Source organism: Chenopodium quinoa, unplaced genomic scaffold (assembly GCF_001683475.1).
Source record: "Chenopodium quinoa cultivar QQ74 unplaced genomic scaffold, ASM168347v1, whole genome shotgun sequence".
NCBI classification, from domain to species: Eukaryota; Viridiplantae; Streptophyta; class Magnoliopsida; order Caryophyllales; family Amaranthaceae; genus Chenopodium; species Chenopodium quinoa.
The window spans coordinates 2,403,716-2,475,804 of NW_018744497.1; the positions used below are offsets into that span (position 1 = coordinate 2,403,716).

Below are 72,089 nucleotides of genomic sequence, written 5' to 3' on the forward strand. Positions count from 1 at the left end.
GGAAAAGGAGGCCTTAGTTAAATAGATGATCGATGACTGTGAAGCCATCATGCAGCTAACTGGGGGGCTCTTTTCTCGAATGCTAGCTATGAAGGCTGGAGGAATCAGTTTGATGCCGCCTCCAAGGAATACAACGATAGACTCTTGAACCAACCTCAAGAGGAAGTGGAGGAGGAGGAGTCGTCTGATTCTGCATCTGAGGGGTCTGACCAAGAGGAGGAGCAGGAAGCTGAAAAGGACTAGGAGCCGGCTAGGGAAGAGAAGGATGCGGCTGCTGGCACTGAGAAGCCCCCTCCTGAAGCTTAAGCCTTGAGTTGTTTTCCTACGGCCGGGTGGCCATGTATTACTTCCTTCGGCCTGCGTGCCGTACTTTTCTTTGTATCTTTACCAACCAAGGGGTCGGGTTACTTAACAATTTTTGCCGGTTGTTACAGTCAACTCTTTTTAGTCGGCCATAAGGTCGACTACTTTTATTTATGAATCATTCATCCATTGGGCCGGTTCTTCCATTTTGCACTTGAGTTTGAATTTTCAATTTGCATAGATTTTAGCTAAGTATAAATTGTTTTTTCCTATGAAATTTTTCAATTTTTCCATTATAAATGGGAGATTCTCTCTGCGACGAATTCACCCAGATGGGCGTCGCCGGACGCTTTCTCATATTGGAGCAGACGTATTTTTTAAAGATCATCCGGCCATTGGCCTCATTAATAGCTGCTAAGTGTTGAGCACTCATGTTGGAGTAAATGGATAGGGTTAAATAAGGTCGTCTGCACATTGCACAGACGGAATTCCTGTTGGGAGGATGCATAAAATTGAAAACAAATAGCAACTTTTTATTGATGTGCTTTTATTTACAAATATTTTACAAGTCTTAGAAGTAGTACTTTTTCAAGTTGTCTACGTTCCAAGTTCTGGCTAGTTACCTGCCATATGATGATTCCAGGCGGTAGGTGCCGCCTCTTACTTCTTCATAGATCCGGTAGGGGCCTTCCCAATAGGGAGTCAGTTTTCCCTGTTCATTGGCCCTACTAGTTGCCTCCATTTTCCGTAACACAAAGTCCCCTACTTTCAAGGGTTGCTTGTGTACTCTTTTATTGTAGACTCTCGTCATTCTCAGCCGGTAAATTTCATGACGCAAGGCAGCATTTCCCCTGCGTTCCGGGAGTGAGTCCAATGCTAGCCGCATGGCCTCCCAGTTAGCCTCCTCATCATAAAGCATGACTCGAAGAGTCGGCTCATAGTGCTCAATTGGTAAGACAACTTCAACACCATAAATCATGAGAAATGGAGTTTCACCAGTCGCCCCTTTTTTAGTTGTTCTGATGGCCCATAGGACATGCGATAACTCATCCGCCCATAGACCGCCAGCTCTTTCAATTTTCTTTTTAATACCATCTGAGATTAACTTGTTAAAGGCCTCAACTTGGTTGTTTGCTTGGGGACGACCGATTGATGTAAAGCAATGAGAGATCCCTTGATCTTCCGAGGGAAGGCGTTTCAAACTGAGGGCCATTGTCAAAGACCATAGACATGGGTACCCCAAACCGGGTGATTATATTCCTCCAAATGAAGGAGATGACATCCTTTATCTTTATGCCTTTGACCGCCTCTGCTTCTACCCATTTGGTGAAGTAGTCGACAACAACGAAGATATACCTCCGTCCGCCTGTAGCAGGCGTATACGAACCCAGAATGTCCATGCCCCATTTGGCGAATGGTACTCGTCTGTGAATGGCCGTCAGATCAGTGGCCGGACAGTGTATGAGCTTGCCAAATCTTTGACATTTATCACATTTCTTCACCATTTCCATGGTGTCTGCTTCAAGGGTGGGCCAAAAGTAACCTTGTCGTCTGGCCCTCTTTGCTAGGGTCCTGCCGCCTATATGGGAGGCGCAAAAGCCCGAATGCAGGTCTTCTAGAACCTCTCGCCCCCTTTCTGAGGTGATGCATTTCAATAATGATTGTAAATAACCCTTCTTGAAAAGTTCTCCATTATGGATTTCAAAGTTAGTCGCACGTTTTTTCATTGCAACCGCTTCTGAGTATGCATCCGGCATAGTGCAGTCCGTCAAGTATGCCCGAATTCTATCAATCCAAGTCGAGCTTCGGTCCAGAATCCCAGTGGGATCTTGTTCAATACATCTTTTTTCCATAACTTCCCAAAAGCCTGACCTCGGTGTATCACAGGAGGCGGAGGATGCCAGCTTAGAGAGTGCATCTGCCTGATTGTTCTCTGATCTGGGCACTTGACTTAGATGAAATTCACCAAGTGTCCCGGCCACATCCTTGACCGCCTGCAGGTATTTGATCATGGCCGGATGGGTGGCCTCATAGTCACCATGGTATTGGCTAACGATTAATTGTGAATCAGAGCAGACGTCAACTTTTTTCTTGCCCCAGCCGCCTTACACATGCGGATGCCGGCTAGTAGGGCTTCATATTCTGCCTCGTTATTTGAGGCCTGGAACTTAAACCATAGTGCATATTCGTACTTGTCCCCTTCAGGGGACTGACATATGACGCCTGCACCATAACTGTTCATTGTAGAGCTCTCGTCCACATATACCTTCCAGATTTGTTCAAGGTTCTCATGATCAGCCGGCCTTGTCATTTCGACAATGAAGTCGACAAATGCCTACCACTTCATTGCTTTCCTTGGCTCGAAAGTAATTTCAAGGCTTTGAATTTCAATTGCCCATTTAATCATTCGGCCGGATGATTCCATGGTTGTCATTGACCGCTTGATAGGTTGGTCTGTGTAGACCACAACCGCATGTGCCAAGAAGTAAGGTTTTAACTTCTTGACTGCCATGAAAAGAGCAAGACCAAACTTTTCAACCATGGGGTACCGTAGCTTAGCATTTCGCAAGAAATGGCTGATGAAATAGACAGGAAGCTGACTGCCGTCTCTTTTAGCAAGGTGAACAACACTGAGAGCATGATACGAGACGGCTAAGTACATGTATGGAACTTCCTTTAAAAAAGGGCTGACAAGCCTTGGAAAAAAGTGCAGGTGTTCTTTCAACTTCTAAAAAGCCGCCTCAGCATCCGCCCCCCATTCAAACATAGTCTTATTTCTAATAGCTTGGAAAAAATAGAGGCACTTGTTGCCTGACCGGCTGAGGAATCTGCCCATTGCCGCCAGATAACTTGTTAAATTCTGAACTTCTTTGACAGTGTGGGGTGACTTCATGTCTATGACCGCCTGTATCTTTTTTCGGTTGGCCTCTATCTTCCTTTGATCAATCAAAAATCCGAGAAACTTCCCAGACTCAACACCAAAGACACACTTCTTGGGATTGAGCATGACCTTGTGCCGCCTGAGTGTGGCGAATGTTTCTCAGAGGTCAGCAAGGTGATCCGTCTGTAGCTTGGATTTGACTATCATACCATCAAGTACGCCTCTACATTCCTCCCAATTTGATTAATGAAGATTGTCTTAATCATTCACTGGAAAGTAGCAGGCGCATTTTACAACCAAACGGCATCACGGTGTAGCAAAATTACCCCTGATCAGTGACGAATGCCGTATTCTCTTGATCTTTCTTCCACAAGGGTATCTGATGAAAGCCTGAGTATGCGTCCATAAAACTCATCAAGGCATGGCCGGCTATAGAGTCGACCAAATTGTTGATCTTTGGAAGAGGGTGACTATCCTTTGGACATGCCTTGTTCAAATATGTGTAATCAAACACACATGCGCCAGATACCATTCGGCTTTTTGACAAGTACAACATTGGAAAACCAATATAGGAAGTAACATTGCCGAATGAACCCAACGTCTAGCAGCTTTTTGACCTCGGCGGCTGCCGCCTGACTTCTTTCTTTGCCATGGTTCCTTTTCTTTTGCCTAACCGACTTCTTTTTGGGATCCACAACAAGCTTGTGGACGACTAGATCCGAGCTGATGTCTGACATCTCATCCACTTTAAAGGCGAAAATGTCTTTGAACTCTTTCAACAAATTGTGCAAATCTACACCCAATTTAGCAAAAGCAACCATCCCCACCTTCACAGTACGTTCTGGATGTGTGTCATCCAGAGTGATATCAATGTGTTCACCAGCCGGCTGGGGACGGAGTTCATCCGGCCGTTCTCCGGCCAGTGATTGCTATTGCTTTTCTTTTTTCACGGCTACCAACTGGTCGGCCTTTCTCTTTTTGTCGGCTGCTGTTGGAGCAGGCGCGGCTTCCTTGATTTCATCAAGGTCTATTGTTTCCTCACTATAGCTGGATGCGACCACAATGGGCTTGACGTCTGAGAGGTAACACTCTCTAGCCGTCTTCTGGTCTCCTCTTAGGGAGCTAACAGATCCATCATCCCTCTCAAACTTCAAAAGCATAAGGGAAGGAATGATGAAAGCCTTGGACTCATTTAGAGTAGGACGACCCAATATCAAGTTATAGGTGATCAGTTCTTCAACAACCAAGAACTGAACCACCAAGTGGCATCCCTCTCCCTTTTCCCCTAGCCGAATGGGTAGGTCAATCCGGCCTACCGGATGCACAACTCCACCCCTAAAACCAACTAAGGGGTGAGATACCTTGTTCATGCTCTTAGGCTTGTACTTGAGCTTTGCCAAGCACTTATGGCTGATGAGATCAGACGAACTGCCAGTGTCGATGAGAATTCGGCCTACCTTTTGGTTGTCCACTTTGCATTCGATGACAATAGGGTCATCATGCGGCCTCCTGACCTTGCCTATATCTTTCTCAGTGATGATAACTTCAGGGAAAGTGTCCTTAGACACCTGCCCCTCGTCAACTAAGTTAACATCCAGCCGCCTGATGTATCCTTGGTACCCCGGATGGTTGGGCCTCCTCCAGCAAAGCCGCCTACTATTGTATAAATCGGCTCTTCATCAGTGTCCGAACTATAAGCAAATTAGGACTTCTTTTTGGACGGCTGCCCAGGGTTAGTTTGCAGGGTAACCTTAGACTTCAGAATATACGACTTAAGGACCCCTTCATCAACCAGGCGGTCCAACAGCCGCTAGAGACTAAAGCAGTCGTTGGTGTCATGGCCAATGTCCTCATGGAAGTGGCAATACTTATTTTTGTTCTGGTTTTTGGCGGAACCTTTCATAGCAGCAATCTTGTCAATGGTCACCCGGTCTTTGATTTCCATGAGGATGGAGTAACAGTCTATATTAAACTCGTACTTTAAGATGTACGGTTTAGAATCCTTCTTTTTCTTCTGGGACGGCTGCTCAGAGTTGTCGGCTGCCCATATCTCTTTCCTCTTTTCATTTTCTTCTTTTTTAGCCGGCTGTGATGGCCGAATTTCTCTTTTGTCAGACTTCTTGGAGTCCGACTGCTTACTGATGTTGCAGAGTTTGGTCGCCTGCATATAAGCGTCCGCCTCCATCAGCGCTTCTTAGAGGGTAGCAACCCTCTTTCTAACGAGGTCAAACTTAAAGGACGACCCGTCCTTCAAACCTTTGAAGAAGTTTGTATAGGCCACTCCATCAGACAACCCTTGAATCTGAATTCTCATCAGATTGAACCACCTGATATATGACCGTAGCCCTTCTCTATCTCCCTGTTGAATTGCACCCAAGTCAAGACTTGTTTTCTTAGCAGGGATGTTCATAGAGAAGTTGGAAGCAAACAAGTACGCAAGCGTCTTGAAGCTGTTGATGCATCCGGCTGGCAAGTTGCTGAACCATTATTGGGCGACGCCCTTCAATGTGGACGGGATGCATCGGCACCATGCGGCATCATCCAACCCTTGTAAATACATGAGGTTGGTGTACGCCATAAGGTGATATTCTGGGTTGGTGGTACCATCATAGGTACCCACCAGAACATTGTTAACCTTGAACGGCTATGTAGCCTCGGTTATTTCCTTGGATAACGCAGAAGGTTGTTCTCCAAGTTTTAGCAGACGGAGGTGCCAGTCCAAAGGTTGGACGTTTTGTGCCGCCTGCCCCCCCCCCCAAAGAGGGTCGGCTGCATGTATGGTTGTCCATACGGCATGTATGGCTGCTGAGGCACATACGAGGCCGAATGGATCATCTGAGGGCCAGTGTGAACGGACATGCCACCTGACGAACTCTCTCGGTTGGATTGAGAATACCTCATTGAGGTATTCTAAAAGCTGTCTTGTAGATTCGACATTAAAGCCGATTCAGATGCTTGTTGATTCTTCTTTTACTGGATTAACATCCGGGCATCAGAATAAGTTTTCTTTGAGCCATCCGGCTGAATATGCCAGATGGCCTTCCTCTTCCTTGTCTCAAGGAATCGGAGTTTGGTGAAATCGATTAGGGGCCACTGTCCCTTCTTTTATCTAGGATGCGGAGTGGGCTCTCGGTCCTTGATCAGCTCGTTCCTCCTAGAATGGGAAGGCTTCTTGGACGAATGCTCCTTGTTAGAGCTAGCCGTCCATTTATCTATTAGGTCCTTTATCTCCCCCTTGAAACTTGTCATGAATCTCATGAGTTCGTCTCTGGTGATTGGGGTTGTGCCTTCTACCGCCTGGGGTGGTCCAGTCGGCTGTTTAGATGGTTGGCTTGGACCTGCTTGATCGTTGCCCCGTTCCCTTCTTTCCGTGGGACGAGTGCGTTTTGTTCTGAGTGACCTGTCATGGGCCACATACGTATCGACCTCAAAGTCGTCATCAATGTCTTGGTCCATATACCTGTGCGTCGGCCATAGGCCGTTTCTCATTAAGAGGCGGTACAAACTGATGTGAAGTCATCTTAGAAGTACTCTCCCCACAGACGGCGCCAAATGTTTCGGGGTTTTCTGTGTCCCTCGGGAGAGTTACAATTCCAAGACTAGACTCCGCGCGCCTGTACCTGCAAAACAACGGAGACTCCGGATGGGTGGAGTTCCGTCTCCGACGATCAAGTAAGAACGTGTTCGGAAGATGTAAAGTGCGGAAAGTAAAGTATGCTCTCGGATTTCGAGATCAAGAGTGCTCTCTCAGTGGAGAATAATTAATGATTTCTCTGTTTTGTCCACATTTTTTAATGTGTTTCCGTGGCGGAAACAACTCCCGTTTATAGGATCTCAAAGTGCGTGCCCAGTCCTAGGTTATGGAAACCTAGGGCTAACTGGGCTACCTAGGAGTTTGGGCCGTTGAAGGACGCCTTTCCTAGTTGGATATCCGTATGCCATGTGTTGTGCCCTGATTGGTCCACTTTGGACTCTTCCCTAGGTGACACGTGGAAGACTCTGATTGGTCCACGTGGCGGGGTAAAAAATCCCCTAATCAATAAGGGCGTCTGCACATTGCACAGACGGTATTCCCATTTGTGTATATAGTTAGGGGAATAAATAAACAGAGTTGAAAATAAAAAGCAACTTTTTTTGATGGGCTTTTTATTTACAAAAAATTTATAAGTCTTAGAAGTAGTACTTTTTTAAGTTATCTACATTCCAAGTTCTGGCTAGCTGTCTGCCTTCTGGAGTTTCAGGCGGTAGGTGCCACCTCTCACTTCTTCATAAATCCGGTAGAGGCCTTCCCAATTGGGAGTCAACTTTCCTTGCTCATTGGCCCTACCGGTTGCCTCCAATTTTCGTAACACAAAGTCCCCTACTTTCAAGAGCCGCTTGTGTACTCTTTTGTTGTAGGCTCTTGTCATTTGCAGACGATAAATCTCATGACGCAAGGCGGCATTGCCCCTGCGCTCCGGGAGTAAGTCCAATGCTAGCCGCATGGCCTCCCAATTTGTCTCTTCGTCATACAGCATGACTCGAAGAGTCAGCTCATAGTGTTCAATGGGCAAGACGGCTTTTGCGCCGTATGCCATGAGAAATGGGGTTTCACCGGTTGCCCCTTTTGCTGTTGTTCTAATGGCCCAAAGGACATGAGGTAACTCATCCGCCCATAGACCGCCAGCATTTTCAATTTTTCTTTTTAATGTCGTCTGAGATTAGCTTGTTGAAGGCTTCAACTTGGCTATTTGCTTGGAGACGGCCGACTGACGCAAAACAGTGAGATATCCCTTGGTCTCCCAACCAATTTTTAAGGGTAGGCGTCTCAAACCGAAGACCATTGTCAAAGACCAAAAATTTATTGTTACTAATATGTTTTTATATTTTTGTTACCCACTCCTATTCGTTTGTTATTTTTGTTACCCACTTCTATTCGTTTGTTTTATATTTTCGTTATTCACTCCTATCCATTTATTCTTCTCATTTTAATCCGCACACTTTCAAGTGTACATTAATCTATAACTAATATTAAAATAGCTACCGCTGACATCATCATATCCTAAAAGTAGACACATGTCGTGTTGTCATTAAAAACTTTCCCTCCAAAACTATAAATAATGCCATTAATTTTTTTTTAATTTTTTTTTTATTAAAATTCAGGTTAGCAATATTATTATTTGTACCAATTTTCAAAAAATTGTATATTCTCTCTAACAATAATAATTTAATTTTTCTTCTGTAGGTACCCCTTTCATCATACAATTTTTCTATGAGATATTTTTTCTTAAAAAAAATTTGATGTGTTATTTGTTTAGGATTTTTATTATTTTAAATTTTTGATTAAAAAAAAATTAGAATGTTTATTTGTTCAAATCATGCATCACACGAGACAAATCTAGTCAAAAAAAATAAAATATTATCAAATGAAATGTCTTTAGATAGCATTAATATTCACATTCCAAACATGAAAATTTCGTCATTTTATTAGTTACAAAATTAAATATGTTCAGAAATAATAAACGAAATAAAACAAGATAAAATTTTGCACAAAACTACTGAAGCCATTTACAAATGAAAATGACATTTATTATTACATTTTAACAGATCAAGAGGGTACAACAAACAAAAGCGCTTAATAGGCATTGTAACTAATATGAATGAACTGCTACTGTCTATATATGTACAACAGACAGGTACCTTATGTACATTTGATGTGCTGTTTGAAACATCGCCATGAATCCTACACATGATTCTCTAAAAATGCTAAGACTGCCAAACCAGCAGCCCAAACATCATCATCTAATACATGCTCTGCAGGTGAATGACTGATACCTCCACGACAACGAACAAAGAGCATGCCCATCTGTTTGCACAATCTCCATTAGAGTTGTATACTATATTACTTCTAAATAATCAACATATATAACATAAGGGGTGCAAAAACTGACCTTAGTTAGATGAGCCATGGCCATGGCATCATGCCCTGCCCCACTCATTAATTTGGGCACATCAACATCAACATTACCTGCCATTTTCCTGAATGCAGTGAGGGCAGCCGATTGGAGCTGCAAACTCAATTCATTGTCGCATTTGACAGCATTGGCGTCATGCTGAAAATATCAAACAAGTGATTTAAATTATAATCAGCAAAAAGAAGAGTGACTTGGAAAAAAAAAATTAAATAAAAAATAATGAACAAAAGTACCTTGCGCTCAATTACACATGAAACTGATCTTTTATCACAAATATTGTACATTCTAGCTGATAATTCATACAATACAGCCTCACGGCCAGCATCATCCATAGCACGTAAATCTACAGTAAATGTCACCTGCAAAAAGGGAAATCAAACATGCCTTAGCATTTGGTCCAATAACTAATTTGAAGACCTACTAAGTTAAGCAAAAGCATAAGGTAAAGATCCTGCCTGTCCTGGGATAACATTACTGGCACTTGGCCACAGTGATATTTCTCCTACGGTACAAACAAGTGAACCAAAAAGAGATTCAACTGTACTGCAATCATCATCATAGGACAAAAATTTTTGAGGTTGTTTACAAAGGCTTTCAAGTAATACAATCAATTCAGCAGCGGCTGCCAAAGGATCACGCCGCATAGACATGGGGACAGTTCCTGCATGTCCTTGTGAACCTGAGACTGTTACCTGCAGTGAACTTCATGTGAGATAATCTAGGTAAAGCGTCACTACTTTACTTCTAAGCATAGTCCTAGAATCATATTCCAGTTGTTGGAAGCCGCCAGAATGAAAGCCATAATGATTCCAGGACTGGCTGTTATATAGGCTCAGTTCTCAACTTATTTTAACACATTTAGAACTAAAAATAAATAATAAAATAAAATAGAACAAGTTAAGCCTAGCAAAAATATGTGAGTTCATTATATAAGAAAACTCAAAACAAAAGTTAAGCAAAAACAAGGGTTTTTTTTCACCTAAGGATGGAGATCATGAAGACAAGATAATGAAAATTAAAATAATAAAATACAGGAAGAGGGTAATAGAACTGCATCATATATAAGATGATTTATTTACACCAAGTACACGTGGCACACAAAATCTATCATAGTCCTGGTGTACCTAAAGAAAATTACACCAAATGCACTTCAAGGTTGCGTTTGCTTCTCATGAACGTCACATGCATCACACCCTTAGTGTCTGGGGTGCGTTCACACCACAAAGCATGTGGGCAATGAGCCAATGATAAGACATTGTTGACTAGATGTGTCAAAGCAGAGCCCATGTTAGGTCTCTAATTCTTCATTCTTAGATCTTTAACCACTAGGCTGGAGAAGATGATTATCAAGGTTGATATGTAAACAAAATACACACTATTTCTTCATCAACCAACCTTGAAACACATAGGGCCTACCTTGTCAACATTGACACCATCACCAGAACTATATTTGCAACCGATGAAGTATAAAAAACGTATTTTTGTTCATCCATTTTAATTAACTAATCCAAAGAGAAATTATCAATTAGCTTTTATTATGTGCCTGTATTTGTCTATCACTTAGCTTGAGCCAAACTGACTTCGAAGCATAGCTACTTAAAAGAGTAGAGATGAATGTTCCACCTTTTCCCTCAAAAGTTGTCCGGAGGAATGCCAGGTTGGCCAGGACACAGGAGCTGAGGCCCATCTGGTTCATGTGACAACTTTGGTACTAGCTATCCTGTAAGATATTTTAACGAAAAGTCTTTGGTGTGGTTGCGGACAGTTTACATTTCTTTTATTTACATGAATTAGAGAGTTTGCAGATGAAAGCAAGCAGCAAGGGACGCTCACCTTTAACCGTGTCTGCCCAGCTATGCCTTTGACTACCCCAAGAGGAATACCGGCTGATTCTAAAACTGGTCCCTGTTCAATGTGAACCTGCAAGATTAAGCCCAAAACACGTCAAAGGCTGTCAAATGACCTAAAAGCTCATGTTAGTAAAAACATTATTGCATGTAATTTTTGGAGTTTACAACTTATATACCTCAACATAACCTAACACAGACTCTGGCTGATACTTGAGCTGGATAAATTTGTCCTCTGTTACCCCAACAGCATTTTTGTTAAGGACCTCTTGTAAAGTTATCCCACTGATCATTGTGCAAGGGGGAACAAATTATAAGAAATTATAAATAATTAGGATAAACAGAAAGGTAGTAGATTCAAACCTCTTGTCTGATATGTTCAATGTGGAAGCCGGTAAGATGCCTGCAATGGCAGCACTCCCCAGGAAGGTTGACTGGAATCTCACACCTTCTTCATCACTAAATGCAATCACCTAAACATTATGAACAGCAATTACTTTAGGTGATGCACAAGGGATCTTGCAATAAAAAACAAGAATTGTTTCAAGTTTAAAATCCACTATAAAGACAGGAGGAGTAAAATCCTTGCATGCCAAGAGCCTGATCAAACCACCTAATACTTGGACATACATATCCACAAAACCTGAGTAATAAATGAATCAAACTTTGGGCTCTATTTTAACATTCCCATCATTAGGGTTGTCATTGAGGAATAGTGATTTTGTGCCAGACTAAGCACCTTGGAGTGACACAAATGAGGTTTTGTAAGTTGACTATTAGTGTATGACAGGGATATATTTGGGACCTGTAAAAGAGGAGAGGTCTATTTCTCTCAGCTATGTACAAAGCCAAAAATTGAGCATGTTGAATATTCAGCAACTTTAGGTGATCAAACAACTTTGTAAAATAACAACTCCAATGTATTTTTGCCAAGCGCAAAAGCATTTTTAAGATGGTAACAAATTTATGTCCTATAGATCTCAAGAATAACAGTGGTGTGCAGTGGTGTGCAGTTGTATTGTGTGACACTCTAGTTGATACATGCAACTATGCAAGCTATTAGTTTAGTCTAGACACATGCACTGATTCTCAGGCCATGAATGAAAGTTGATTATCTATGTATAAATCTACTTCAGTTCCTGTCAGGATTTAAGAGAGCAAGACGGAACAAAGGCAATTAGGCAAATAATAAAACCATTAACCCTCGAACTTTTATGATGCAGCTATGAGTATATGCTATCACAATCTCATTCTCAGACATGTGGAGGACATATAGGGTGAATAACATGGAAAAAACTCATCAACAATTGTAGTTCTACTGGCTTCAAGCTGTTATAATTATAATTATTATTATTATATTATTTTTTTTAATTTTAGCAAGATGCAGGGAGAAAAAAGGAAAATAGTACTTTCAAATACCTCAACTGGGTTCCTTAAGTTTTCTAGCTTCTCGGTCACCTTCAAAACCTTCAGGGCTGATATTGTAGATACAATACCTAGCGCACCATCAAACTTTCCAGCATCGACTACAGTATCCTTCATTGAGGTAAGACCCACACAAATTCCATCAGTAAATTATCCAAAAAAAATGCATGGAGAGGTTAAGAGAACCGAGGGAAAATTACCAAATGAGATCCCATCAATAGAGCAGGAGCACTTGCATTCATCCCATCTACCCGACCATGCACATTACCCATAATGTCTACCCACCTGCAAGCAGAAGTTATTGAAGCATAACCTTAAAAAAGAGTATACATTAACAAGCACAAGAAGATGCCTCACGTTCTCAAACCCGCATCTTCCATCCATTGACTGATAATGTTTGCAGCCCTCACAGACGCAGGGCTCAAGAAAGTCCTCTCAAGATAGCCATTCACATCACTAACCTGCCGCATAAATTTTAAAATTTAAGCTCATTTCTCAAATACTAATGTACTCAACCTATCATGCGATATGACTGCAAATCAAATTAAGAAAATTTTTACTGGTACAAAAGACTGTATATTCTAACATCTTGATCAACTCCTTCAGCTGCATTAGCCTATTGTTCTAATTGATGCATCGACACCACATTATATTTGATATGATAGAAATCAATTTGTAAATGCAATGGATGTTATAATTGATATTATGGCTTATCTTGATTAACTAACATAAATATGTATGATGTATCATTCTTTTGTATCAATGTTATAAAAGTACACATCATTCTCAAGGGAATAGTTTGATATGGTCTACATGAATCAACTCCATTACATAATTCATATTATAAAACATATACATGAAACAGACAGCTATGTTGATGCAAGACAATAAATCAAGTTAGCGTAGAAAGAAGAGTCAATCAAACCACCCAATTAACAAATCATATAAAACTCGCATCAAAACTAAAGAATTTCCAAAAACTGGTTTAATTTCATGATATAGCACAAATTCATAGCACAAATAATACTCTAATCCATTGATCATGACAGTTAAGTTTAAACATATATACCTTCCCCAGCTCATTTAATCTTGAGGCCGCTTCATCCCTCAAATAATCCCGGTATAAATCATGCCCCACAGCTTCAATTTCTTCACCTCCTAAATCGAAAGTGCACGAGAAAGACTGTCATACTCAAACAAGCACAAACTTGCAAAACCAAAATCACTAAATTATTTAAAATCAGCCATACAAATGGCTTTTTGAAGCATCATTTTTTTTTTACAGGAATCAGATATTTTTCCTTTATTAAAAAAACCTCCGTCGACTTCAAAATACCCATCTGCATTCTTTAAACCTTGAACTGTAGATCATTATTCAATCTATCAACCAGAAACTTTTTTATTTTATATCCGTTTTCTAATACAATAAGATTAAATCAAATAAATGTGAGTGAGAGGATGATCAACAAGCTTAGTTGGATAAAGTCTTGCGGGGTTGTACAAACAAATCTCGGCTACATCACTTAAAATAACAATAGATTTTTATGTAAAGGAACAATCATCAGCGTCATTAGGTTATACTTGTATATGATTGTTGATAAAACCCATCACTGATAATAAGCATACATAAATAAAAATACGTCCTTGATTGATATTACCGAGGTATATAAAGTAAGACATCCATACATTTGAATAAACGTAAACGTAGATCAAATAATGAAGACCATATAATAAAACAAGATAATAAATTTACCATGTAATAAATCAGCAGTAGCAGAAGTAGAAGCAGAAGCAGAGGATAAAGCAAATAGCAAGAAGGGCAAGAAACAGAGAGAAGAAGCCATGGATGAGCCTGCGGCGTAAAACAGCGACAGAAGAGGGGTTAAAGGGCGGCGGAAAGAAGAAACCCTCTGCAGTCGATGAGTTACAGGGTTAGGATTCAGAATGGTACCTAAGATTAGATTATAAACTACCATAAAATACAAGCTTATCGAGTTATCGTAGCATACTTATTTATTTTCGTAAATAAAACAATAATTTTTTATTAAATGGGATACAAAAATATTGGTTTATTTGCAAAAATGTGGTTTAATAAATCATTTGATAAACTGGGACGAGATTGTAAACTAGTGGCCTCCAGAAATGGGTGTGTGTGATGTGCGAGCTGATTTGTTTGGTAGTGTAGTAGGACGTGAGTAATTTTTAAAGTGGAGATAAGCAATTTGACAACTTCGCTTCATCGACGTCCGCTATTTCTTTTCTATTTTTGTAGTGTTTTTTTTTTTTTTTATTTAATTTTTTTAATCTTACGTGGTCCATTAACTTAGGGCCTAAATCTGATCAGGATATCATTATTTTTCAGTGGTAAAGAGTAAAGACTGAAGAGGTGGACATTTATTTTTTTTAAGCACCTACGCAGGCGGAAGCACCATGTACTTTTTTTTTTACGAGTGCTAGTTTAAGTCTCATTTAAATTATCGCATGTTTACATACTCCTATTAAATCTATCTTATGTCACTAAAAATAAGGCTAATTCGTTAATCGGTTTTTCTAACATGTGTCCATTGACACACATTAAGAAAATAAATTACCTACAATCTTTTTTTAATTTTTTTTTGAAAGAATTACCAACAAGGCAACAACTATTTGATGACGAGGAATATCTATAGATTTTTTTAAAAAAGAAAGGTAGTTTAAAAATCAATTGGAAAATAATTGGGGAATTCTAAAATATAACCCTTTGGTATTGACTTTTTCAAGTTGTATCCCCTCCTTTTAAAAGTTACAACTGTAACCTTCAAGTTACAATTATGTACCAATAGTGATCAAGTTGTTATCCTACCGTTAACAATCACCGTTAATAAGGTTCACTTTACACCTATTAATATTTTTCTTGCTTTATGTGCTGAATAATGTTTCATTTAAGGTTTAAAGGGTCATTTTGTGCCTTAGGGAATCAAATTGAGCTCGGATTTGGCTAAAAAATAACATAATAGATATTTTGTCATTATTCTTTTAACTATAGAAATTCGAATTCACAAAATACGGCTTTTACGTATATTTTTCCACCAAATCCAAGCTGAATTTGGATCCTTAGGAACAAAATGACCCCTAAAATCTTTAAAGGAACATTTTTTAGCATGTAAATCGAGAAAAGGTGTATAGTGGGCCTCACTAACGGTGACCGTTAACGGTAGGATAACGCCAAGGTCACTATTAATACATAATTGTAACTTAAAGGTTACACTGTGTAACTTCCAAAAAGAGGGGGCACAGCTTGCATAGGATTATATTGTTATAGTAAAATCTTCATGATTTCCTCTATTACAAGATTTACCACATATTTCCAAATATTTTATTTAATATATGTAAGTCAATTTCCTATTACAACAATTAAAATAAAATAATTTTTAGCCACATACTATTGTAATACTACGTATGTGGGAAAGCTCAATTGGTTGAGTTTTCCACCCGATCTCATGAGATTTTTGGATCGATTCTCATCTCCTGTCCTTTTAGCTCTAAAAAATTAAAATTAAAAATAAATAAATAAAATAAAATTGTAATATACGTACTACCGCAAACAATCATTCCTAATTTAAATAGTGCACTAGTAGAAAATGGACTTCAGGGGATTGAGTGTTCATTTTATGTTGTAAATTAATTCCATATTTTTAAAAAATTAAAATGCATATTATTTTTTATTTCAACTTAATTTATTTTATCTAAAAAATGACGTTTTTATGAAGTTTGGTAGTTTCATTAAGAAAAAAAAATGGAAAAAAAATCGTAAAAGTTTGCCATTTTCATTAAAAAAAATTATAAAAAAAAAAGGAATGATTGTATGGAGTAGTATATATTATATTAGTAAGGCTAGCAATTATCATTTTATTTTATTGTTGTATTAGGAAATTGACTAAAATATATTCATTAAATATTTGGAAAGATGTGGTAAATTTTGTAATAGAAGAAATAAAGAAGATTTTATAAATTTTTAAATGATTTGTTAAACCTAATTTTTTTTTAGCCTATTGATATTTCTCGTCATCAAATAACTATAGGGAATCTGTTTTCTTAATGTGTGTCCATTGACACACATTAGAAAAACCGAAAAACAATATATAGTCCCATCTAGTGTCATCAATATAAAACAAAGTAAAAGATAAACATTCTGAGTAGGCAGGTTTGATGAGTGCAAGTATATTTTTACACTGAAGGTCTTTCAATCTCCATAACCATAGCTTAAAAAATTAATTAAATTGTTGTTTAAGTTCAAATTGAACCAATATTTCATCAACACTTCCTCTATAAAACTTTGATCATTTTTTTATGGGACTTGTAGAAATGTTAACATCGACATATTATGTTTGACATGTTAACACACATTCATGATCATAGTTTGGGACAACTAGAAGTGTTAACATTGTGATTATGGGAAACCTGCATAGATCAGGTACATATTTTAAAGAGGATATGAGGTTTCCGAAGATTATCAATGTCAATAAAACTGCTGCTTCATATAAATAATGATGCTGTATTGCAATAGTTTCATAGTCAGGGATAACCTTCCGATTAAAAGCAAATCAGTTTAATGCATCATTGCTAGGATATGTGGATCAGGCCAGACATACTCTGATTTATCTGATTCTAAAGTTGAGCTTGCTCTACAGCAGGAGCTGATGGAACCAACTGCTGAAGCTGATGCACAACATGAGACATTCGGGGCCTCATTGAAGGTAAGTTTTGAGTGCAAGAATAGACAAGGTCAACTACTTTCTGAATTGCTCCGGCCTCTGGAATCTCAGAGGATGAGCTTGATATGACTGGATCTAGCAAGTCTGGATAGCGATGGGACTGTACAAGGGGTGTAGCCCACTCGAATATACTCTGCAAACTACCTGAATCAACAGCCTGGGCAAGACGACGCCCGCTCACAATCTCAAGTAGCAAGACTCCAAAGCTATACACATCACTTTTTGTTGTAAGCTCATTTCTATAGACAAACTCTGGAGCTAGGTACCCATGAGTTCCGCCAGCCATTACAGTCCTCTCTTGCATAACTTCCCATGGCACAAACTTTGCGAGTCCAACTCCCATTAGATGTGCTCCAAATTCTTCATCGAGAAGCACATTGCTTGCACGAATGTCTCGATGCACAACTTGAGGCTTGACCTTGTCATGTAAAAATCTATTATTGGAATAAGTAGAATAATCAGTTTCAGTAACAAAAATAAGATTAAAAATTCCATAGATTTTTTGCAGGGAAACAAATATAATTGCACGTTAATTACATCTGTTTACATAAGATACATACTATAAAGTTACTGTGACTTTACAAGGCATGGACACAGTCTAACATCTATGACAAGTCTCAGCCACAAGATCCCACAAAAGAACAACCCGGATAATCAGTAAATGAACGAAACTACCAAATATAATCTAAACAAAAGCCAGTAAGGCTCACTAGATAAACTGTTGCCAGCGTGATAAACATTCTTTTCCACACAGAAATAACAGCCTAACAAACTAGTGTTGCTTTACTGAATTGCCCTCCAGTGGAGCTAACAGAATTTGGTGCCTTTTTCTTGCATGCATACGTGGACCAGCAGTGGTGGTTTAGGTGTCATGCATCCAAACTATGTTCTTTCTCTTTTTTTTTTAAACTATTCAAAGTATAATTATCATTCTCTTAGTTGATAAAGGAACTTAATTTAGCCATGAAAAATTAAAAACCAAAGCCACTAAATCATCAAAATGAAAATACTCAGAACAAAAACCTAATACATAGCAAAAATAAAAATAATTAAAAAAAAAAAAAATCTAGTAGAGAGCCAAAGCATAGATATGTAAAAGACGAAGTAGATCTTATAAGCATATGGAAAGTGGAGACAACAGGTAAATGTAGAACCTAGTTAGTGGCTACTTGACTTAGAGGTTCAGCCAAAAAGAAGAGAAAGCAAAATTGAGATATAAATAACACGTCTTCAACACCACAAATTCACAAGGCCAAATTAAAAACCCTATCTCGAAAAAAAAAAAAAGAAGAAATAAGCTGCAAGGAGATAGAACAGGTCTGATCATTTTTTTTCTCCTTTTTTTTCATTTTTTTTTTGGGCAGGCTGGTACATGGTAGGTTGGTAGCAACTAGGACTCAAACATATATTACCTACGCTCATATGAGAATTAGTCACCCACAATATAATGACTCATACATTGAGGAGGGACCTTGGAAGGGTTTGTGTGCGAGTACACCCCAAGAATTTCCACAAAGAATACACTTTCCTACCATACTTGATGTATTTGAATCACAGTAACAAAGCCTCAAAAAAAAATTGTCTCAGGCTATGCTTTTATGCATGTGTTCCCTTTCTCTTTTCTTTTTCCTTTCTTCTAGGTGCCCCCCCTCCCCCCCAACAGTGGGGTGTCAATGGGAAGGAGGAAGGTTTAGATTAATCATTGTTTGTCTTGCTGATCTCGTTGTAGGTTACACTTACTGATTAAGAAAGCATAGACGGAGAAAACATTTATACATTGACATGCTTGATCAGTCTACCAGAAGTATTTACAGATCGGTGTAACCTTCCACTGAACCAATGTTTTCATAAAGTCTAGCATGACATTCATATTATGTATTAAATACATAAAATAATCAGAAAAGAGGATCATTTATAATTGTATAATGGCATCAAAGCAAGTAAAGTGAATATGAACTCACGCGATTCCTTGGGCAAGGGTTGTGGCAATTTTCATTCGCATGGGCCAGCTTAAGCATCTACCACCTCTTGGAACATGGTGCAGCCACCTATCAAGAGGACCATTCACTATGAATTCATAAACAATATAGCGATGACCATGGTTATAACAGCACCCTTTCACAGATACCAGACTTGGGTGATGAAGCCGTGCAACTCTCCCAACTTCAGAATAGAACTCTTTTTTCCTTTGGTAATTGGACCTTTTCAATTTCTTAATCGCCACCTTTGAACCATCAGCTAAAATGCCACTATATGTACCTCCTGTTTTGGATTCTCCAGGAAGACGATTTCCCTCACTGAAATTCTTTGAAATAGACTTCAGCTCCTCAATTGTGAAGACCTTCCAGGATGGAGGCACTAAAGATGATGCTACTAGATTTGATTGCCTACGGGACCTTCTACGCCTTTTACTTCGTCTGTAGACAAGTAACCAAACCACAACAGCTAATGTGGCACAGAGAATCCCACCGCTAACAACTGCCAGGATAATTATATACAAGTTTTGGCACTGTCCTCCATAGCATTGGTTTCCTACACAAAAAAAATGCATTTATTACAATTGAAATTCAAAGAACATTCAAGCATTAAATGGCATGTAGTATTTCCCCAATTCACAAGGTACGAGAAATCAAGCACTGACTTTTAAATGGTAAACCATTTTTCATGCTTCTTCCTGATGTGAAATAAAGTAATAAAAACAACAAAAACTGGTGAAAAAATATGAGAGGTAGCCTCTGAAATTTCTAGTGAATCTACAAAGGATGTATGTATTAAATAAAAACTGTTTATCAATTACCTTAAACAACATAAGGGACAAAAGCACAGAAATCAGCCTAGAAAAAAGCGCACATAGGCACTCGCCTTTGGTTGGTTTTAAGCCTCGCAGAACTAGGCCTAGTCATGCCTAAACCGCAATTTTTAAAACTAAGGTTAGAAGAGGTTGAAAAGACTCCGTAAGGGGCTTGATAAGCAATAGAAAGACTGGCATAAGGATAAGATTTCACATCACGATAGATGCCGGAACATCAACACCGATAACCTATTCACCTTGAGGACAAGGTGGAAATATGTGTGCTCGGTAAAGTTATGAATTTTACCAAGGGATGAAGCATTATAGGTAGTGTATTATATATACTCGTAGTATCATGATGAGGAAAATAGTCATTCAGTCAAAGAGAAATGAGAATCTAAAGATGTTATAAAGGAGAGTAGGAAAAGAAAAAAGCATCAAGCGAGTCATATTAGATTTGTTTAGCTCATGGGAATGAATCAGGCCACTTGAATGCTTGATCAATTATCCTAAACTAACTGTATTTCCACTTAATCAATCTTAATCTTCTTACTTTAATTTATTATCCAATTATGCAAGTTCATAAATAACCAAAACAAGATCGATAAATAAATATCGACACAATAATGCTAAATTGGATACATTAGATTTTCCCTCACCCAAACAGGGAGATAGAAGGCAAAAAGAATACAAATTAAAAAAAAATAATAAGATCAGAAAGACATAAATTTTTGGCAACTTGTCAAATAAGGTGTAAGAACACGTCAAGAGATACAAAAGCTATAAAGAGAATATGTGGAAAGCTGAGTTTTTTTTGCAGCTGAGTGTGTAAATCATAGCTGAGTAAACATGAAAACATTGAATCAATCGTGTCCACTATATTATAATAATTTATCAAGAAGAAAAAACACTCCCATGAGTGGAATAGTATTTTTCTAAAAAACTTTCATGTCAAAAAGTCAAAGCAATCATCAATAGATTTAGAACAAGTAATATGTGATGGATCACCCTATAACCTGACCTAAACCCATACAAGTTTATGCCCGGAGGTCCAAAGGAAACAACCCAAAAGTCAATGGTCAAGAAGTCAGCAACAATAACAAAGAACAAGAGGACAAAACTAATTAAGAAGCAACTAAGGAAAACAAGCAACAAGCTCCTATTATGTCTAAATATGGTTTTGCAATTTTAACTAATTATCACATGTATTCTCTAAGCTTAATTCTATAAGTAACGTAGTAGAACTTAGTAGTAAGTATCCAGAAATTGAGTGACTTGTATGGAGAGTAGTAGCCTCAAGCTGCTTGGTGAGATTAATAGCCTCAAGCTATTGTTATCTTAGTTTGCTTAGTCAATCAATCAAACACTCAAAGTTCCTTCTAGTAATCTTATTCCGTACAATTGCTTGCGAATAGTAGTAGTCTATTACAAATTGGTATCAGAGCGAGCGGGCGGTCTTGGTGACTGAAACCATCGTCCGTACATCGTTAAAAAAAATGGTGCAAACAGCCAGCCGAGGCTTGCCACCTTTGAAGAGCGGTTGCAGGCACAAGAGGAAACCATGAAGAAAACCATGGAGGAGGCGGTTCAAAAACTTGAAAGCCGAATCGATCGTTTTCGTACCCAACAAGAAACCGAAAGGAGACTGGAGAAAGCCGAATAATTGAAGTTTCAGCGAGAACTTCGAGATTTGATTGCAGGGCAACCCAAGTCTGAGGTGGAACCAAGAAGCCGACCAATGGAACGAAGAGCACCGTGAAGATCAAGGCGGAGGCGGAAGGTGGAAGCACCACAAGCTCAAGATGCCGGCGTTCGAAAGAGCCGACCCAATAATTGGATTGTAAAAGCTGAGATGTTCTTTGAATTCTATAAATTATCGGAGAAGGAGAAGTTGGAGGCCGCCGTGGTCGCCATGGCGGCGCGGCGTTGAAGTGGTACCAATGGGAGAACAAGAGGCGGTCGTTGTTAAGTTGGCCGGATCACAAGAGAAGGGTATTACACGAGTTCCGACCGGCTAACGCTAGTACCCTCCACGAACAGTAGTGGAAACCACCAACGTGGTGGAGTGGTGGACTATCGTTGGAAGTTCATCGAACTGGCAGCTCCGTTGGAGGATGTCTCTGAATGGGCAGTTTATAAATGGTTTCAGGGAGGATATTAAATCGGAAGTCCGATTATTATGCTCAACTACGCTGGAGCAAGCAATGGATTTGGCCGGGCGAGTTGAAGAAAGAAATCGGGTCCGCCAATTGAGGAAAGGGGGTAGCGGGTTTTGGAGAAGTGAGGTTGGATCCGGATTTGTTGCAACCGGATCTGGACCATCCAAGGGAGTAGGAGTTGGGCTGATCCAAACTTCTGGGGTTCCAAATGTGTCAGGCCCAAACCGGAATCACAAGGGTTCGTTAATTTGGGCTGACCCAGCAACACTCCCACCAGCCAAACTACTAGTGGAACAAGGCGACTCACTGAGTCGAAATATCAAGATTAGCGAGCGAAAGGTCTTTGTTTTCGCTCTGATGAGAGATGGGGTGTCGGCCACCGATGCAAGCGCAAAGAACCTAGTGTGTTAATGGTGTCCAGCGACGGTGCAGGGGACGAAATTCGAAGGGGAGGAATCAGATAGAGAAGGGACCGCCATTGAAATAGACCGGGGGCCACGCACAACTTTATTTCGACCGCTCTCGTGGAAGAAATCGGGTTGATGGTGAATGGTGAGGGTGAGTTTGGGCTCTTGGCAATGGAGATATGGTGACGTGTGTGCTCTGCTAGATGGAGGATTGGTGGTTGTGGAGAATTCCCTGCCTTTGTGTTTGGGTGGAGCCGATTTAATCTTTGGCGTGCAGTGGCTCAAGAAATGGGGGACGGTGGCAACAAATTGCACATTCATGTTATGAAATTCCATCTCGCCGGAACTCCGGTGACCTTGGTCGGCAATCCAACCTTGGAGAAGACACATATCTCACTGGGTGCTATGGTGCGTAGCTTATGTAAGGAGAAGGGTGGTGTTTTGGTGGAAATAAGCACACTGGATAAAGAAGAAGGAAATGGGCCAGCAAAAGAAGAGGCCTAAATCCCATCCTTTTTGAGTGGGCTATTGGCGCAATACCATAAAGTGTTCAATATGCCTACTGGATTGCCACCTAGTAGAGGACGAGAACACGCCATAGTGCTTAAAGATGGTAGTAATCCGGTGAGCGTCCGACCGTATCGGGGAAATTCAGAAAGACGAGATTGAGAAGATGATAGGAGAAATGTTGAATGCCGGAATCATACAATCGTCAACTAGTCCATTTCTCAACATGGAGTGGCCATGGATCAAGAAAGGAACGGGCCAACCTTGAATGGGCTACCCCACAAAACTTGAGGGAGCTTAGAGGCTTCCTTGGGCTCACAAGATACTACCGAAAGTTTGTGTCCAAGTATGCCCAAATTGCAAGCCCATTAACGGCCCAGTTAAAGAAAGATTGCTTTGGGTGGACCGAAGAAACAACTAAGGCCTTCCAACGGCTCAAATTGCAATGGCTACCGCCCGGTCTAAGCCATGCCGGATTTCTACAAGGAGTTTGTGGTAGAAACCGATGCATCGTGTTATGGGTAAGGAGTCGTTTTGATGCAAGAAAATTGACCCATAGCTTTTTATAGCAAACTTTTGGGGGTTCGAGTCGGAGAAAAGTTTCTCTATGAGGAGTTGATGGCAATGTGTTTAGCCGTGGTTCGATGGAAGCACTACCTCCTTGGAAGACATTTTGTGATTCACACGGATCAACAAAGTCTACGCTATATCACGCAACAACGTGAAATGGGTGGGGAATATCATAAATGGGTTAGGAAGCTAATTGGATTCGATTTTGAAGTCCTATATAAGCCTGGCCCATCAAACAAGGTAGTTGATGCCTTGTCTCGCAAGGAAGAGCCCACGGTCCAATTGAGAGCTCTAGTTTGGCAAGGTTTAAAAAAGGAAATTCAAGTGGACCCTTGGTTGGGCTGAATCAAACAGGGCCTAATGAAAGGGGAGGAGCAATTTAAAGGGTTCACATTAGAAGGTCAGAGAGTGCTTTATAAAGGTCTGATTGTCGTACCTGCAGACTCCAAAATTATTCCTACTCTGTTGATCGAGCATCATGACTCCCCCACCGGCGGTCATGACGGGGAGGTCAAGGCTTACCTCCGGTTGGCGGCGGACTGGCCGGTATGAGAAAGCAAGTGGGAAAGTATGTGCGCAAGTGCTTGGTATGTCAACGGAATAGGGTGTCCCAACAAAGTCCGATAGGGTTGTTACAACCACTTTCGATCCCGGAAGCGATTTAGGAGGATATTTCGATGGATTTCATCGAAGGGTTACCGTTGTCAAAGGGGGTGGACTCGATCTTGGTGGTAGTGGATAGATTGATCAAATAAGCACATTTTGTGGGGCTTAAACACCCCTTTAATGCACTCAAAGTAGCTGACTGTTTTGTGCGAGAGGTGGTCAAACTCCACGGATTTCTAACAGCGTCGTGTCCGATCGTGATCGAGTCTTCATGAGCTTATTTTGGAAGGAGCTATTCCGTTTATAGGGAACACAATTGATGCGACGCACATCGTACCATCCCCAAACCGACGGTTAAACTAACAAAAGTCTTGAAGTTTACTTGAGATGTTTTGTGTCTAAGTCGGCCAAAATAATGAACTAGGTGGTTGCCATGGGCCGAATATTTGTACAACATCTCTCCCCACATAGCAACAAAGATGTCCCATTTTAAGGTGGGGTACGGCACAGAACCACCAAAACTATGGCGGTTGGGCAATGGTCAAACTCCGGTAGATTGCTTAGAAGGGTGGCTATAGGAAAGAGATTGGATCCTAGATGAATTGAAGGCTAACATCAACAAGGCCTTGCAATGAAATATGCCGACATGAAGAGAAGGGACGAGCAGTTCGTTGGGGACGCGGTTTACTTAAAATTGAGACCTTACCGACAACGCTATCTAGCCAAAAGACCCTTCGAAAAGCTAGCGCCGCGATATTATGGTCCTTTTACGATGCTAGAAAGGATTGGAAAAGGTCACATACAAACTGGAATTGCCCCCATCAAGCAAAATTCATCTCGTGTTCCACATTTCTAATTGAAAAGAGCAGTAGGTGAAGTTTGGGACAATCCCTCTATTCCGGACCAATTAACGGCGGAATTAGAGTAAGTAGCGGAACCCGAGGAGCTGCCAGAGACTCGTCACAAGCAGATTGGGGAAAAGATGCTATTGAAGGTGCTGATCAAGTGGCATGGAATGCCACGGTTTGAGGCAACATGGGAGGATGGGCGGCCATTGCTAAGCGATTTCCGGCCTTCCACCATGAGGACAAGGTGAATCTTGAGCCAGCGGGTAATGTGATGGATCACCCTATAACCCGACCTAAACCCATACAAGTTTATACCAGGAGGTCCAAAGGAAACAACCCAAAAGTCAATGGTCAAGAAGTCAGCAACAACAACAAAGAACAAGAGGACAAAACTAATTAAGAAGCAACTAAGGAAAACAAGCAACAAGCTCATGTCTAAATATGGTTTTGCCATTTTAACTAAATATCACATGTATTCTCTAAGCTTAATTCTATAAGTAACGTAGTAGAACTTAGTAGTAAGTATCCAGAAAATTAAGTGACTTGTATGGAGAGTAGTAGCCTCAAGCTGCTTGGTGAGATTAATAGCCTCAAGCTATTGGTATCTTAGTTTGCTTAGTCAATCAATCAAACACTCAAAGTTCCTTATAGTAATCTTATTCCGTACAATTGCTTGCGAATAGTAGTAGTCTATTACATAGTACAACCCTTACTCCTTTTTATTGGTTAACCTTTTGATTTAGTGCAACTTCCTTCTCTTTTTGTTTTGGTTGATTAAAAGTGAGTAAGAAAATAAACCTGTGGAATTTGGTTGATTAAAAGTGGGTAAAAACATATGATAGAAAGGTTTATTTAATTAAATGTGGGTTAAAAAATAAGATAGTGATGTGAATCAAGAAATAAATTCTTTGGAAGGGTCTAATACTATTTTAGAAGGTCTAGATAACTCCAATATAGGCTACCCAAACAAGGAAAGAAATGCATCACTTATTGTTTTTATTTAATTTCTTCTAGAATTTTGCTTGCAAGTTTTTACCTTTCATTTGAAAGGGTATTTCTTGGTTTAAGCGCTTAGGATTTATTTTATTATTATATCTTTTAATTTATATGTTTCCTTATGTTTCTAAGAGTTGTTAGATTTTGTAGGAGTCTAAGGAACTGCCGATAAGGACTTGAAGCTCAAGGAAAACTTATGCCTTATAATATGTTTTTGGAAACTCCAAGATGTCATCTAACCAATGGAAGTGGTTTCACAAGAATCGGAGTTCATTTCGTCGGTCAACAACGGCTAAAACCAAAACCGCATAAACTGCGAAGTAGGTCGGTTTTGATAGTTTCCTAATCTAAGTAGGTTTAGTATTCCTATTCCACTTAGGTTGCTTGGAGCTAAAGGCTAGGGGCTTGTCTTAGTCCTATTAGGCTTAGAATCAGTTAATTTTTTCTATAAATAGTGGATTTTCATGGCTTTGTAACACATAATAAATGCACAAAATTCAGCTTAATAAAAGTTCATTGTTTAGATTTTGCTTAAACGTTCTTTGCTAGTTTTCAATTCAAGGAATTGGTTGAAGATTAGAACATGAAACACTTAGTGTCTAGGAGTAGGCTAAGAGTTTAATTTCAAAATAATTAGCGTCCAGTGGGTTAAATCAAATCATAAGTTTCAGGAGTAATCTTATGAGGAGAAATATTGGTTCGTTTATATTCAATCTTTAAGAAATTCTTCAAGATTGGATTTTTATTACAAGATTGTGGGTTTTCTAAAAACTTGACTAAATAAGGAGTTAAAATCCACATTAAATAGTTTGGTTAAAATTGATTAATAATGAATAAAGTACTCATGGAATTACAAGTTATAGGTGTTATTGACTTATTGTTACATGTTAACATTTCAAAATTTGACATCATTAAACCATGACACCCAAAAACCATGTTCTCAAAAAATCCACATTCCTAATATTATACCTCAAGGTATTCTCACACATTTGTATCAACATATGCATCTCTACTACATTCATCTTCTTAACATTCCCTTAATTGTCAACATTTTGACCCATGAAATTACATAAGTCTAATTGTCATACCATAAAATTTTCCTTATATAACCTTAAAGGCAACAATGATCGCATATTAACCAATGAGCTACCAAATTTTAGTTCTGCGTGTTACATCCTCGTCATTATCTCCATTTTTTTGTAAAATCGATACGAGGTGATCAAATTGTTCACTAGTAGTTAACCCTCAATGTCTTCATACTCCTACTAAGCCAAAACCATCAAGATTCTAAATTATGTCTCCATCATTCTAACTCAAAGTTGATCCCAAGCTCTAGTATCATCCACCAATTTGATATCAAACAAAAATAACACACACCACGGTGTCTTATCTTGTAAACTAATCATTATAAGAATACTTAGGTGGTATTCCTTTCTTCGTCATTTGCCCACCAAAGCCGCTCTCTTAGACTCTTTACCTAGTCATATGTCTTCTCTAAAGTCTTAGCAATCCTCTCTAATACAGTATAAAAATAAATAAATAAATAACAGGAGAATAGAATGGAGTTTAAGAATAGGAAATCAATTTTGAAATGATATTTAATTGAGAAATCGGTTTTAATATCTACTTTCCATGTTCATACACTTCAAGTCTTAGTTTTTAATTTATAACTATGGTACAAGTAACCCTTAGACATTTATGTCTTATAAGGCTAGGTGGCAAAGAAATAAATATGACCTCACTAGTTTCCTTTCAACTAAAATCCTTTTTCAATTACTTTTGACAAAAATAGAACTACTCATGCTTTCCACAATACAATTCCTTTCCTTGTAAACGCATTTCTACCAATATGACTTGCTCCTCATTAGCACCAATTACTCTCATATTTACTTGGAATGGAAAATTAGTCATTAGCAACCAAAACAAATGACTAATTTTTTCTGCATGTTCTCTTAAGCAGACAGAATAATTTTTACACATTTTCTGGCATATGGTGCCTTTTTAATGTAAAACCTACATGCTTGTTTTAGTCATGTTCATGGAGTTTGGGAATTCTGGATAGAATGTACAACTAAGGTGAAGTTATGTGTGGCTTTCATTTGTTTGTTGCATTTGGTTAGACACTTAGACCATGATGTAAGCACTTTTGGCAGTCACACAGTGGTTTTTTTATAGTTTGAAATAGTGAGTTGTATTGGTGTGACTATGATTTTTCATTACAATAAGATGGCATGTAATATTTGTTGTCTATTTCAAAATTACTTTAAATTATGCAGTAAACATTTTTAAAGACTATGTAGAGCATTTGACTATTTGAGGGTAACTAATTATCCTCTATACCCTTCTACCAATGCAATTCCAAAGAATATTCCTGAGCAAGGCTAACACAGGACAAGACAAGAGAAAATTGACAAGACAGAGTCAAGCCATACCTGTATCAACTGTGCAAATGAAAGCATGAGAATGGTTGCATCCTACAGCTTTAATGGGCACGGCCCCATCGGACAACAAAGAACATGAATCACTTCCGTTATTGCAGGACAGGTTGCCACAATTTGATACATGCTGCACCTTGGGTAAAAAGGAGTCATTATGCAGAGATTTATGATCAGACCACATCCAACCGTGCCCAGAAGTAGATTGTCCTCGTCCTCCAATCCAGCAACCATCAACATTAATTCTACATAGGTCTTGAACAAATTTCAACTCTTGAAGCGATGACACAGATGCTAAGTGTCCTCTATGGTCCTTACAATAGGCCTCTGACTCATCCCAAGACTTCAAGTCTGATATGCACTTGAAGCATTTAGTCTTGTTTTCATTGATAATCCAATCAGACAGGCAATGCCCTACATGCACGTTATAGGAAAAAGATACTAGTAACATCAGATATCAATACCAACATCTTTAAGCAAACAGTAACAACAAAAATGATAACCCACAATTTTATTTTAAAAAAAATAATAACAAAAACAAGTGGGTAAATAAAAAAGAGAACGAAAAGTCACACCAGCATTAGTTATCATTCTCTCACAATTTATTACGGAGAACTAAGTAATCATTCTTGGACTCACATTACAAATTGAGAGAAGGATATCACATAAAACTTTGGTACCTCAATTGATGTTTTCATACACTTGGTACCTCATTTAAAGTTTTCATGATATTTTTTTCATACATGTTCATATATTGCATTTGACTCAAAATTTAATGCATATGCAATCGTAAAGGCATATCTCAACATATGCAATATGTAGATTGCATCTTTTTCACTGAAGAGAGAGTTGAATTTGCGTAAGCATTTATGTTGTACAGCAATTATTAAATAAGAATTCATGAATGCCACATCATTTTTCTTGCATATCATAGTTAAAAACCCTCGACTTCCTAGAAGCACAAGAGAAGTTAACCTGCCAAAAACTAACTTCTCTTTCATAATCAAACTATCCTACCATAAGCAAATATCACATTTCATCTAATATCCGAAGTATGGGTTGAAAGAAAGAGAATCTAACTCTTAAACTCACAACTCAATTAGTATTCGTTTATAATATATGCAAGCATATATTTCCTACCTATTTTATGTGAAGCAAGCAAACTCCGGTGATGTCGAGGACGGGCCCATCCCAGATCACTGGCAGGAGGGGCAGCCGCCCCAGGCCCAGGGAGAATAGGTTCATTTTCATGGTTTTGTTCTGACATGAATGGGTAGTTTAAACCAAAGCCTGCTGCACATTAGCAACCAAATTGACTCAATTATCAAAGTAAGCTCCAAAAATTTCGTTAAATTCATCTAAGAACATGAATAGCAAAATTCAAGCAACGGAATTACTCATTATAATCTTTCATAGTTTTAGAATTTATGACAAATAGTAGTTCAATAATGCACAGAAGAACCCTAAATTGACTATACTGACAATTAAATTTACAATTGACTAGATTGTAAACTTGATTCCAAGATTATAAATAATAGTAGTAATATAAATAATCTTAGCTCACAAAATGATGAATATAGGAGAGAAAGCTCACAAGTTGTTTCAATGAAGAATTCAGAGAACGCATTAGTGGAGGAGAGGAGAGAGGGGAGTGGTGCTGCTAGGTAGCTCAAAGGTGAAAACTGAAACGATCTAAATGGGTAAAAAGACCGAAAACAGAACCCAGCCCCCTTTCGAGAGGAGAGAGAAAACCCTAAAAATGGTGAAGTTTCTCAAACCAGGGAAAGCCGTAATCCTGCTTCAAGGTCGTTACGCCGGGCGCAACGCCGTGATGGCGCGCAACTTCTAAGACGACCGCCGCTACGGTCACTGTCTCGTCGCCGGCATCAACAAGTACCCAAAATGGTGATTCGCAAGGATTCCGCCAAAAAGCAAGTGAAGAAATCGACGGTGAAATGTTTCGTCTAACACATCATGCCTAATTGCTAGCACTGTCAAAAACCGAACCGAACCGGTGAAACCGAACCGATTCAAACCGAACCGATTAAAAACCGATTTTTTGAAACCGAAAACCGACCCGAACCGCATTTTAGTAAACCCGAAACCGAACCGATCCGAGTAATGTTAAACCGTTTTAGAACCGAACCAAATCTAAACCGAACTGGAAAGGAAACCGAACCGAAAATAAACCGAACCGTTTCTAACCCGAAACCGTTTAAACTGGCATAAAAATCGTTATAAACCGAACCGTTATAAACCGAACCGTTTACAAACCGAACCGTTTACAAACCGAACCGTTTACAAACCGAACCGTTTATAAACCGGACCGTTTATAAACCGAACCATTTATAAACCGAACTGTTTATGAACCGAATCCTTATAAATCGAACCGTTTACAAACTACTTACTACTAGGAGTGGTTATTGGGTGGGTCAGTGTGGGTCGATGCAGATCATTTACGAAGTGAGTCGGTTGCAGGTCAAGATGAATATTTAGCGGGACATAAATAATAACCAATAACTCGAGATAAAAAAAAGGAACAACATATCAATATGTAATGTGACTAAAACTATTAATACTTGTTCTATGAGATTAAAACATTTTAGCAATGAAGCAACACAATATATATTAAGCATCACTAGTTCACTACAATACAACATCCATGTCTTCTTAATTAGATGCAAAACTTTCATCTATCACTTCTTTACCAATTTCAAGGACGTCTTCTTCAATATCACAATCATAACCACGTAACCAATTTTGTGTGGTCACCAACGCCTCAACATTCTTAGGCAAAAGCGCACTCCTATACTTGTTTAAAATACGACCACCCATGCTAAAAGAAGACTCTGAGGCTACCGATGTAATAGGAATGGCCAAAACATCCCTAGCCATAACAGCTAATATGGGGTACACACTACTTTGAGATTCCCAATACTTAAGAACATCGTACTTCTGCCCTTCATAAATTGGTTGTCGAGGAGTACACAAATAAGAATTAATCTCCATCGATGGCCGATTTGATGTGTCATCCTCCTCATCATCATCATTATCAACATACTAGAAAAGTTCAAACAAAATGCTTTTATTAAATAATAAAATTAAAACATAAAATTATTAATTTTGTAAACCACAATAATCAGAAATTGATTACCTTGAATATATCATCATCCAAGTGACTATTTGAATTTTCGATAACAGCTGGGATGGAGGGTGGAGCATTTGTACTTGATGTAAAACCGGAAGACAAAGAAGAATAAAAGTTATACAACTCCAAAAGAGCATCTTTAATCACCTTCGCCTTTTCAACACATGCCTCATCAACATAAAGCACTTTTAACATCTTCATCACTCGAACAAGCTTATAACGAGGATCAAGAACAATAGCAATTGATAGGATCAAACTATATTCATCCCAATAGCCCTCAAACTTTTCAAGCATAACTTTTGCCATGGGTGCAAGTTTAGGATCTATATGGGCTTTACTTATTGTGTGCTCAATTTTTAAAACACTAGCAAAATACAAATTTGCAGTAGGATATTCTGAACCAGAAAATAACACAGTGATTTCATGAAATGGCTTTAGGAAATTACATATTTTAGTAAGGGTATCCCATTCATCATTCGAAAGTTTGAATTCATAACCTATAAACCTATCAATAACCAATTTCAAGGCTTCCTTTGCTTCCAAAGCTTTTCGAATCATCGTATATGTGGCATTCCAACGAGTCACAACATCAAGACGTAACTTTCCATTAAACACACAGTTAACCTCATGAAGAGCATGCTCAAATTGAGTGAGTCTAGAATCTGAAGAATCAATATATTTACAAACCTCACGCAATTTTTGAACACTACTATCAACTTCTTTTAAACCTCTTTGAACAATAATGTTCAAGACATGAGCTGAACATCGAATATGAAAAAATTTACCATTACAAGGAAGAGGAGAAGTCAACATTAAATCTTTCTTCAAAAGGTTAACCATAACATCCATGGATCGAGCATTATCAACAGTCATTGCAAAAGCTTTACCCTGAAGGTTCCACTCCCCAATAAGTTTTAACACAAATTTTTCTACCTCAACACCAGTATGAGGAGGACCACAATATCTAAAATTCAGAATTTTAGACCTAAGACACCAATTTTTATCAACATAATGTGCCGTTAAAGTAAGATAACCTCGATTAGTACATGCTGTCCACAAGTCACAAGTGAAGCTAACTCTACCTTCAATTCCCGAAAAAGATTGCAACAACAAAGACTTAAACTTATCATGCTCATCAATACAATGTTTCAAAATAGTGTTTCTACACACATGATTCACGTTGGGGTTCAAATTCGTAAAAACTTCCCTAAGGCCATGATGCTCAACAACACTTAAAGGATAGGAATGCAAAATTATAGCTCTAGCAAGCAATTGTAAATGACGTGTTTGATTAAATAGGAGCTCAACACCACTTTCATGATTTCCAGGATGGTGTGGATTTTTATTCATGCATGTCTTAGTATGAGCTTTACAAGTTGAAGTACCAGCATTACCTGGAGTTTTATATTCATTACCGCAAACATTGCATCGAGCATATTTTATCGGAGCAAGACCAACCATCTTATCAAAAAAGGTGTAATACCTCCAAACATCTGATGTTCGTCCACGCTTACTACCACTAGTGGTACGTTGAGTAGAATCTTGATTCTGAACAGTAGAATCTTGATTCTTTACAGTAGAATCCTCATCAAAACCAATAAACTCTTGCTCCATTGCTGAAAAAACAAAAACACAACAGTATAAATCAAGTGAAAAAAAAGGCAAATTAAGGGCAAATAAAAAAAAAGGCAAATTAACACAGCAGCTCCGGACCTGCTTGCTTCAAGCAAAGCACACCAGCAACCTAGCCCAGCAACAGACAGACAACACAGCCCAGCTAACACAAGACGACAGCAAAACCACAGCTGCAATACCCTAGAAAACCAGCAGCAACCAACCCCAGCACCCAGCCTGCAGCAGAGACATCAACTAGGACAGCACAAACCATGGCCAGAAAGACTCTGCTCTGAACAGGGCAGAAAACACCCAGCAGATCCTACAATATAGCCTTGTACATCTAGCAGATCTGGCCAGACATTAGAACAGCAGCAGCACAGGACAGACCCTAGCTAGTACTACATGCTCTAAGCTGAGGTAGTCCATCTACAATTCAGTCCTAAAATATACTAAACACTATTAGACAACTCCTATCTGAATGCACTTGCACTTTTGCAACAAAACAAAACCCAAACTTAAATCAAAAAATCCTGCTAGCATTCAACATTAACCCACATAAACAGAAACACTAATGAGAGAACAATGCAGCTGATAGAACAAAGGATAGCATTCAGTATATTTGAAGACTAATAGAGCATTATAGACAAAGCCATACATTTTAAATGCTCAACAAACAGCAAACAGTCACAAAGGCAGACCAGCAACAACACAGCAGCCTGAAAAAAACCAAGCACAATTAATAACACGAAAAGAAACCACGAGCATGAATAAGGTAACCAAATCAACTCAATTGTTGCTCATGGTACTACAACCACAACCCTGATCAGAACTGAGCATAGCCAAAGCTGGTAAGGCCAGAACACCTCACAAATAGATATAACAAAAAATGAACAACAAGAACAATAAAATTAAAAAATCAGAAATTAAATGAACAACAAGAACAATAAAATTAAAAATTACATGAACAACATCAAAAAATCAGAAATTATATGAACAAATCAGAAATTATATGAAATTATATGAACAAATCAGAAGTAAAAATCAAAAAATAAAGACATGCGAATCCTGCAAACAACGAATCAGCAACATAAAACCGAAATGAAAACAAAAAAATTAACATAAAATTACCTTTGAGCAGTGACGGCTTGAAGGAGAGGAAGATTTGAAGATGGAGAACTGGAGAATGAAAAAAAAACGAGAATGGAGAGATCGAAAAAAAAATCGAAAAAACGAAACGAAAACAAAAACAATTAACTAAAATTTACCTTTGAGCTATTGAAGGCTAAGAGTTCAGAGCTTGAGAGTTGAGAACTTGAGAGTGAGTGAGGATTCAACGCTTCGATTTGAGGATGAAGAAGAAGAACGGTGAATGCTGTGGAATGAAGAGGATGAATGAAGAGGATGAATGAAGAACCTAATTGCCTTTCAGTCTTTCACAGTTTCACGTTTCACTTTTTTTTTTTTTTTTTTTTTTTTCTCTTTTGCATAATATATGAACCACATGTTTATTTAATTATTAAAGAATCAAAATATCTAAATTCTAAATCTAAAATGTGTTTTTCCTTTTGGTTTTTGGAGGGAAATTTCCCACCATATTTTGTTGAAATTGTCAACCAAAAAAATGAAATTAATTTTCCACTTTGTAAAAATCAAAATTTTTAATTTTATTTTAATAACATTAAACAAACTTTTATACAATTAATTAATTACATGACTTAAAAAAAAAACTAATTACATTTCTCGGATCCCGATAAAACGATATTCACCTTCATAACATCAGCTTTTATAATTTTTTTTAACACACACATTAAAATATTAAGTTCTTTAAATTATAAAATGTGAATCGGTTAGCGTGTAATTTCTAGGCGTTGCGATTAATAAAAAATCGAAAATTGTTCAATAAATAATGATGTCATATCTTAGAGAGTTAGAAGTACTACGGATTTGTTATATGGTTATATTTATATCAGTTTAGCTGTACCTATAAGCAATACACTTGTAATCGTGTAAACTTATAAATGATATAGTTGACTAGTAGATTAGTACATAAATACAAATTACTTAATTAGATATGAGTTATGTCTACATGAGTGATTGACTAATATGACTATATGAGCAATTGTCAATTTAGCATAGCTGCATAACAGATTAGCAGCGTACTAGACTATCATACTCGGTAATATACTAATACCATTTCAGTATTTGATCTACTAGACTCAAGTTAAAAGTTACTCTTTCTGATTAACTTGTTAGTCTAATTAAGTAATTACTAATTACTAATTAGTGACTTAAGCCTTAAGGGTAAACCAGTAAAGGATATACAAAAATATAATAATCTTATGTTTCTCATCCCTTTATACTAATAATATCTAACTATGAGAATATGAGATGGTTATATGTTATGTATCTGTATAATCGATTGAAGGAATCAACATTACCTTCTTCTTCATTAATGTTTTCTTTCATTATACAAATCAAACTACTCTGTAATATCTTCATGTATAACTTTATGCAAATATATAATGATAAACGAGTCTTAATTATCAGTCTTGTTGACTAATTAAGTATCGAATACCAAATTGCAAATTTCGATGTCACAACAACTCATCAAATCATGATTATGACACTATTAACTAAATGATCAAATCAGAAGCAGATAATAATCTGATAGTAAAACAATAATACATTAATGCACTAAACTTTTATAATCTACTTCATAATAAACTAGTAAGATCAGTATAGCTAAACTTAAATCATAACATGATATGTATTTATAAAATTAATGAGAATTTGCATATAATATGATGCCTCAATATGAAGTGATGAAGTCTCGGCTTGATATAAAACTTGTTAACTAGCAAAAAGTTAGAAAGTAGTACAAAATTTTTTGAAATCAAAAACAGACTCGAACCGTAATTTAGTAAATCTGAAATAAAACCGATCTAAATAATGTTAAATCGTAGAAGAACCAAACCCGTGAACGAACCGAACCAGTTATAACCGAACTAAAATAAAACTAAACCAAAAAACAACCGAACCGTTTCCAACCTGAAACTGTTTGAACCGGGATAATAACCATTTACACCGAACCGTTAACAAACCGCAACCCGTCTGCACCGAACCGTTTACTACCTGGAATTTTTACAACCCGCACCGTTTACAAACCGAACCGAATTTAAACCGGGTTAAAAACCATTTACACCGAACCGTTAACAAACCGCAACCCGTCTGCACCGAACCGTTTACAACCCGAACCAAATTTAAACCGGGTTAAAAACCGTTTACACCGAACCGTTAACAAACCGCAACCCGTTTGCACCGAACCGTTTACTACCCGGACCGTTTACAACCCGGACCGTTTACAACCCGAACCGAATTTAAACTGGGTTAAAAACCGTTTACACCGAACCGTTAACAAACCGCAACCCGTTTGCACCGAATCGTTTACTAACCGAACCGTTTATAACCCGAACCGAATTTAAACCGTTCAAGAATAAACCAAAACCGAACCGAACCGATAATTATTTAAACCGAACCGTAAGACATTTGAACTGATTTCAAACCGACCCGATTTCAAACGGAACCGATTTCAAACCGAACCGAAACCGAACTGTCAAACCGTTTTGACAGTGCTACTAATTGCCTACTCGTTACACTCTTGATGTCGATCTTAAGGATATTGTTTCTGCTGGATAAGTAGGGACGGCAAAGTTAGGGTCTAGTGAGACCCAGGTACCTGGACCCGGTTTTTTCAATCCATATCTATACCACTTTTAAGTAAGGATGGCAATTTTATATGGCTAGTAACTCGCTTTACCCGCTCTAATTAAATGGATGAAAATCCAACTTAATTGAATGAAAATCCGACTTAAATGGATGAAAGGCGGGTGGTGGATGAAACGAATGACAGATCGGGTCAGATTCGGGTGGAACTTTAAGTCATCCGTCACCCATTTATCATCCGACCCGTTATCCACCCGTTTAATATTTAGAAAAGTTTGTCAAGAAAAAACCTTTTTAAAAGCTTTTTGGCAAAAAAAAAAAAAACCCCGATTTTTAGCATTTTAGCAAAAGAAAACCCGATTGTAAATTTTTTTTTTTTGTTAAAGACAACCTAGTACATCTAATTGATGTAATTAAGATATAATTTCTTCTAATTATCCTTTAAAATCCACACAACCATTTAATATTAAATTAATTTATAAATTAAGAAAAAAAATGTCATGATTAATCCCAACTTTGCCTCATCTGCCAATATATTAATCCCAACTTTCGATTATTTTTTATTAATCCGAACTTTATACCCTGTTCGCCAATAACACTCCCAACCGGTCATCCAACCTAATAATACAGGTTACAAGACACATGTCAGCGTATGATTGGTCTAAAAGATAATAAATAAATAAAGTTAAAAAATTAAATAAAATTAAATCAATAAAATTAAAAAAAAAAATAAACACCTTATATCTCCTCCCTCCTCCCCCTTCCTTCTCTAGTTCCCCACCACGGCCACCAACCAGTAGTCCACGACGCCGACACCACTCCTTCCCATTCCCCCATCTCCATATCACCGCCTCCCTGCCCACTTCCTCGCTTCCCCTTCCCTAAAAAACTACAACTCACACCACTGACCTACCACCTCCATCCTATTGTCACCACTCACCACAAACCCACCACTAAATTATATATTTATATATATAAATTATTTATTTTATTTATAAATTTAAAATGATTCATTTCATTTTAAAGAATTGATTATTTAAAAAATAAAATAAGTGTGTAAAAAATAATATTTAAATTTGGTCAACATCGATTAAATTGTTGGGTCAACTTGTTGGAATTAAAGAACACTTAAGAGCCCAACAAGTTGGTCTCAAAGGATAATTCAAGGGGGAGTAGGATTAGTAATGGAAGTTTTGTAAATAACTGTTTTTTGTTTTAAAAGGGGAATATAAATACCCCAAAACCTCAAGAATTTCACACTAAAAAATCACATTATCAGATTTCACAAAAAACCCAAAATCTTTCCTCTTATTTTCTCTCTCCTTTTTCCTCTCTTTGTTCTCTCTCTTTCCCACGCCTCTTCCTCTCTCTTCCTCCCAGGCACCATCGGCGCCACCGCCTGCCATCAACTCACGTCGGCGACCAACAGCAACCACCAGTCACCGGCCATCCTCCCTATTCTCTTTCTTCTTTTCGGTTTGGTACAAAAGAGAAAAAAAATAACTTTTTTCTTCCTAATTTAATTCTAGCTTGTTTTAATTAATTTAGAGCATGATTTTGATTATATTTTGATATTGATTTTTGGTAGTTGATGTTGTTAATTTATTCCTATAATTTTCAGAGTTTAATTTAATAAAAAAAACCCAATTTACAAACCCTAGAATTTGGGAATATAATGTTTATGGTTAGGGTTTGATCCTAGGTTGTTGTGGTTGTTAAATTTATGATTTAAACATGTTTTTAATGAATTTTAAGCCCTCGATCAATGTTGGAATTTAATTATACACACTACTTATTAATTATTATGTTAAGGTTTGATTACCCATTAAAGAAAAAAGGTTCTTGATAATTTAAATATGGTTTCCTAATCTATTAGTGATGTTTTATATTAAATAAGTATGCTGAAATTTTATTTAAGTCATGAAAATGATAAGTGACACATTTTAGGGCGTTTTTCTCCCTTAGTTTTAGGTCTATTTTGGTGTTTCTTTGTTATTTCTAGTACGTTTAGTCTTGTTTTAGTTATCTTTGTCTTAGTTTATGGTTTTAGGCCTTAGTTGTGAATCATATGCTTTTTGCTCGGTTTCTAGCTTGATTTGCGTGTTTTCCTATGTGTTCTTTCACTCTTTTCTCTCTTGGTCTATTTGTGTAGGTGCTTGGCGCTTTCTTCGATGCTTATGACCCGAGAGAAGGCAAGAAAGTTCAATAGAAGAAGCTTGAAGCTAAGAAAGAAGCTAAGAAGTTGAGCAATTGTAGCACTTAAGGCAAGAACCCTCCGAGCACCCCGAGCATCACCTCAAGCAGCTGAAGTTGGCAGCCAAGCAACAACACCGCAGCAGCAAACAGCAGCACAGCCAGCAGCTCAGCACCCTAGGCCGTCGCGGGCGCGGCTAATGCTGACTCGGGCGTGGCTCTTTGTTTTTCCCAGCCTTTGCAACTTCCTGGAGATGCCTCGAAGAAGCTGTTGCCGCGGGCGCGGCTTCGGCCATCGCGGGCGCGGCTTTCAAGTGTTTTTCGATCTTAATTTTCGGATTTCCTTATTTCTCTTCTTGTAATATAAATAGAACTGTTTCTTAGACTTCTTGAAGCAAGTTTTTACATTTTCTCTCTCCTCTAATGAGGATTAGGCTTAGATTAAGAGTTTATCTCTCTAGTTTAGGAGTACTTTTTAGAGAGAGAAAGCTTGGGTTTTCAATGGAGATTTGAGAGCTTGAAGAAGCAATTTTGTGGATGCTCTTCTCATCTATTCAATGAGCTTTTCTAACTTTCTCTCACCTTTATTGCTTTGTTTAATTCTTGTTTTTGATTAATTCTTTGTTGATTAGAGTAGGTAATTAGTTTACTTGTTTGATTATTGCTTTAATTCTAGTTTTACCTTGTTTTCCATGATTTTCTTCATTATGTTTGCTTAAATTTTGTTCTAGGGAAATGGATGAAGGTTATGTTGATGAATTGATTGATTAGTTGTGATTAGTATGCAATTGATTCTTGGATATTGTGTTTGGATGATACTTACATTGACTAGAATCTTTTTAGCTAATTAATTCTAGGTTCTTCATTGTGCTTTCAATCAATTGTGCGGAAGTGAGTTGATTAAGAGTCTAGATTCTTCCATACCTTTGCTAGGCTAGTTGCGCGTGAGTGAATTACCTTAGTAGGATAATTAACATGCTTAATTGCGCGGGAGTGAGTTAAGTGTGTTGATCGTTCCTAATTGAGATCATGATCATCTAATTGAAATTTGTTATTGAATTTATTAATATAATTGGATTCTCCTTTCCCTAGTATCTTGTTAATTGCTGTAAGTAGTGTTTAGTTGTTTCTCTCTATCTCACAACCTTCCTACTAGTTTAATTAGTTCAAATTGATACACTTAGTCCCTCTAGTTTGACCCTAGCTTGCCACTATCTTGTGTAACTTGGTAGAGTAAGATTAGGAATATAAATTGTTGATTTGATCTAGGATAGTAGACACGACCTATTATCCGCCGATCAAATTTTTGGCGCCGTTGCCGGGGACTAAGGCGTTCATTAGTTTGTGTTGATTAGATAAGCTAGGTTCTTGTGTATAGTTTTGATTTTTGTTTGCTTTTCTTTGCTCTGTGTTAAAAAATGGCATGCTTATCTTTTCCTCAATTTGATGATGAACCCTTCTATGCTTACTTTGAAAGACTTGATAGTTTCCTTAGTTTCCATGGTTGTTATCTTAGTGATGCTTGTGGTATAGTTTATTAGGGCATGAATGAGTATACTAGGGGAATGGTTGAGAATATGTATAATGGTATATTCCATCTTTTGCCTATGCATGATGCTTGGAATTTCTTCACATGGCTTGCTAGAGATTCTCAGTTTCTTGTTTTGATTCTCAATGTAAAGATTCTTTTACTTTTTGCATGAACTCTCTTGATGCTTTTAATATGCCTTATGATGATCCAAATATGCATGTTAACCCCTTTCCCTCTTATGCTCGTTGTGATAAGGTGTGTTCCAATGTTGATAATATGCATGTTAATGGTGATTGTGAACCTCAACCCAATAACATTGATGCCCATTCCCAAATACAATATCTCACCCGACAAGTCCAAGAGCTTCAAGAGGAACAAAAAGTTGAGAGAAGTGAGACTTGCCTAAGTGATGAGTGTTAGGGTTGTTGGAAATGGATGCGAGGCACCTCACTTGCACTACTAGAAAACACCTTATTTACTACGAAAAAAATCCGTCGGTACACCTTATAAATCCGTCGGAAAAGGCTGTTTCCGACGGAAATCCGTCGAAACACGTTGTCGGAAACCCCTTTGTAGGAATTTTGGCTTATATCAAGGGATTTTCCGTCGGAAAAGTCCCTACCGACGGAATTTCCGATGGATTTACAATTTGTCAAAGCCTGAGTTTGACCAGAATTGGAAGTCCGTCGCAAGGTTCCGACGGACACAAATCCCTCGGAATCGTCCCGCCTTCCGACAGAAAATTTCGTCGGTACTTGCCCACCTTCCGACGAAATATTCCGTCGATAGTTACCACTCCCCGACGGATTTTTCCGTAGGTAACAGACAACATTCCTTGGACTTTTCCGTCGAAACATTCCTACTGAATATTTTCCGTCGCAAGCTACCGATGGAATTTTCCGTCGGAACCTTACACCATTGCGACGGAATATAATTCCGTCGTAACATTGCGACGGAATAACGACGACACTTTTACTAGTTTGACTATTTCCCTCCGAGACGTTGATACCCTTTCAAACCTGTAATTCCTGCTTCTTATATTAACGATTGAATAAAATTATTGGTTTTTGTGCAAAAATAATTATATATATATATACTAATTCCAATGTCTACAATAAACACTAAGTTAATCAATGCTAAACAACTGCGCGAGTGCCCTGGCCAGCTCCGCCGCTACCCGGGTTGTCGTCTCTGGGATCTCAAAATGGAGGTGGCACGGTGGAACATGGGTCATTGGCGTAATGACCCATCATCCTCTCTTCCAACCTACAATTCCCTACATTTTGGGACGCATTTGGAGCCAAAATGAACAAAGACTTGCCTATATGAACTATTATTTGCACATTTTCTAAGTTTTTGACCAAATGAACTTTTTCTTTCTCTACACATGTATATTATAGTTATTCTAAGGGATACAAGACTTGAAATCACAAAAAGCTACAATTCCCTACGTTTTGGGACGCATTTGGAGCCAAAATGAACAAAGACTTGCCTATATGACCTATTATTTGCACATTTTCTAAGTTTGTGACCAAATGAACTATTTCTTTCTCTAAACATGTATATTGTAGTTATTATAGGGGGTACATGGCTTTAAATCACATAAAACTACATGTCCCTAATTTTTCAGTACCATATTCAAGCAAATTGAACCAAGGAACTAAGTTTAGGGAAAGTGTTACCGCAATTTCCTGAGCTGTGGGGTTTACTGGCAATGTGGCTTTCCCAGAAAACTCCTTGAAGTGTGTCTTCAGAAACAGCTCAGGAGCTGTTGGTAGCTGGCCCTTGTTCTTCGACGCCTTTGATACAAAAAATAGGAATAAACGTTAACCATGTCACACCCTTGTTACATTGAAATACACAAAAAAGTCTTCTAATATAAGATCTTTTTAAATATACTTACCATCCTTTTTTCATGTTGGACAGCAGACAACGAACCCTGAAATTGGGTTCCTCGGACAGGATTTTCCATAGAATTGCCCCTTCTGTTCTTCTTGTTCTACGCCGACCTCTCCTTGTAAGTTGGATCCATGGCAACAATGTCCATCATCTCCTTGTGGATCTCCTCACTCAACCAACTTGGCTTGGCGCCATTCATCTTGTGCGTGATGGTGTGGAACATGTCATGCAGGCGTGTGGCTACCCTCCTCCGAAATGTGAGCTTCATTAGCTCGTCCATCTGAGGTGCCCATCTGAATTGTGCCTGCAAATGATAAAATACAAAAGTGTTACACAAAACTAAATTCGTACAATAACTAAAACATATATTATCCTAATTGAACCAGAAATATCATACGCTGAACAAGTTGAACCAGTGTTCCTTCGTAGCTGCAGGAACTTCTCCAAAGTTCCTCTAAGGGGCTCGGTAGTATCCAGTAATCGTACCGGATACCGCACTCCGAACCTTAGGATCATCAAACCTATAACAAATGGGAAACAACAATTTTAAACAAGTTCAAAAATAATAATATATGTCATATATCTCATCATCCATATCATGGTATGTAAGTACCACAGCGTAGTAGGGTCCAAAAACAGGAGCTCTGACTCATCCCGTGACCCATCTTTTAGAGGAGTGGATGGGGGCGATTGATCGTCACCTAGTTCGGTGGTCTTAGCATCGAACATTTCCTCATCCTGGTCGTCGTTGCAGAGGGCGGCCATTTTCTCTTTCCCCCTCGCTTTCTTCGACGATTGCCCACTTTTTCCGCCCGCCATGACTACCTGAATCACATGTTAGTAAAATGACAAGATATTATAAATAACAAGTGCAGTGTAATGTAATATTCCTTTTATACAAACACTAAAAAGTTTTACATAAGCCTAATTAATATTTTAATTTTACAACAAGAAGTATAATTTTAAAGGAGATTTACATATTCACCTACTCAGTACTCTCATCACTACTTTCACTACTAGACTCATCACTACTATCATCTAATACTACATCGATGTCATCATCATCGTCACTATCACTAGAGCCGATACTAGATTCATCGTCTTCATCGCTGGAGATCACAAAGCCATCGTCGGCGTCTTCATCATCATCATCCCTGGCGTAGTCTGGAATGTCATTCGGTGGGCAGAGCGGTGCATGTACTATTGGGGATGGTGATTGCAGAAACTCTAAGTCCACCGGAGCATCAACCACTGACCTTGCTTGTGTTTTAAACACAGACCACCATTGAACTCGGTCCCGTTTCAGGCTAGGGTATGACACGTAGTACACTTGAGCCACTTGGTAAGATAAGACAAATGGATCATACTTGGGGTATTTCTTAGTATGATTTACTTCGATTAGCTTGTATTATTCGTGTATGTTCATTCCCCTACCACAATCCATCCAATTGCACTTAAACAAAATTGCCTTATACTATCTCTTGGGTCCCGTGTAGACAAGTTCAATGATGTCGTCTAAAATGTCGAAGTACTCTCCGCCATCCTCACTTGATACACACACACCATAATTCATGGTGGATTTGTGCTTGCCATACGCATGTGTATGGAAATTAAATCCACCTACAAAAATCTGGCCCCAAGTACGAACTCGCCTGAAGGGACCCATGCACAACGCTCGCAGGACATCCGAGTTTGGATTCTCTTCGACCACCTATAAAGTGGTTGAATATCAACATCACGGTTCATGAATTGAATGAATTGAAGTGCAATATGTAAAATTCATAATTATTTTATGGTTAGAGCGCGTATATCACCTTGTGATGAAACCAATCAGAGAATTCAGCTGCGAAATTCTCCATAACTTCTTCTCTACGCAGGAAAGGTCAAGTACTAAGAATGTAGTCCTCAAACTTCCTACGAGGCCAAAAACACGATGTAAATCTACAAAGTCAGCACTATAATTGATCGGCAATACGAATACGCTAAATACCTAAACTTAATATACCTTTCGTATTCGCCAAGAATGCCGGTGTTTCGTAACACGAACAAATGTGCACACTTGAGTTCTTTGTCATCTAAGAACCGAGTTTTTCCCTCATTTGACACACGACCTCTATCCTCCTTGAACAACTTTGGTATTTCGACGTCGTCCAATATGGACTCGATGTCGGCATTCACATTTCGGCCAAGATCTCGAGTTTTAGTATCAATTGTCGACTGAAAGTAATTGGAGCAGAAGTTTGCTATCTCTTCAGTGAGATAAGCATTGCATATGGACCCTTCAACTCGAGCCTTGTTCCTAATTTTGCGTTTCAAATGATTGAGGAACCTGCAATTATAGTTATGTAAATGTATGAACAAGTGATTAGGATGTACGACAAAGGATCTGAAATAAGAGTCTTTGATTTACCTTTCGAAGGGATACATCCATTTGTATTGTATAGGACCACATAACTTCCCCTTGTACGACAAATGTATAGGCAAATGCTCCATGGAGTTAAAGAATGCAAGGGGGGAAGATCTTCTCAAGCTTACAGAGGATCTTAGGTATGTTTTTCTCCAATCGCTCCATGTCACTAACTGATGTTGTATAGCAACACAAGTCGTGGAAGAATTGGCTAATCTCTGTAATTGCATTCCAAATATGGCCAGGGAGCAATTCCCTTAAAGCTGTGGGCAACATCCTCTCCATGAACACGTGACAGTCATGGTTTTTCATTCCATAGAGCTTACACGCTTGCAAATCTACGCATCTGCTCAAATTGGAGGTGTAACCATCAGGGAACCGCAGCTGTTTAACCCACTCACACAAAACTTTTCTCTGAGTCTTGTCAAGAGCGAATGGAGCCTTTGGCATTACCTTTTTTCCTCTATCATCCTCTTGAAGATGAAGCTGGGGACGTTTACAATATTTAGCAATGTCATTCCGAGCTGAAGGCGTGTCACACGTATGCTTTTTCACATCCATTACAGTGTGAATTAACTCGACTTCTGCGAAGCAGTGCCCGGTCCAACCAGGCAAGGGGTGCCCGATCGGGCGGTTGGGATACGACACTTGCTTTCCTTTGTAGCAAATTCTTCCACCACGTGCCCGGTCCAACCGGGCGGACCCTGCCCGATCTGGCGCGTGAGGTGGTTTACATATATTGCTTGCTGCCTTCGAAAATCTCAATTATCATCTAATTCCTCTGTGTCCAGTCCCACCGGGCGGACCATGCCCAATCGGGCACATAGGAGCTGCAGCAATTACTCCGTATTAAACTCATCTTTCATTGCCCTATTGGACCGGGCAAGCTAGGGTCAACAGGGCATAGGGGAAACCTTCTTCTTCACACACCAACCTCTTCTATAATCATCCAAAACACGTCCGGTTCATCCAAGAAACTCCGTATTCTTATTAAAACTTATAAAAACACACCGAACACACTAGAGAAGAGATTATTAGCGAGAAATGGCTCTAAAGAGCCTAAAACCATGCAAGAATGTGATGTAAAATCGGGATAAATCTATGTATAAAACGTGTATATCAAGTTGATCGTGTAAAAATGGACCAAATGGTCAAAGCTTATTATGTATAGACTAACCCGAATCCACACGCCTTATGGAAGATACTCACAAAGGTGTTTATGGACCTCACATGAATGGAAAAATACTCGCCAAATAATTTCACGTTTAGGGTAATTTTTGGTCCACAATGGAACATGATTGCATTCAATATGTCAAGAAATGTCCAGAGTGCCAAATGTTTGCTAACTTGCAACACCTTCCACTATCCGAACTATATAATCTCACTTCCCCTTGGCCATTCTCAACTTGGAGAATTGACATTATTAGTGAAATCTCTCCAACAGGAACGGGAGGACACGAGTACGTATTAGTATCCATCGACTACTTCACTAAGTGGGTCGAGGCCGCCTCTTACATTAATATCACTTCTAAACATGTCATAAAGTTTCCCAAGCGAAACATATTTTGTTGATGTGGAGTTCTAAACAAACTAATTAGTGACCAGGGATCTCAATTGGCTCGTTACAAAGTAAAAGATCACCATTCTTCCCCATATCGACCTCAAATGAATGGAGTAGTAGAATCGGCAAATAAAAATATAACAGTCATCATTAAGAAAATGGCAGAACATTATAAAGACTGGCCGAATAAACTACACTTTGCTCTTTGGGGTTATAGAACGTCCATACGAACTTCAATAGGGGTAACTCCATAATCCTTAGTTTTCGGCATGGACGCAGTTTAACCAATTGAAATAGAAATACCATCCTTGCGCACCGTACTCGAAAGTAAGCTACTGGAAGCCGAATAAGTATGAGCAAGGTATGAAGAGCTTTTATTCCTCGATGAACGACGATTAAAAGCTTTGCCTCATGTACAAGTCTACCAACAACACATTGCCTGAAATTTTAACAAACGGGAACGCCCCCGTAATATTAACGAAGATGACTTTGTACTAAAAGAGGTTAGAGGTCCTCCAACTGATCCACGAGGAAAATTCAAACCCAATTAGGATAGGACCATACACGTAATAGAAATTCTATCAGGAGGGGCAGTTAGATTAATGGATATTGGTGGCGATGAAATTCGTCAAGTAATAAACATTGATCGTCTAAAAAAATATTACATATAAATTCCGGATAATCTCGTTTACTCAAATATTCTAAATCAAATTTCATAGCATTCACATAAAAGATTCTAAGTGCTATAAATTTTACCGAACTCCACGGTAAAATTCATAAAACTTGGGGGGGTAGATCAAAAATTAAAAAAAAAAAAAAATCGCGCTTAAGTGTTTTAAATTTTACCAAACCACACGTTAAAATTTACAACACTTGGGGGTAGACCAAAAAAAATCAAAACGAGTCATTCAAGTGTTTGGATTTTTTTCAAACTCCACGAAAAAATTCCTCACACTTGGGGGGGTAAATAAGATCTAAAAAAAAAGTCAAAATTTTTTTCACTTATTTTCAACCTTGGTAAAAAAAGTGTCGCGCGCAACTCACAAAGTTGCGCTAGGCTACCATGAGCAACTAAATTACTTGCGCGTAGCAGGCACGCACGACTTCCATTGTTGCGCGTGCCACCTAAGGATGAATTGTGAACCTTAATTTACGGTTGAATAAAATCAATTACGATTTTTAATAGCGATAAAACAAAGGAGTATTCAATTCTCATATATATATTATGAAAACACAAAAATTAAACTTTGATTTAAGTTATTGAACAAGGTTTGATTAATTTTTCATTTACTCCTACAGGTGAGATTAAAGAAAAAACACCAAAAAAAAAAAATTGTTATTGCACAAGAACTACGCAAGACCTGATTTCGTAATACGAATATGTAGGCAATCTTTGATTCGTTCAAATAAAACAACAAATTAAATAAGAGAGCTCTTTCATTCCAAAACATAAGTGCATTCAAAGTACATCATAGAATTTAGATAGTAATAATAATTAAAAAAAAAATACTTCTAGTAGTGATTACACTTTATTCAAAAAATACTACTAATAATATTAAGGTTTTACTATGTCCTCAATCATAATAGTTGAAGGAGGAGTAGTGTCCATCGCAGTGTTCTCAGCGGCCTTAGAAGTTTCGCCTTCCCCTTTCTTCTTAACCCACACATTGTTCTTTAATTTGGAAATGGGAGCCATTTCTATTCTTTTCCCCTTCTCTTTGGAGTTTGAAGGAGCCTTTCTTCAAGGATTTGAGGATGACTCTATGATTTTTATCCTTGTTGCGCAAGTTTGGGAACAACCTTCCTCATAGGTTCTCTTGGATGAGCCTTAGGAGATGTGGAAAAGTCCAACTTTCTCCTCACTCCTTTGTTTTGGCCATTAATAGGAGTAGTGGTGGCCGATTGCACTAAAGGCTTAGGTGGATTGCGAGCCAAAGCGACTTGATTTCGTTGACGAGCCTTATTCAACTCTCCCTTGTCGGCCGCATTCAACCAAGCCTTGTAAAAGGAAGATAAAAATATGCTTGCAGGGGGATTTTGCACTACCACTTAGGAAGACTAGTCCAATACTCAATCCAACGAGGAATTCTTTTGGCCTTAAATTCACATCCTTGAGAGCATCACAATCTTATGGAGGGATAAGTTGTTTCATCCCGTAATGTCTCATACCCTGCAAGGAAATATGTAAGTAGTACTAGAAAGACCCAAGAGGCGAATATAAGGATAATTAGAACTATTCCCAATTTTACCACTTATGTTCCACCAAGGAATCACAAAGCGTATGTTAGGAACCCCATGATAGAAAAAAGTCGTCCATTCTTCTTCATTATTATATTTGTAGAGAATGCATCGACCTAGGAACGATCTCACTCCATCAGCCTTAAGATTTTGTGGCTAATCAACAATTCGCAAGCGCTCCATGAGCCAAATAAAAAAAATAAAAAAAAACGAAAGTTAGATTGCGAATATTACGACAGCAGGTGGCACGCAGCCCGCGCGCAACAAAATGAGTCACGCGCGCCAACCATGAGCAACTGGGAAACTTACGCTGGGCATACTAGCGCAACTTTTAGAGTTGCGTGCATTGACGAGTACGAAAAAGAAAAGAAAAAAAACGTACGTGTAAAAGGAGTGGACATCCGGTGAAACCGTTCTCGTTTGGATCTCTTCTAAGTCGATTCAAGCAAAGAACAGTTTCCGCCAAGGCCAATGGAGCAGGTAAATGACATCCCTATATTTGCTCAACTATGGACACCATCGAATAAACTCCATATTTTTTGCCTGGCCTATGTAAACAATTGACAACAGGACAAAATCATAAAGCACGAATTTTAAAACTTTTTTTAGTCAAATTGTTTCGAGGAGTTACAAAATATTCGATGAATTGAATTAAATTCACGCCATGATCCGTATCAATTTTGGCCATATCATTGTCATTCAAGCTAAAAATATCGCTAAAAAGCAGGTTTGGAATTTGACAAGTTAGGGGCATAAGTCATAGGGAGAGTATTTGCAGGGAAGCCTAGTAGAGCTTCGAACTCGCCAGGTAATGGGGTTATTTCATCCCCTTTGAAGAGAAAAAGATGGTGGTTAAAGTCCCAATGCTTAACAACGGCATGAAGAAAATCAAAATTAATGTTGAGTTGCATGTAACTTATTAGGGCGTCTAGATGGTATATTTTTAAAAGTTAACTTATCCTCACTAGAAAGGGAGGTGACCCATTGTTTCAATCGTTGCTCAAAAGTTTCACCATTATAATAGTAAAAAAGTGTTGGGTTTCGTAGCGTCCAATACTACGCGGAAAAGAAACCTGCCCAAGACCCGCCCATTAATTAAAGCAACTAAACATGCAATCACATAATTAACAACATAAGAGAGAGAAAGAGAAAAGACATTCTTACCCTTGACGCGTGCTTCGCTCGATTCACAAGCTCTTACTTCAAAGCTCGAGCCACGCAAGTGCGACGCCTCCAACGGCTCGCACCCTCGACCCGACCCGAACGATCTTAATCCCGAAGGTTAGTCGGAACTTGACCAAATAAAACTAGAGTATTACGAACTTAAAGATTTTCTCACTAATGATGAGATGCCTTATTGAGTTCAACTCCAGTGATTTTTCCCAAACCCAAAACTTGGGTATTTATAGGGAATGGAGACTTGATCTCCCTTCTCCCATCAATGTGGGAGATTTGCATTTTTCTCTATTTTATTTTAATAAAAAACAAAATAAAAATTCAAGGCAATCAACAAGCTCCAAGTGTCACATAGAGGGATAGAGTTGGTGAGGACCACCAAAGGGGGAGGGGGATTAAAGCACCTTGCTCTCCAAGCCAAACACTAAGCAAATGGTCCCCTCCCTTGACTAGGCTGACCATGCCACATGGCTGGCTGGCAGCCTGCCTTAGCTGCTAAGGCTTCCAACAGGCACCTAGCATCAAGTTTAGGCTTCTAGCCAGCCTGCCCACGCACATGTGCAGCCAGCCAGCACATTGCGATGCTGCTGCTGCTGCTTGGTACGTGATGCTGTGCGAGTGGCGTGGTGCTTGGTGCTACTCGCTAGCAAGCACGCTTAGCTACACATACGCACACACAACACGCTACTGCGATGCGTGTGTTGTGCGAGTGCGCTGCTTGGTGCGAGGCTGCGAAGAGCTGGGCGCTAGGCCCTAACATGCTAGCAAGCACGCATAACATGCATACGCAACGCATGCACCATGCTTGCGATGCTTGCATGCTAAGCGCAGCCTAGCTGCGGCTATGCGTGTTGCTGGGTGCGATGCCCACCACGCTAGCATACATGTGGTTGGTTGCCTCGCCTAGCCTAGCACTCACATGGCTAGGCTAATGCAAGGTTGCGGCTTATCTCGTACTTGTTGCTTGTTTGATTCTACGTCTCGTCAAATTCTAAATTTGACTCGACTTGCGATGCTCGGTTTCGACGCTCTAAGCTCGACATCCGAAGTCTTTATTCGTAATACTCTAATAACTCATCTAATCTTTTGGATTGATTCGTCGTTTCGGGTCGGTTATTCTATAGGGGTGCGACCCGAAGGGTTCAATCAAGATTAAGCCGTAATATTAATTACACATTAATATTACTGATAAGAAGCGGCCTCCACCTAGGCATTCCGATCACTTAACCTCACAAAAGAATTAGCTTTCTAATAATTCGGAACCCTCTATCGGGATAAAACACTTGTTGGAAGGACACCATTCCTTTTAATCTCCCACTTTTCCTTCTAAACAAGTGTGCAGTTAGTGTATAGCCCATTTCCTAGGTCTCTTAATGTCTCTTCATGAACTATAAGGTAAGATTCTTCGTCATCCTTATTACGTCCAGAAGTGTTTCTCGATTTCCGAGTTTGATCGTTATTGAGCAAATGCTTTCTAAAATCCGTCTTAGCATGGCCATGCATTTTCACAGTCTCGCTCTTCGAGAGGCCTTGTAAACAACAAAGACATATTCCCTATTGTTAATAGGGGGCATTCCCAGTCTTGTATTGTATTTTCACAGTCTTGTATTCCCTAGTCGCCCGAGTGTTGACGTTATAATCCCCATTTTCGGTCGACGTTTGACAACATCAAAACGACTAGTACTTAAACAAGAGAACTTACAATACTCATGGTCGAGAAAAAAGGTTCTGATACCTATAATGAGAAATGTACTTATGACGGTTTTTAAATCTCTTAAAGTACTCTCATAGGTCGATCCGGTACAGTTCCAAACTAGTACCTGTGCAAATGATTTATGACTATCATGTCCTTGCAGCATAAGAAACAGTGCTATAAATCTTTCTACACACTAATCTCAAGTGGTCATTAATCGTCCATCATTTAAATGACCTTGATTAGGGATAATTTTCGATATACATATTCAATGTTCACTTAACAAGTGTTTCTTTATCCAAGACATTATCTTGATACCCTGTTTTGAATATTCTCAAAAATCGAATGGACTCATTATTTAATTCTAAACCACAATTAAATAGAAATGGAGTAATAATAAATTTGTAGAAAATTGAATTGCTCCAAAACCGAATGGTTTAACATAGTGTTTTACATTAAGACATTAGGTTTAATTAAAACACATATGCAGGGAGCTCAAAGTCAATGTCCAACATGCTTGATTCCCATTGCCTCAACGTGCTTGTTGTGCTTCACTTGAGGCAATGGTTTAGTCAATGGATCGGCTACATTGTCGTCCATTCCAATCTTACAAATTCTTATTTCACCTTCGGACTTCCATTCCCTTATCATGTGAAATCGCCTCTTGACATGTTTGACCTTCTGGTGTTCCCTTAGCTCTCTAGCCTGAACAATAGCTCCATTGTTATCACAATAGAGGTCTATCGGACCCTTGATGGAGGGTACAACACCAGGTTCACTAATGAACTTACGAATCCAAACTGCCTCCTTAGTTGCTTCCGAAGCTGCCAAGTATTTAGCTTTAGTTGTAGAATCTGCAGTGGTGCTTTTCTTAGCACTCTTCCAACTAAATGCTCCTCCATTGAGGCAGAATATGTACCCTAAATGCGACTTGGAGTAGTCTCTGTCAGTCTAGAAGCTTGCGTCAGTATAACCTTCAACAACCAAATCATTACTACCACCATAGACCAGGAATTTATCCTTATTTCTTTTTAGGTACTCTAGGATATTCTTGGCCGCAATCCAATGCTCCTCTCCTAGGTCTGATTGGTATCGGCTCGTAGCACTCAAGGCATACGATACATCCGGCCTAGTACATATCATGGCATACTTGATCGATCCAATAAGCGAAGCATATGGAATCTGATTCATCCTATCTCGCTCATTAGGTGTCTGTGGAAACTACTTCTTGCGGAAAGTTATGCCATGTGACATGGGTAGGTGCCCTTTCTTGGCCCCTTCCATGTTGAATCGTGCCAGTACCTTATCAATATAAGTACTTTGGCTCAATCTAATCATCCTTTTAGATCTATCCCTATAGATCTTGATGCCCAATATGTACTATGCCTCTCCCAAGTCCTTCATTGAAAAGCACTTACCAAGCCGCCCTTTACAGACTCTAACAGTTTACTGTTGTTTCCAATGAGTAATATGTCATCGACATATAAGACAGGAATACGATGTCACTCCCACTGACCTTCTTGTAAACACAAGACTCATCTGGATTCTTAATACCAAACTTACTAATGGTTTCATCGAATCGCAGATTCCAACTTCTGCTTGCCTGCTTTAGTCCATAAATGGACTTCTTAAGCTTGCACACCATCCCAGCATTGCTTGGATCAACAAAACCTTCCGGCTGTGTCATATACACAGTTTCTTCCAAAATCCCATTAAGGAAGGCGGATTTGACATCCATTTGCCATATTTCATAATCGTAATATGCAACGATCGTTAGGATAATCCGGACGGACTTAAGCATTGCGACTGGTGAAAAGGTTTCATCATAATCAACGCTGTGAATTTGCCAGTAATCTTTTACCACTAGTCTAGCTTTGTATATAGATACATTTATATCTTTGTTTGTTTTCAACTTGAAAATCCATTTGTAATCGATAGGTTTGTAACCTTCGGGCAAATCAACCAAGTCCTAGACTTGATTTTCAGACTTAGAGTCCATCTCGGATTTGATGGCCTCTTTCCATTTTGCAGAGTCGGGGCTTGTCATAGCTTGTTTGTATGTCGCTGGCTCATCTCCATCCATAACTAGGATGTCTTGATCTTCAGTTAAGACAATACCAAGGTATCTGTCTAGTTGAAATCTTGGCCGTTGCGACCTACGCAAGGTAATAGGTTGAGCATTTGCATTGTCAGTTTGACTCTGACCAATGTCATTAGCTGCTTCTAAAGCACTTTGATTGTCAGTTTTGTCAAGTTGACTTTGTTGCTCGTCCTCTCGAACTTCATCGAGTTCGATTTTCCTCCCACTTGTCATTTTGGAAAGGTGTTCCTTCTCTAAAAAGACACCATCATGAGCAACAAACACTTTGTTCTCGGATTTGTTGTAGAAGTAATACCCCTTGGTTTCTTTTGGGTAGCCCACAAAGAAACACTTGTCATATTTTGGGTGAAGTTTGTCAGAAATTAATCTCTTGACATATGCTTCGCAACCCCAAATCTTAAGAAAAGACAACCGTGGAGGTTTCTTCGTCCACAATTCATATGGAGTCTTTTCAACATCTTTTGACGGAGCGCGGTTCAGAGTTAGTGCCACAGTTAGAAGTGCGTGTCCCTAGAAAGAGATAGGAAGTTCACTAAGACCCATCATTGATCGAACCGTGTCTAACAAGGTTCGATTGCTCGGTTCGGACACTCCGTTCCATTGTGGAGTTCCAGGAGGTGTCAATTCCGAAAGAATACCATTTTCTTTCAAGTGATCGCCGAATTCGTGGCTCAAATACTCGCCACCTCGATCCAACCGAAGTGCTTTGATTTTCTTGCCAAGCGAATTTTTCACTTCACTTTGAAACTCTTTGAATTTCTCAAAAGAGTTAGATTTGTTCGACATAAAGTAGACATAACCATATCTACTATAGTCGTCCGTGAAGGTGATGAAATATCGACAACCATTCCTTGTAGGTGAACTCATTGTTCCACATACATCCGTATGTATTAGACCTAATAAGTCACTAGCCCTTTCTCCCAACTTGGAGAATGGTTGCTTTATTATCTTGCCTAACAGACATCCTTCGCAATTTTCAAATGACTCCAAGTCGAATGAGTCAAGGATACCTTCATGAAGAAGTTTCTTGATGAGTTTGATGTTAATGTGGCCAAGACGACAATGCCACAAGTAGGTTTGATTTGACTCAATGGTCTTAGCTCTTTTGGCGGTATCATTAATTTGTCTAATCATATGTAAAACATGCAATTTTATAGAACATATAAGCAAGACATTTCAAAAACAACCATTATTTTAGTCTTGTGATTAAAGTAACCCGGTGTCCAACACCATAGATCAAAAGTATGTTCAAAAGCAAGAGAAACTAAGATTAGTTAATTATAAGACATAGACAAAAAAATGTGCCTACAAGCATGATCAAAAGACCATCTTTGTCGTTCGCTCGTAGTTGCACATCCACTTGTGAAGGCCTGTCACTTTGTTCCTGAAAGGAAACATAAAGTGAGTTACACATGGTATCCAATACATATGAATAGCTTTATACACAAGTGTTAATGAAGATACCTGAGGCAGATGAAACATTCCTCTCCTCCTCATCCTTTCGGAAGAGCTTACATTCCCTCTTGTAGTGGCCTTACCCACCGCAATAGAAGCATCACATCTTCGCTTTGTTCTTGAACTCCCTCTTCCTTGCTCTTCAGGGCCTTTCGGTTGCTCCATAGGAGATGGCTCGGTGAAGCAGTTGCACCACCTCTCTTAAAGAGTGTGTTTCCTTTCTCGCAACTATATGCACTCTAAGCGCATCATAGCCCGAGTGGAGTGAAGCAAGCAAGATATGACTCGCCATCTCATCCTCCAATGAGATTTTGAGAAGCTCCATGTGCTTGAAGAGCCTAGTCATTCCAAGCACATGAGGTCGGAGGGGCATACCGGGTCTCAATTTGGTATTTTAGACCCTTGACCAAAGCTGACGCCTCTCCTTAGCAAGACAACCTACTTCCGGTGGCTTTATCTTCATGTTTGAGAGTGACCTAGTCACATCAAACACGAGTCCATCATAGTTTCCATTGTCACTCTTGGTGACTCTCAAATTGACAACGTCCTCAAGTGCTTTGAGGAACATGTTCGGAAAATAGAAGGAGATCTTTTCCTTCCAATCTTCCAGGATGGAATTAGCCATTAGTCGTGAGACTTTCTTGCAATCAAAAGACCATTAATCATGAGCCTCATCGCTCATGATTCCCTTAGAGAAGAAGCTTAGAATGGGAGTATCAAGAGTGTACTCCAAGGAACAATTTCGAAGAGTTTTCCTGAGTTCCTCTTCCCATTCCTTGAATTTGACCAATTTAAGGCTAAAAGTCAACTTGTCAGGGAGTTCTAGGCACATAGAGTTGTTGATTGAGTTATTTGCAGACATGTTTCTACAATTGAAATAATTTGAAATGAAAACCATTCATATAACCGATAAGTTTGAAATTTAAAAGCGTTCATGCATATTTTCAATCTTATTGAGCATTTTATCCACGCATTAATAAATTTGTCCCTTTTAGTCGAGAATAAAATGATTCTGAGATCCTAAAGATCAAGAAATGGTTAAGCATGCTTTGGCTTGTCTTAACATTGAATATCTTAAGGTAAGCAATCCAATTGCTAATAGCTCTAAGCTACTCTCGGTTTGATAAAATGACGCATCTAATGCACTCTTGACATTTTATCTCTTTTTCCACGACATCTAAGGACTCCTTACTGATATCGTTGAGCTTAACCAAGAAAACTTGTATACCTAGTATACCTTACGTTCCTAGGGAAGTAGTGATGCCTCGCTTTGGCGTAGCCCATCACATACGCGCATTAGTTTGGTAAGTGTTGCTCTTGGAACGGGAAATTTTAGCTCAATATTTTAAGGGACCTAGGGTTTCTATGTTGGTTGATTTAAGTGAACTTAATTAATCATCGTAACATTTGAAATCCTAAACATGCATCTATCATACCATTCAATCATATATAAACACAATTATATATATATAGAAAACATAAGTAAAAGATGCATTTGGTAACTAGCATGACCCCTTGAGTCTTCAAATCTTCAAGGGTCTTCGATGCATCCTCTTGGCACGTCTTCTTAGAAACGCCGTCTTTGAGACATCTCCGCCAAATATGCAATTTCTAGTTACTACGACTAGGATTAATCTAAATATTAAGGTACAAAAATACGCAACGGTACGCAGACCGTATTTAGATTTACAAAAATAAATAACGGAACACAGTCGATATTTACTATCCTAATCGGGCCCCACTAGTTGTCATTTTCACAAAACCTGTGAAACAATATACTTTATTCATCCATTCACTATTTGTGAATGGCCCATGCATTTTACAACGATAAACAAGTAACAATGCATTAACACGCGCGAACTAGCAATTAACTTAGGTGGTTAATCCAACTAATGCGCCTAACTAAAACTAGTCAAAGTTGTTTAACATTTTATGTGATTAAAACGCAATTACTTCAAGCAATTAACAAAGCTCCCACTAAATTCCGCATCCAACTTAATTAATCCTATTAAAGCCTGTAAACCCATATTTTGCCAAATTATTTTGCAAGAGCTGGAGGAACCGAGGCCTAGCCTCGTTAAAATAATTAAATAAATAATTAAAACGCCAAAAATTCGCAAAACACATAGCCCAACTAATGAAAAAAAAAACAGCCCACCAAAAGCCGAGTGCCTAGCATCCAAGCCATGGGGCTAGGCTTGTTAGGCACCAAGGCTACAGTTATGCGTGCTTGGGCGCAGGCATGCCTGCCTAGCAAAGCATGCTACGCCTGGTGGCACCAGCAACATCGCAGCATGCTACGCATGCTTGTGTGCATGCTGGCGCTGGCAACGAGTGGCTGGGCTTGCTTGGGCTTGCATGCCTTGCTGCCCTACAGCATTTGCGAGCATCTTCTAGTAGCCACGCACCACCAACAAGCACGCACATAGCGTACACCTAGCTTTCCACACAACAGCGCATCTACGAGGCAAGGCAGCCCCACCACGCACCTTGGCAGCCACATGACCCGGCTAGTCTAAGGGTGCGTTTTGGGCGGTTTTGCCTCGATTTGCGTGCACTTGACTCGGGATTTTTAATTCCCGATTTATTTGTGACATAAAATTAATTCTAAATTTATTTTAGAACCAATTTAGAGCAAAAATGAAACTAAATCAAGTCCAACTTATTTAGATTCAACTTTAGTAGTGCACAAGCCTAAATTATTCAAGAACCATTATTAAATCAATTTAGGGTCATCTTGATGCTACAAAATTGAAGGGCTATACTCATAATTAATTTAACCAAATATAAATTAATAATGAGATTTGACAAAATTAAAGGGGTTAGAACATTAAATCCTTTCATCCAATGAAAAATTTCCAACACTAACTTGTGTGAAATTGGAAAATTACATCTTCCAATATGAAGATTAATTAAATTTCAATAACAAGTTTTGAACTTTTAGGACTTTAATCAACTCAAAAATTATTAAATCCAAAAATTAGTTCAACATGGAATTTAGCAATCAAAGTTCCAACCAAATAAACAATTAAAGATTGGATCTTTAACATATTAGGGACTTCAAAATTACAAGTTCAGCATAAAATTCACTCTTGAAGCAATTTATTTGCAAAAATGTGAAAATTTCAAGTTTATGTGAAAAATGAACTCACTAAATTAAGCACCAATTATGACTTCATAAACATGCTTAATAAGGTTTATAGTTGCAGTAGATTAGTGATGCAACCATACATTTTGTAAGGTTTCGTAGTGACCCACACTACGCGGAAAGAAACCCGGCAAGACCCGCCCCATAATAAATGCAATTAACAAGCAAAACATAATTGAAAGCATAAGAAAGGATAAAAGATTATAACTTTGACGCGTGCTTCGCTCAACTATGAGCTCTTACTTGAACCCCGAAAATAAGAGGTCTCCGACGGGATCGTACCCTCAAACCCGACCCGAGCGTCCTAAGCCTAGAAGGTTAGTCAAGGCCCGGACAAATAAAACTAAGAGTTTTACGAATTTAAGGTTTACTCAAATCAAGAGTTGCCTTTTTAATTCTACTCAAGTGTGTTATTTCCCAAATACCCAAGCTTTGGTATTTATAGGGAAATGAACCCTTGATCTTCATTTCCCAACCAATGTGGGAGAATGAATAATTTTGATAATTAATTTAATTCCAAAATAAATTAATAATCAAATCAATCACAATGCAACAAGTGTCAAGGAGAGAGAGAGAGTTAGGTGAGGACCAAAGGCTTGGGGGGGGACCATTGCCTTGATCCCCAAGCCATTGCTCCAAGCAATGGTCCCCTCATCCAAAACTGATCATGTGCAAGCCAGCTGTGCTGCTCGCCAGCTAGCACGCCAGTTGGCCCCTTGCCAGCATGCACAGCGCTGCTGCTTGCTAGCTAGCTAGTCGATGCTGCTTGCTAGCTAGGCGCTGGTGTTGTGTGCTAGTGCTAGGCGCTGCTAGTGCTGCACTGGCGCTGGCCCCTAGCACTCCCAGGCACTCGCACGCCCATGCACACGCACACCCCCTCGCATGCCTACGCACAGCCAGGCTAGCATGCACTAGCACTCGCACACGCATACGCATACGCATAGGTGTGCTGTGCTTGGTGTATGGCTTGCGATGATGCCTATGCACACGCACACACGCAAGGATGCCTAGCATGGTGCTGATATGTGAGGCTGTTGTTGCGATGGTGCGAGACACACACACACACGCACACACGCAAGTGCCCACACTACGATGGCTTTGCTTGGTGCATGTGGCCTGCGATGGCCCTAGGAACATGCACACGCATACACGCATAGGCCTAGCCATGCGATAGTGCTGTGCATGGTGCGTGTGGCCTGCGATGGTGCTGCCATGCCATGCGAAGGCTGGGATGGGCTGCCTTGTGCGCCTAGCACTCATGCCTCGCCTAGCACACCATGGTGCGCCTAGCACACACATGGTGCGCCTAGGTTTGCGATGAGCTAGCCTAGCCTAGCAGTCCACATGGTTAGGCTAGTGCGATGCTACCGCTACGCTCATACTTGTGGCTTGTGATTTTACGACGCTCGATCTCGACGCCCTAGGCTCGATATCCGATGTCTGTACTCGTAAAACTTCGTCGACTCATTAAATCCTTCGGATTAATACGTCGTCTCGGATCGGTTGTTCGATTGGGTTCGACCCGAAAGGGTTCAGTTAAGATTAAGCTGTAATATTAATTATACCTTAATATTACTGATCGGAAGCGGCCTCCAGCTAGGCATTCCGATCACTTGACCTTACTGAAGAATTAGCTTTGTAATAATTATGAACCCTCTATCAGAATAATACACTTGTTGGAAGGACACCATTCCTTTCAATCTCCCACTTGTCCTTTCGAACAAGTGTGTATACAGTGTATAGCCCATTTCCTATGTCGCTTAATGTCTCTTCGTGAACTATAAGGTAAGATTCATTGTCTTCCTTATTACGTTCAGAAGTGTTTCTCGATCTCCGAGTTCGACTGTTAATAAGTAGATGATTTCTAAAATCCATCTGAGCACGGCCATGCATTTTTCACAGTCTCGCTCATCGAGCGGCCTTGTAAACAACAAAGACATATTCCCTATTGTTAATAGGGGGACATTCCCAGTCTTGCATTATAAGTTCCTCTTACTAAGAGGACCTAATCTCCCAAGTTCCCGTTATGTTCCCCAGTTACGGCAGACGTTAGGCAACATCAAAGAGACAAGTACTCAAACAAGAAAACTTCACAATACTCATGGTCGAGGAAACGAGTTCCGATAGCTATAATGAGAAATGTACTTATGACAATTTTGAATCTCTTAAAGTACTCTCATAGGTCGATCCAGTGTAGTTCCAAACTGGCACCTGTGCAAATGATTTATGACCATCATGTCCTTGCAGCACAAGAAACGGTGTTGTAAATCATACTACACACTAATCTCTGGTGGTCATCAATCGTCCATCAGTTAGATGACCTCGATTAGGGATAATTTTCGATTTAAATATTCAATGTTCACTTAACAGGTGTTTCTTTCTTTATCCAAGACATGGTCTTGATACCCTGTTTTGAATATTTCCATAAATCGAATGGACTCATTATTTAATTCTAAACCACAATTAAATAGTAATGGAGTGGATGATAATTTTGCACAAAAATTAATTACTCCATAAATAAATGGTTTCAATACAGTGTCTTACATTAAAACAACCAGTTTAATTAAAACACATGTACAGGGAATTTCAAAGCCAGTCTCCAACATGCTTGATTCTCATCGCCTCAACGTGCTTGTTGTGTTTCACTTGAGGTAGAGGTTTAATCAAAGGATCGGCCACATTATCATCCGTGCCGATCTTAAAAATTTTGATTTCACCTTCGGATTTCCATTCCCTTATCATGTGAAATCGCCTTTGCACGTGTTTGACCTTCTGGTGCTCTCTTGGCTCTCTAGCCAGAGCGATAGCTTTATTGTTGTCACAGTAAAGATCTATCGGACCCTTAACGGAGGTTACAACACCAAGTTCACTGATGAACTTGCGAATCCAAACAACCTCCTTAGCAGCTTCTGAAGTAGCCAAGTATTCAGCTTCAGTTGTAGAATTTGCAGTGGTGCTCTGCTTGGCACTCTTCCAGCTAAACGCTCCTCTATTCAGACAGAATATGTATCTTGACTGTGACTTTAAGTCGTCTCTGTCAGTCTGGAAGCTAGCGTCGGTGTAACCTTCAACAACCAGGTCTTTATGGCCACCATAAACCAGGAATTTATCCTTGTTCCTTTTCAGGTACTTTACGATGTTCTTGGCCGCAGTCTAATGCGCCTCTCCTGGTTTGATTGGTATCGGCTCGTAGCACTCAAGGCATACGAGACATCTGACCTGGTACATATCATGGCATACATGATCGACCCAATTAGCGAAGCATATGGAATCTGATCCATTCTCTCTCGCTCAACAGGTGTCTGTGGACACTAAATGTTGAGAGTTTCGCCATGGGACATGGGTTGATGCCCTCTCTTAGCATTCTCCATGTTGAATCGTGCCAGTTCTTTATCAATGTAAGTACTTTAGCTCAATCCAATCATCCTCTTAGATCTATCCCTATAGATCTTGATGCCCAATATATACTGTGCCTCTCCTAAGTCCTTCATTGAAAAGCCAACCAGCCCTTTACGGACTCCAGTAATTTTGTGTTGTTTCTAATGAGCAGTATGTTATCGACATATAGGACTAGGAATGCGATGTCACTTCCACTGACCTTCTTGTATACACAAGATTCATTTGGATTCTTGATGAAACCAAACTTGCTGATGGCTTCATCAAATCGCAGATTCCAACTCCTTCTTGCTTGCTTTAGTCCATAAATGGACTTCTTAAGCTTGCAAACCTTTCCAGCGTTGCTTGGAACGACAAAACCTTCTGGTTGTGTCATGTACGCAGTTTCTTCAAAATCCCATTTAGGAAGGGTTTAGTTAAGATTAAGCTATAATATTAATTATACCTTAATATTACTGATCGGAAGCGGCCTCCACCTAGGCATTCCGATCACTTGACCTTACTGAAGAATTAGCTCTGTAATAATTCTGAACCCTCTATCAGAACAATACACTTGTTTGAAGGACACCATTCCTTTCACATTTAATCTACCTTTAACATGCCATAATTAATCAAGGTTTAAAGATTTAAAAAATTTCGTCAAAAACGAAAAACCCCTCGAAAAACATGTTTCTAGGTGGATTTTACCTTTTGGAAAGCTCTTAAAAGGGTCAAAAGCGATTTAGAACATCGATTCACTCAAAAATCACTATTTTTGAGTCGAAATCTGGGTTCGTTAGCCAAAATTAGTAAAAGACTATATTAAAACTAATTAAAACGAGCTTCTAATCTAATTAAAAAGCAAAACTAATATTTAAATCCATTTAAATCACCTCAATTAATTATTAGTTACGATAATTTAAATGAGCGCGGCTCCGATACCGCTGTTGGGTTTCGTAGCGTCCAACGCTATGCGGAAGAGAAACCCGCCCAAGACCCGCGCATTAATTAAAGCAACTAAACATGCAATCACATAATTAACAACATAAGAGAGAGAAAGAGAAAATACATTCTTACCCTTGATGCGTGCTTTGCTCGATTCACGAGCTCTTACATCAAAGCTCGAGCCACGCAAGTGCGACGGCCTCCGACGGATCGCACCCTCGACCCGACCTTAACGGTCTTAATCCCAAAGGTTAGTCGGGACTTGACCAAATAAACTAGAATATTACGAAGTTAAAGGTTTTCTCACTAACGATAGATGCCTTATTGAGTTCAACTCAAGTGATTTTTCCCAAACCCAAAACTTGGGTATTTATAGGGAATGGAGACTTTATCTCCCTTATCCCATCAATGTGGGAGATTTGCATTTTCCTCTATTTTATTTTAATCAAAAACAAAATAAAATGCAAGGCAATCAACAAGCTCCAAGTGTCACATAGAGGGAGAGAGTTGGTGAGGACCACCAAAGGGGGGGGACCAAATCACCTTGCTCCCCAAGCCAAACACCAACCCCTTGGTCCCTTCCCTTAACCGGATGACCATGCCACATGGCTGGCTGGCAGCCTGCCTTGGCTGCTAAGGCTTCCAGGTGACGCCTAGCACCAAAGCTGGGCTGCTGGCCAGCCTGCCCACGCACATGCGCAGCCAGCTAGCACACACAGCCAACAAGAGGATGCGATGCTGCTGCTGCTTGGTGTGTGCTGTTGTGCGAGTGGCGTGGTGCTTGGTGCTACTTGCTAACAAGCACGCTTAGCTACACACATGCGCACACAGCACGCTGCTGCGATGCGTGTGCTGTGTGCTGTGCGAGTGCGCTGCTTGGTGCGAGGCTGCGATGAGCTGGGCGCTAGGCCCTAGCATGCTAGAAAGCACGCATAGCATGCATACGCAAGGCATGTACCATGCTTGCATTCTAAGCGCAGCCTAGATGCGGCTATGCGTGTGGTTGGGTGCGATGCCCACCACGCTAGCATGCATGCGGTTGGTGCCTACGCTTAGCCTAGCACTCGTATGGTTAGGCCAATGCGAGGCTATGACTTAGCTCGTACTTATCGCTTGTTTGATTCTACGTCTCGGCTAGGGGTGAGCACAATCGGGTACCCGGTCATATTCTCAAGGCCAGGATCCGGAACCGATTATGACCGGGTCCCAAGAATTGGAACTAGTCTCGGAACCGGTTAATACCGGATCCAAGTTTCTTGGAATTGGTCCTGGAACCGGTAGGAACTGGTTCCACAACCGGGTACCCGATCTTATTCAAAATAGTAAAATTAAAAATTAAAAAACATCGTCCCCCACTCATGGCCAAAAACCACTCACAAACCACGATTCACCCCACTTCACCTTACCCCAACAGCGATTCATCGGCGAGACGGCGACCACGATCCACCCCACAACCTCCTCCGTTGAAACACATAAAAAGAAACAAATAATAAAAAAATATCACACATTACATAATTAAACAATTATCCCAAAAAAACAAAACAATTAAAAATTACACAAAACATTTTAATCAAAAATTACAAAAATAAACAACTCTCTAAAGAATTGCTTGCGGCGATAGTTCGACGGTGCCTCAATTGTTACAGTTGAGGTTGATGTTGGGGTTGGGAAGAAATTTTGATGAGACAGAAAATAAGGAATGGAGAAGAAAGGGGAAAGAGGATGAATTTATGATATAGAGGCAGGAACAAAGGGTATGAGCCATATGACGGGGGTAAGCATTTTAACTTTTTTTGAATCATTTGATGAAGAAGGGGAAAAGGAGAGAGAAAGTAGAGAGGACAGAGGAAGAAGGGGGGGCAACTGTTTTATTTTAGGGTTAGAATTAAATAGTATAAGTGTATATATATAGACTAAAAAAATTAAAATTTATAACGAAACCGATTACCCAATGGGTACCGGGTCCAAAATTTCGAGACCCGGAATTGAAACCGGTTACAACCGGGTCTGACATTTTGGACTCGGTCCCGGAACCGATGAGACCAGTTCCGGGTCCGGACCCGGCGGATCCTAACCGATTCCGGGTTCGGTACCGGGTACCCTTGGTCTTTGCTCACCCCTAGTCTCGTTGAATTCTAAATTCGACTCGACTTGCGACGCTCGGTTTCGATGCTCTAAGCTCGATATCCGACGTCTTTGTTCGTAATACTCTAATGACTCATCTAATCCTTTGGATTGATTCGTCGTTTCAGATCGGTTATACGTTAGGGGTGCGACCCGAAGGGTTCAGTCAAGATTAAGCCGTAATACTAATTACACATTAATATTACTGATCGGAAGCGGCCTCCACCTTGGCATTCCGATCTCTTGACCTCACTAAAGAATTAGCTTTCTAATAATTATGAACCCTCTATCGGGATAATACACTTGTTGGAAGGACACCATTCCTTTCAAAAAGAAGAGAGTAATAAAAATCCTTTTGAGTAATACTAATTGTTGGTGTCGAATGAATGTGAGATGGTCAAAAGTCTAGACGTAACCGTGTTTAAATAGACCAAAATAGTCCAATTTTTGGCAAAATACGCTCAAAGGAAAGTTCCCCCACAGGTGCGGCGCGTAACTTAAGTAGTTGTGCTTGACATTCGCACAATTGATTCACTTGCGCGCGCCTCGTAGCGTTTCTTAGTGACCCGACACTACGCGGAAGGAAACCCACCAAGACCCGCCCCTTAATTAAAACAATTAACAAGCATATTAAACTTAATCAAACAAGATTAAGAACTAGAATTATACCTTTGTCGCGTGCTTCGCTCCCAAAGAGCTCTTACTTCAAAATCCCGAAAACACGAGATCTCCGACGGATCGTACCCTCGACCCGACCCGAGCGTCCTAAGTCTTGAAGGTTAGTCAAGACCCGAACAAAATAACTATGAGTTTTACGAATCAAAGGTTTACTCTTACTTAGAGTTGCCTTTTTAATTCCACTCAAGGTTGTTCATTTCCCAATACCCAAGCATGGTATTTATAGGGAAAAGAACCCTTGATTTTTCATCCTCCACCAATGTGGGAGTGTTGAAAATCAATCATTTATTTAATTTCCAAATTAAATAAATAATCAAGTTAATCATATTGCGACAAGTGGCATGTTATCATGCAAAAGAGTGGTGGCCAAGGTTAGGTAGGGGACCATATGCCTTGCTCCCCAAGGCCTTGATTTGGTCCCCAAACCCTTGAAAAAAAACGTCTCAAGGAGAGCTAGCTGGCTGCCAGCTAGCGTGCCTTGCTACCCAGCACCCCAGCCAGCCAGCCACTGCGTGCTGCTGCCGGGCTGGTGCTGGTGCTTGTGTGCTGGCGCCGGGTGCTACTAGCACATAGTGCTGGCACTGGCCCCCAGCAGCCCACGCACAGGCTAGCACGCACTCTTTCCTTGCGCGCCATTGCTAGCAAAGCCAACATGCGTACTGCTGGCGAGCCACCCATGCTGGCCCTTCCCTCGTACATCTTACGCACCACGCACGCAGTACGCTACGCACCACGCACGCAACATGCTATGCACCACGCAACGCTCGCACATGCATCAGCTAGTGCCTAGCACAACTATGCTTGGTGCGAGGCACGCATACTCGCACATGCACATGCGCCAGTGCCTAGCACTGCGATGGCTGTACTTGGTGCGTGTGTGGCCTTGCCATACGCACCCAGGCACCCAGGCTAGCACGCTGCTAGCTGCGATGGGCTGCCTGGTGCTTGTGGTGCTTGCGATAGGCTGCCATGCGCACCCAGGCACCCAGGCTAGCACGCTGCTAGCTGCGATGGGCTGCCTGGGGCTTGTGGTGCTTTACGATAGGCTGTGATGGTGCCTAAGCATCATGCTAGGGCTGCGATAGCGCCTAGGCATGATGGTAGGGCTGCGATAGGCTGCCATGGCGCGCCTAGGCTGCGATGGTGCACCTAGGCCACGATGGTGCGCCTAGCACACCAAGTGTGCTTAGGCTTGTGCTTAGCCATGCTAGGTGCATGCTAGCTTGAACTAGCCTAGCATCCACAAGGTTAGACCATTGTGGTGCTACGGCTACATTTATACTTGTCGCTTTGTGATTTTGCGACGCTCGGTCTCGACGCCCTAGGCTCGATATCCGACGCTTGTATTCGTAAAACTCTGCTAACTCATTAAATCCTTTCGGATTAATTCGTCGTCTCGGATCGGTGATTCGATTGGGTTTGACCCGAAGGGTTCAGTTAAGATTAAGCTGTAACATCAATTGTACATTGATATTACTAAAATAAGTAGATGATTTCTAAAATCCATCTGAGCACGGCCATGTATTTTCACAGTCTCGCTCTTTGAGTGGCCTTGTAAACAACAAAACATTTTTCTTATTGTTAGTAGGGGGACAATCCTAGTCTTGTATTGTAAGTTCCTCTTACTAAGAGGACATAGTCTCCTAAGTGTTCCCGTTATGATCCCCAGTTTACGGCAGACGTTAGGAAACATCAAAGAGTCTAGTACTCAAACAAGAAAACTTCACAATACTCATGGTCGGAGGAAACAAGTTCCGATAGTCATAATGAGAAATGTACTTATGAAAAAATTTAAAATTTCTTAAAGTACTCTCATAGGTCTTATCCAGTACAGTTCCAAACTGTGCCTGTGCAAATGATTTATGACCGTCACGTCCTTGCAGCACAAGAAACGGTGCTATAAATCATACTACACACTAATCTATGGCGGTCATCAATCGTCCATCTGTTAGATGACCTCGATTAGGGACAATTTTTTATTTAAATATTCAATGTTCACTTAACAGGTGTTTCTTTATCCAAGACACGGTCTTGATACCCTGTTTTGAATTTTTCCGTAAATCAAATGGACTCATTATTTAATTCTAAACCACAATTAAATAGTAATGGAGTGAATGATAATTTTGCACAAAAATTATTTACTCCATTAATGAATGGTTTTAATACAGTGTCTTACATTAAATATCCTATTTAATTAAAACACATGTACAGGGATTTCAAAGCCAGTCTCCAACATGCTTGATTCTCATCGCCTCAATGTGCTTGTTGTGTTTCACTTGAGGCAGCGGTTTAGTCAAAGGATCGGCTACATTATCATCTGTGCCGATCTTAAAAATTTTGATTTCACCTTCGGATTTCCATTCCCTTATCATGTGAAATCGCCTTTGCACGTGTTTGACCTTTTGGTGCTCTCTAAGATCCCTGGCCTGAGCGATAGCTCCATTTTTATCACAATAGAGGTCTATCGGCCACTTGATTGAGGGTACAACACCAAGTTCGCTAATGAACTTGCGAATCTAAACAGCTTCCTTGGCAGCTTCTGAAGCGGCCAAGTACTCGGCTTCAGTTGTAGAGTCTGCAGTGGTGCTCTGCTTGGCACTCTTCCAGCTAAACGCTCCTCTATTCAGACAGAATATGTACCCCGACTGTGACTTGAAGTCGTCTCTGTCAGTCTGGAAGCTAGCGTCGATGTAACCTTCAACAACCAGTTCTTTATGGCCTCCATACACCAGGAATTTATCCTTGTTCCTTTTCAGGTACTTAAGGATGTTCTTGGCTGCAGTCCAATGCGCGTCTCCCGGGTTCGATTGGTATCGACTCGTTGCACTCAAGGCATACGATACATTTGGCCTTGTACATATCATGGCATACATGATTGATCCGATTAGTGAAGCATATGGGATCTAATTCATTCTTTCTCGCTCAACAGGTGTCTATGGACACTGTTTCTTGCTGAGAGTTACGCCATGGGACATGGGTAAATGCCCTCTTTTGGCATTCTCAATGTGGAATCGAGCCAGTACCTTCTCAATGTAAGTACTCTGGCTTAATCCAATCATCCTCTTAGATCTATCCCTATAGATCTTGATGCCCAATATGCACTGTGCCTCTCCTAAGTCCTTCATTGAAAAGCACTTTCCCAACCAGCCCTTTATTGACTCCAACAATTTTGTGCTGTTTCCAATGAGAAGTATGTCATCGACATACAGGACTAGGAATGCAATATCACTCCCACTGACCTTCTAGTATACACAAGATTCATCTGGATTCTTGATAAAACCAAACTTGCTAATGGCTTCATCAAATTGTGGATTCCAACTTTTGCTCGCTTGCTTTAGTCCATAAAGGGACATCTTCAGCTTGCAAACCTTTCCAGCGTTGCCTGGATCGACAAAACCTTCTGGCTGTGTCATATACACAGTTTCTTCCAAAATTCCATTAAGGAAGGCAGTTTTGACATCCATTTGCCATATTTCATAATCGTAATATGCAACAATCGCTAGGATGATCCGGACGGATTTCAGCATTGCAACTGGTGAAAAAGTTTCATCATAGTCAATCCCGTGGACTTGTCTATAACCTTTTGCCACCAGTCTAGCTTTGTATATTGATACATTTCCATCCTTGTCTGTCTTCACTTTGAAGATCCATTTGCAACCAATTGGTGTATAACCCTCGGGCAAATTCACCAAGTCCCAGACTTGATTTTCAGATATGGAGTCCATCTCGGATTTCATGGCCTCTTGCCATTTTGCAGAGTTGGGGCTTGTCATAGCTTGCTTGTATGTCGCCAGCTCATCACCATCCATGACTAGGATGTCGTAATCATCGGTTAAGACGATACCAAGGTATCTGTCTGGTTGAGATCTTTGCCGTTGCGACCTACGAAGGGTAATCGGTTGAGCATTTTCATTGTTTGTTTGATTCTGACCAATCTTCTTATATGCTTCCAAAGTATCTAGATTGTCAGGCTGACATTGTTGCTTGTCCTCTCGAACTTCGTCGAGTTCGATTTTCCTCCCACTTGTCATTTTGGAAAGGTGATCCTTCTCCAAAAAGACACCATCACGAGCAACAAATACTTTTTTCTCGGATTTATTGTAGAAGTAATACCCTTTGGTTTCTTTTGCATAAAGAAACACTTATCCGATTTGGGGTGAAGTTTGTCCGAAATTAATCGCTTGACATATGCTTCGCATCCCCAAATCTTGAGAAAAGACAACCTAGGAGGTTTCTTAGTCCATAATTCATATGGAGTCTTTTCAACAGCTTTTGACGGAGCTCTATTCAGTGTTAGTGGTGCAGTTTGTAGCGCATGTCCCCAGAAGGAGATAGGGAGTTCACTAAGACCCATCATTGATCGAACCACGTCTAACAAGGTTCGATTCCTCCGTTCGGACACTCCGTTCCATTGAGGAGTTTTGGGAGGTGTCAACTCTTAAAGAATGCCATTTTCTTTCAAGTGATCGTCGAATTCATGCCTCAAATATTCGCCACCTCGATCCGATCGAAGTGCTTTAATTTTCTTGCCAAGCTGATTTTCAACTTCTTTCTGAAATTCTTTTAATTTCTCAAAGGATTAAAATTTATTCGACATTAAGTAGACATAGCTATATCTATTATAATCGTCGGTGAAAGTGATGAAATATCGGTAACCTTGTCTTGCGGATGTGCTCATTGGTCCACATACATCCGTGTGTATTAGACCTAATAAGTCACTTGCCCTTTCTCCCAACTTGGAGAATGGCTTTTTTATCATCTTGAATAATAAGCATCCTTCGCAATTTTCAAACGACTCTAAGTCGAATGAGTCAAGAACACCTTCTTGAAGAAGTTTCTTGATGCGCTTGATGTAAATATGGCCAAGACGATAATGCCACAAGTAGGTTTGATTCGACTCGATTGTCTTAGTTCATTTGGTATCATTCCTATTTTCTTTGTGTAAAGCATGAAATTTAATTTGAACATATGTTTGAAAGATAATCTTTGAAACAACCACGTTAGGAGTCTTTCATTTCAAACATCTTGGTGTCCAACACCATTGATCAAAATATTGTTCAAAAGCATGATAAAACTAGAATTAGTTTTAATTACATCTCAAAGACAAAATGGTGCATGCAAGCACGACCGAAAAACCATCTTCGTCGTCTTCTTGCTCTTGCACCAACACTTGATAAGCTTCTCACTTGGTTCTTGAAAAGGCAACATAGAGTGAGTCATACTTGGTATCCAATACCTTATGATAAGCTTAATTCACAAGTGTTTAGGAAGATACCTGAGTTAGATGCTCCTTTCCTCTCTTCCTCCTCTCGAAAGAGCTTGCATTCTCTCTTGAAGTGGCCTTGCCCCCACAATAGAAGCAACACATCTTAGCCTTAACCTTGAAATCCCTCCTTCTTGACGGTCTTTTGGTTGCCCCAAATGAGTTGGCTCGGTGAAGTAGCTCCACCACATTCTTCAAGGAATGTGTCTCCTTTGATTCAGAAATATATGCCTTTAGCGCATCATATCCTGAGTGGGGTGAAGTGAGCATAATATGACCAGCCATTCCATCTTCTAGTGGAATTCCGAGGAGTTCCATGTGCTTGAAGAGCTTAGTCATTCTTGCCACATGGGGTCGGAGGGGCATACCCGGTCTCAACTTGGTGTTACAGACTGTAGACCAAAGATGGTACCTCTCTTTCGCAAGATAACCTTGATCCGATGGCTTTACATTCATGTCTGTAAGTGACCTAGTCACTTCAAACAAGAGTCCATCATTGTTGTCTTTGAAACTCTTAGAGAATCTCACACTGACAACATCCCTTAGTCCTCCAAGGAACAAATCCGGGAAAGAGAATGGAAGTTTTTCTTTCCATTCTTCCGGGATGGAGTTATCCATGAGTTGTGACACTAATTTTCAATCTTTTGACCATGCACAATAAGTTTCGTCACTCAAGAGTTTCTTGGAACAGAGGGTTGGGAGGGAAGTATCCAGAACATACTCTTTGGAACAACTCCGGAGAGTTCTCCTGAGTTCTTCTTCCCATTCTACAAGGTTTGTTAAGTTAAGCTTGATAGCTAACTTTTCGGGGAGTTTCGGGCACATATGGTTGTTGTTTGAGTTACTTTCAGACATAGTTCTACAATTGAAAGAATTTGAAGTGAAAAACCATTCATAAATCAATAAGTTGAAATTAAAAACGTTTATGCATATATTCAATCTTATTGAGCATTTTATCCACGCATTTAAAATTGTCCCTTACGGGCGAGAATAAAATGATTCCGAGATCCTAAAGATCAAGAAATGGTTAAGCATGCTTTGGCTTGTCTTAATCATTAAATATATTAAGGTAAGCAATCTAATTGCTTATAGCTCCAAGCTACTCTCGGTTTGATAAAATGTCGCATCTAATGCATCCTTGACATTTTATCTCTATTGCCACGACATCTAATGACTCCTTACTGATATCGTTGAGCTTAACCAAGACAACTTGTATACCTAGTATACCTTACGTTCCTAGGGAAGTAGTGATGCCTCGCTTTGGCGTAATCCATCACTTACGCGCATTAGTTCGGTAAGTGTTGTTCTTGGAACGGCAAATTTTAGCTCAA

The 72,089-nt window shown here is 39.6% G+C and overlaps 2 protein-coding genes across 4 annotated transcripts; both read right to left on the reverse strand.

Moving 5' to 3' along the window:
- Positions 1-8,691: 8,691 nt before the first annotated feature.
- On the reverse strand, positions 8,692-14,903 carry LOC110697706 (allantoate deiminase 2-like). 2 transcript variants are annotated; one of them, XM_021875089.1, is made up of 12 exons: positions 14,164-14,901; positions 13,480-13,568; positions 12,768-12,871; positions 12,611-12,695; positions 12,405-12,521; positions 11,349-11,458; positions 11,165-11,270; positions 10,972-11,058; positions 9,594-9,830; positions 9,372-9,497; positions 9,115-9,276; positions 8,692-9,029 (listed from the first exon to the last, which is right to left on the reverse strand). In XM_021875089.1, the coding sequence occupies exons 1-12, from the start codon at positions 14,384-14,386 to the stop codon at positions 8,907-8,909; spliced, it is 1,569 nt and encodes a 522-aa protein (XP_021730781.1). In that variant the 5' UTR covers positions 14,387-14,901; the 3' UTR covers positions 8,692-8,906. The 2 variants fall into 2 exon arrangements, with proteins under 2 accessions (XP_021730781.1, XP_021730782.1); XM_021875090.1 differs by lacking the exon at positions 9,594-9,830 and having other exon boundaries at positions 14,164-14,903.
- A 1,745-nt stretch (positions 14,904-16,648) lies between these two features.
- Positions 16,649-30,439, reverse strand: LOC110697707 (C-type lectin receptor-like tyrosine-protein kinase At1g52310). Of its 2 annotated transcripts, none has more exons than XM_021875092.1 (5): positions 30,078-30,439; positions 29,624-29,773; positions 28,481-28,897; positions 19,126-19,696; positions 16,649-17,598 (listed from the first exon to the last, which is right to left on the reverse strand). In XM_021875092.1, the coding sequence occupies exons 2-5, from the start codon at positions 29,748-29,750 to the stop codon at positions 17,058-17,060; spliced, it is 1,656 nt and encodes a 551-aa protein (XP_021730784.1). In that variant the 5' UTR covers positions 29,751-29,773; positions 30,078-30,439; the 3' UTR covers positions 16,649-17,057. The 2 variants fall into 2 exon arrangements, with proteins under 2 accessions (XP_021730784.1, XP_021730783.1); XM_021875091.1 differs by having other exon boundaries at positions 29,624-29,776.
- Between the last annotated feature and the right edge of the window lie 41,650 nt (positions 30,440-72,089).

Excerpts from the sequence above, each read along its gene's own strand:
- LOC110697707 (XM_021875092.1), bottom strand. The coding sequence starts at position 29,750 with ATGTCAGAACAAAACCATGAAAATGAACCTATTCTCCCTGGGCCTGGG. Across the intron at positions 28,898-29,623 it reads GCTTGCTTCACATAAAATAG|GGCATTGCCTGTCTGATTGG; the intron begins GTAGGAAATATA and ends ACGTGCATGTAG. Across the intron at positions 17,599-19,125 it reads ACCCTTGCCCAAGGAATCGC|ATTTTTACATGACAAGGTCA; the intron begins GTGAGTTCATAT and ends TTCCAATAATAG.
- LOC110697706 (XM_021875089.1), bottom strand. The coding sequence starts at position 14,386 with ATGGTAGTTTATAATCTAATCTTAGGTACCATTCTGAATCCTAACCCT. Across the intron at positions 12,872-13,479 it reads GATTAAATGAGCTGGGGAAG|GTTAGTGATGTGAATGGCTA; the intron begins GTATATATGTTT and ends TTTATGCGGCAG. Across the intron at positions 11,271-11,348 it reads TTGAACATATCAGACAAGAG|TGGGATAACTTTACAAGAGG; the intron begins GTTTGAATCTAC and ends CACAATGATCAG.